The sequence below is a fragment of the Lepidochelys kempii genome, chromosome 12 (assembly GCF_965140285.1).
Source record: "Lepidochelys kempii isolate rLepKem1 chromosome 12, rLepKem1.hap1, whole genome shotgun sequence".
Classification (NCBI taxonomy): Eukaryota; Metazoa; Chordata; order Testudines; family Cheloniidae; genus Lepidochelys; species Lepidochelys kempii.
Genome location: NC_136391.1, coordinates 5686455 through 5755161, shown reverse-complemented (window position 1 = coordinate 5755161; position 68707 = coordinate 5686455). Strand labels below are relative to the sequence as shown.

General features: G+C 56.6%; 3 protein-coding genes across 8 annotated transcripts in view; all 3 read left to right on the top strand.

Annotated features, from left to right (window-relative positions):
- Positions 1–6620: 6620 nt before the first annotated feature.
- On the top strand, positions 6621–23035 carry LOC140896116 (uncharacterized). Of its 2 annotated transcripts, XM_073307278.2 has the most exons (6): positions 6623–6788; positions 9190–9819; positions 17640–17781; positions 18249–18461; positions 19235–19372; positions 19946–23035. In XM_073307278.2, exons 2-6 carry the CDS (start codon positions 9231–9233, stop codon positions 21102–21104), a joined length of 2241 nt encoding a protein of 746 aa, XP_073163379.2. In that variant the 5' UTR covers positions 6623–6788; positions 9190–9230; the 3' UTR covers positions 21105–23035. The 2 variants fall into 2 exon arrangements, with proteins under 2 accessions (XP_073163380.2, XP_073163379.2); XM_073307279.2 differs by lacking the exon at positions 18249–18461 and having other exon boundaries at positions 6621–6788.
- A 15460-nt stretch (positions 23036–38495) lies between these two features.
- On the top strand, positions 38496–60256 carry LCAT (lecithin-cholesterol acyltransferase). Of its 2 annotated transcripts, none has more exons than XM_073307276.2 (6): positions 38496–38692; positions 48125–48281; positions 53328–53443; positions 57564–57659; positions 58094–58318; positions 59458–60256. In XM_073307276.2, the coding sequence occupies exons 1-6, from the start codon at positions 38539–38541 to the stop codon at positions 60099–60101; spliced, it is 1392 nt and encodes a 463-aa protein (XP_073163377.1). In that variant the 5' UTR covers positions 38496–38538; the 3' UTR covers positions 60102–60256. The 2 variants fall into 2 exon arrangements, with proteins under 2 accessions (XP_073163377.1, XP_073163376.2); XM_073307275.2 differs by lacking the exon at positions 38496–38692 and adding an exon at positions 47360–47678.
- Positions 60257–67549: 7293 nt separating this feature from the next.
- The window catches only part of MATCAP1 (microtubule associated tyrosine carboxypeptidase 1), a 55869-nt gene continuing 54711 nt past the window's right edge, over positions 67550–68707 (top strand). The window contains exon 1 of one of the 4 annotated variants that reach the window (XM_073307268.2): positions 67550–67635. The gene's annotated coding sequence lies outside the window, so the exon portion shown is untranslated. The other 3 variants (XM_073307269.2, XM_073307270.2, XM_073307272.2) reach the window with 3 other exon arrangements.

Below are 68707 nucleotides of genomic sequence, written 5' to 3'. Positions count from 1 at the left end.
CGAAAACATCCCTAATGAGCCCGGGACGCCGGGGCCACGCAGGGCGGAGCGGGAATTAGCCGTGCCCTGGGCTGCAGGCAAACTGTGGAAGTCGCAGGCATTCTGCATTCCTGGACAATGATCGCTGGCTCTTGCTCATCGACCCACAGTGTTAAGGCCAGATCACATGGTCTGGGCCCCATGGTCAGAGGCCAGAGTCCACCCAGCAATTCCCGCTTTGGGGAACTCCCCAGGGACACAGCAGGCCCAGTAGCTGGCACTCCAGCGAGGGACTATTTGTACTAGGAAGGCAAGGGCTTTTCTGAGTCCCATCTCTCTCTCCCTCATGGTGTGGGCAGCACAGGAAGGCTCTTCTTCCGCACTCCAAGAAGCCACCTCATGGCTGGGGGAGCAGCAGTTCCCAGCCAGCTGCAGCTCTGGGTGGCATCTCTTGCCCATCCACTGGGAAAGCAGGAGCTTGGCTGGACAGGCTGTCCCTTGGCACATGGAGCATCTCTGATTGGCTGCTCTTCCTCAGGAAGTGGGAAAATGGGGAAGTGCAGCCAATCAGAAGGGATTTCCCTAGAGCACCACAGGGGGATCCCACTGCAGAAGGGTCTGAAGACATTTAAGGTGGCAGGTGTTTCTGCTCCCTGATCCCCAGTAGTTGCTCACCCACTGACGGCCCTCAGCTCGGGTTCCAGCCCAGCCCAGCCCAGCCCAGCCCCACAGCTCCCGTCCCTGCAAAGCAGCCGCGCGTTAGGAATGAGGAGCTCTGTGTTAAGCCACTCCTTGCTGTGCCTTCCTGCATAGGGTCCTGCCCTCCTTTCCTCAGCAAAGGCCACAAGAATCTAGCCAAAAGCCACTTCTCTGCTACCAGACTCCCAGCCCAGCCATGCCTTAGGCCAGGGCATGGCACTTGGCATGTGTGTGGGTGGCCATGACAATGGGAGGTCATCCACGTCCCCCTCATCCTGCTGGGCCATTCTGCAGCGTTTGAGTCTGCTGATCGACAAACATCCCTGCTTGTGCAGGCCAGCCTTCATCCTGCTCACCCACACAACAGCTATGTTCCCAGACAAACTATGTTAGCAGGGAGGTAAGGTCGAGAGCCCATGCCTCTGACTTAGGTACATTACAGGGGGGCTGTAATTATCCCAAAACAAGCATTACAAACCCAGGGAATTCAGTTCTGGGTAACCTGAAAGAAACCATGTGAAGGATGTAAATGCACTCTGCCCCGCAGTGCACTAGTCATAGAATGACAGTATATTACTGCCGGTGGTCCCACATTAGAACAAACTAAGTGTTAAACACAGTTTGCTTCATTTCTTTTCCTTCGTGGTGTTGCTAGGGGAGAGGACTAAAGCCACACATCGCCTTTCCAAAAGGTGGCCACTATCCCCTAATCTTCCCAATAGAAGTGAAACCAAGCTGCCCTCAGGGAAGAAAGTGGTCCCAGTGTTTGTACAGCGCCTAGCACAATGGAGCCCTGGTCTGTGACTAAGGCACCTAGATGCTATGGTACAACAAATAAATAACAATGCTGGTATTAATGTGCTGTCAGGAAGCACTATGTGGAACAAGGGAACGTAGGCAGCAGCTGTCTTTGCTAAGGGAGCAGTATTGCAAACTCCAGAAGCACAAGTTAGACCCCAAAACCTGTAAATCTGGCTTAAAAATCAAGAAAATTTAAAAAATTACAAAAAGTGGGCTCTTTTCATTGGCCTTCTGGTCCCATATCCTGGAGGGTTACACTGAGGTGATGTTTCCAAGCTATTTTCTGCCACCTGAAGGCTAGAAACTCATTTTAAGCAAAATGTAAGTAGAAATTCTCATCTGACTCCCGGAACTAGGGCTTGGAAAAAAAAACCCAAATATTGTGAGACTTGCGGAGTGAGAGTCAGCAACACTGGGCCTCAGACCCCTTGAAAACAATAGATGGTGGAAAACCAGTGAGTTTCTCTGAAAGAGAACACCGCTCACCAGAACCTGCTGAAGGCAAAACTTCCAGTTATGAAGAATAACAGCAAAAAATGACCATGAATCATGATTTTGCCTCAGTCTGGGAAGGATATGCTATTCTTCAGACATAACCAGCTCAAGCCAGGACCGGCCCCTCCACGCTGAAGCAGCCGGGTGAGGTAATGAGCTAACAGAGGACAGAGCAGCACACAGATGACACCCAGCTGTCTATCCCCCTTACAGCACCTGTTAGCGGCACCAGGTCCCAGCTTCCCAAATGTTGGCTGCAGTGATTTCTGAAGTCCCCAAGTACTAGCCCTACTGCCTGACAGACCCCTCGCTTTCCACCAACAGAACCTTCCCCTGTGGCTGAGCTCCAGCGGAGAAACGGCCCTGGCTACAAACCAGGAGACTTGTACCTCCAGGAGGCTGAACTTTCCCAAGTGGCCACCTGCCCCCCACCCCCTGTCCGTGCCCTGGGGGGCAGATCCCCCCTTCCTGGCCCCACCCGGGAACGTGGAGTTGGCTAAACTTAAACTCTGAATGCCAGAAAGCACAGAAATAAGGCACACACCATCCTGCATCTGTGTGGGGAATCCCCTGAGGGCAACTCTTCCTTAGCTGTTCTTGGGAGATAATGGCTGCAGTGATACTGGTGTGTTTGTGTTTCTACCGTGTATGACCTTGGTGCGACTCTTTGCGCCCACATCCTTGCCCCCTAACTTGTCTGTGTCACTAGATGCTGTAGCTGAGTGGCTGCCTCATCAGCTGTCCCAGGGGTCCTCTGGTGCCTCTCTCACCAGGATGTGGTTTCTTGTCACGGTGGTTTGACTTGTTCTGTCACCGTTCCTGCAGCTGCTGTGCCGTGTGTGTGCCACATGACATGAGGAGCTGCACGGAGCGGGCCCAGGCCTGCTCTGGGGGTATTTCTGCAGTCCAGTAACACTGTCCGGGGGTCTCTATCGTGCCTTTTTGAAGAGTTTCTCGGCAGTTAGGAGAGCCACTCCTGCGTTGCCATTAGACTGACTGCGACGCAGGGAGCGTGTGATCTATTCAGTTCTGCTGAGGCGACAGACTGTGCACATTCCCAACAGGCCAACAGCCTCGGGAGTTCCACACTCGAAACGCGCAGCTGCTGCGTGTAGCGTAAGGGATCTGGTTCCCAAGAACCCAAACAGCGCTCAGCCGTCACCAGGGAGACATGATCTCCCACTGCACAGCAGTCCATACCTAGCTTCATCAGGTATTGCGTGCATCACGAGTAATTCCTTTTGCTGAACTGCAAGGAACCCATTGCAGAGACTGCACTGGCTTATGAAATCTTTCACTTCACGGCTCATGTTGGGCCAAAACAGGGCTTTCTGCGGCCTTGCTTCAGTACAACGACGCCTGGGGTGAGCATTTCAGGATGCATGTCTTTAGGCATAGGTGCCAACTCTGTGGGTGCTCTGGGGCCCAAGCACCCATAAAAAAAAAAAAAGGCAGCGTTCAGCACCCACGAGCCACAAGTAGGTGCAGGAGCATGTGCATGGTGCCCAGTGAAAGGGAAAGGTGGAAAGCTCCCACCGGCAAACCCAAAAGTCAGTGCCTGTGGTTTTGGGCATTTTGACCCGACTGCCTTTCTAGGGAGTGCCATTTGGTACGGAGTTCTTCGCTGGCTGACCGATATTCACCAATACAGTACTAAGTGGCTTCTCTTCTTTCTTCTCATTGGCCAGACCGGACAGTCTCTACGCAAAAGAATAAATGGACACAGATCAGATGTCAAGAATTATAACATTCAAAAACCAGTTGGAGAACGCTTCAATCTCCCTGGGCACTCAATTACAGACCTAAAAGTCGCAATTATGCAACAAAAAAACTTCAAAAATAGACTCCAAGGAGAAACAGCAGAACTGGAATTAATCTGCAAACTGGACACCATTAAATTAGGCTTGAATAAAGACTGGGAGTGGATGAGTCATTACACTAACTAAAACTATTTCCCCATGCTAATTTCCCCCTACTGTTACTCACACCTTCTTGTCAACTGTTTGAAATGGGCCAGCCTGATTATCACTACAAATGTTTTTTTTCCTCCTGCTGATAATAGCTCACCTTAATCGATTGATCTGTTAAGAGTTGGTATGGCAACCCCCATTTTATCATGTTCTCTGTATATCTATATCTTCCTACTGTATTTTCCACTGCATGCGTCTGATGAAGTGGGCTGTAGCTCACGAAAGCTCATGCTCAAATAAATTTGTTAGTCTCTAAGGTGCCACAAGTCCTCTTCGTTCTTTCTTGGAGTGCCATCCTGACACAGTGGCTTGCTGGAAGTGCACTATCTGTGCAGATAGGTCTCTGTGTCTGCAGAAGCTCCTGGGCTGTCACATGAAGGAATTCTACTTGGCTGAGGTGTTCAGATTCCTGATGAAACTCCTCCTCTTGGTGAATTGTGAGGATTTCATATTCAAGGGAGTCAGCATCACTGTCTGTTGTGTTCCTGCTGCTCCAGATGGACAGTCTGCACCGACCATCACAGACCCGTTTGTATTGTGCACACATGCGATGGTTTGGATTGTAGCTGACATGCTTTGGGAGATGTTCTGGAGCTGATAACAACAGCTTTTGGAAGATGGGCTCTGCAGATCTGTGGCTTGTGCCCACGTGGCTTAGATCACGTCCCAGGAGGGACTGGTCAGACTTAGTGCATTCAAAATGGCTAGGCTTTCCTTGTCTGTGTGAGCACAGTTTGGCTCTGGTACAAACAGTGTCCTAGTAGCAAAGGCTACAGACTGGCCATCTGACTGGCCAGAATAACTCTGCTACAGACTGGCCAGTAATAACACTGCTCCCAGTCCATGTTCACTGCATCCCACGTGATAGTTACAGGTTCCTTTACCTCATACTATGGCAGGACCAGTTGGCTAATCACTACCTTCTGGAGCTGTTCGAAATTCCCAGCACCAACTAGCATTTTCATTGATCAGTCTCCTTGTGGGTTCACTGAGCAGGGAGGTGTGTCGGGAACTCAGACAGATCATTAGCAAATCCCCCAGAGCTGTGTGTGTCTTGCACGTTGTGTTCACAGGGCACATCCGGATCTGCTCAACCCTTCCCTCTCCTGTCAGGAGTCCGATACACAGCGCAGCTGACAGGCAGTCTCACGGGTTTCTTATCTGGTGTGGGATTCACCAAGTGCATTCTGTATCAGGTTATGATTCTGATCAGGAGAGTCTGCACAACCAAATGCTCATCTACACCAACCCCTCTAGCCCCATTAGAGCTGCATGGCAACATCTCAGGCAGACTTCTGGGACAAGAGAAATGCCAAATGACATTTGCAGTCATCTCTGTCTGCCAGAACAAGCCTAGAAAGCCACCCGAGCTTTCTTAAGCAAGTTTTACCTGCCTGAAACCACCTTTGGCACCTAAACCGGAACACATCTTAACTTTGTGAGTCTGGGCAGGATCTCTTCTTCATCTACTGGTAAGGGGTAATGGAACACTGAAGAGCTTTGCAGAGGGGGAAGGGGTCAATACATACACAGAAGAGACCTGGTTCTTAATAGCTACCATATTGTTGTTCCTGTCTGTTGGTCTTGTAACTTTTTTTAAAACTCCCATCTCCACAAGCTTGCCAATGTGGTTTAATTTTCTTCTTCAAAGGAATCGCTACTCTGCTGGGTGGTTGTTGTAACAGTTTCAACCCAGGATTGACTTCCAAGTGCAGGAAGGTATCCACACCCTTGAAAACCATCCCCAGACAGACTGTACTATTTGTCTCCTTCAGAGAGGCCTGTGGCTGGACCGGTCTATTGCATCGTGTGTCAATCCATCATCCGCTACCTGGAAAAGCCCCAACTTTCCATGCACTTCTGCTGTGCACAGAGGTGCTCGTGGCATTTCAGCGATTTCAGTCTAGTTTGTGGTGTTTGCCCTTGTCTGGACCCATCAGTTCGAGCTGCTTGGAGATTTTCTGATTGAACAGATGCTTGCTGGAAAATGCTAGCTTGGCCAACCCAACGTTTCTCATGAAAGCAAGTTGGGTTCAATGAACTTTTTCTGAATCACAGGCAGGATCCCAATGGAATCTGGCTGGCTGCAGGAGCAGCCCCGCCACGTCATCTGCCCCAGGGACCACAGGGTTCTAGGGGCCTTGGCTCCAGGGCAGCCCCACTCTTTCCCAGCTCCTGGCTGTGGAGTTGGGAGCCTGAAGGCCCTGGGGGCTGCCAGGTTCCCGGCTGTGAAGCTGTGAGCCTAGAAGCCCTGGGAGACCTAGCTGGAGCCTGGACGCTCAGGACTTCCAGGCACCCAGCTCTGCAGCAGGGAAACTGGAAGCCCAGGGATCCCCAACTCTAGCTGGGGTTCAGCTCCTGGCTCTAGAAATCTTGGGGCCTCTGGGGGCTTCCTGTCATGGAGCTGGGAGTCGGAAAGCCCTGGGGCCCCCTGCTCGGGGGCAGTCCACAGGGCAGGGCTGCGGCTCGGTGAAACTCTCGTGAATGGGACTCAGCACCTGCCGGCCCCTGGGGCGCGATCGGCCCCCCGGGGCTCGGGGCGGGGCGGGGGAGCCGCTGCCCGCCCGGGCCTGCCGGATCGGGGCCGCTCCAGGGGCCGCGGGACCAGCCCCCGGCTCTCTGCGCAGCCCCGCGGCAGGGGGCGGGCTGGGCTCGGCTCGGCTCGGCTCCGCCCCGCCCGGGACTCCGCCGAGCGGCGCCCGCAGGAGCCCCCCGAGCGCCCGGCCCCGGCCCCGGCCCCGGCCCCGCCGGCCCCTTTCCGCGGCGCCGCCCGCCGGGCTCCTGACGTCAGCGCGGGGACCCAGCCCAGCCTGCGGCGCGGGGCGCAGCCCGAGCGGGAGCCGGGTAAGTCGGGGGCGGCCTGGGCCCCGCGCCCGGCAGAGGCCGCTGCGCCCCGCGGTGCTGGCGGGGCCGGGGGCTCCGTGGCGGGGCCGGGGCCGGGGGGCTCCGTGGCGGGGCCGGGGCCTGCTCGGCCCGGGCAGACAGACCCGGCCAGTCCGGGCTCGCCCGGGGCTCTGCGCTGCTGCTCGCGCCTCTCCCTGGGGTCGTGCCCGGCCGGGCTCCCTGCCAGGCTGCCCGGCCGCGGAGCGGGAAGAGCGGGAGGGGAGCCGCGTCCCTGGGCAGGGCAGGGCAGGGCTGGGCTGGGCGCCCGGCTCTGGGGGCAGCGCCCCCGGTCCCTCCTGGGGGCTGCGCTCGGGGCGCGTAGCCGTGTCCGGGCGCGCTGCGGGGCTGGCTGGGCACTTGCTGGGAGAGAGCCGCCCCCCCCCCCCCCGGGCCCTGGTTCTCCCAGCAAGGCGCTTGCCCAAGTCCTGACCCAGCCTGGCTCAGCCTGTGCGATGCGCTGGGCTGCTGACCCATGGCTGGCGGGGCCCGGGGCCCAGCCTGTCGGTCAGCCCGTCCCGGAGGGTGCGGTGCCCTTGCCCGCCCCCTTCTTCGTGCGGTGGGGGAAGCGGCACCGCAGCCGGTGCTGGGGAGGGAAATCTGCTGGCCGGATGCCAGGAAGTCCCGCTCCCAGCAGCGGGTGCCCTGTGTGGCGGCACAGTGTGCCCCGGGGTCCTGCCCCCCAGGCGACAGCCCCACCCATCCTGGGGAACCCCAGTTCCCTGACACGCAACTGTGATGCTGGGGGTGGGTCAGAGCCCCAGGGCGGCGAGGGATTTCCACAGCCCCCTCCCCTCTGCCTGTGCGGTGACCCTCTGCTGGGCTCGCTCCCCTTCCTCTCCCAGTGACCCCAGGGCCCCAAGTGACCCAGGCTGTGCCCAGGCGATGGTCCTTGACAACAGCTGTGGTGTGGATGGCTCAGGGTACTGTGCAACGGGCCACTTCCCCCACCCGCTAGCCCCTGGCTCCCAAGTGCAGGCCCTGGCCCTGTGAACACCCCCACTGAGCGTGACGCTACCTGCCCCTGCTGCTGGCAGCCTGGCGCGACCTGTCTGGCACCGGGGTGCTCACTGCCTTTAGCCCTCAGTCTGAAAACACCTGGCTGCCCCGCACACCAAGGGGCCTGGCTTGGCCTGGCAGGGCTGAGGGGTGTCAGCAGAGCTGTGAGGCGTACCTGGGGAGGGGTAAGGGGGGGCTGCAGGTTAGGACTAAGGAGCTGCCACCACCCCCCTCCCCTCTGCTGCCACAGCTTGCTCACGCCAGCGGTTTGGTTGGGGAAAATATTGAAAGCCCCCCCCTTTCCCCCCCCGCCCTGCAGTGACCAGGAGTTGGAACCACGCGGCCTGGGCCCCTGCTCCCTGGGGCTGAAGCTGGAGCAAAAACATGCCTAGGTGCCTGGATAGGGGAGCTCCTTTAAACGCCCCTCTCCATTGGCACCTGCAGGGGGGGAAGATTCTTGCACCCACACCCCTCCCCCAGTGGCACCTGGCCAGCACTGTGCCTCACGTGGATCAGTAACACCCCCGTGGTGTGCGGGGCTGGGGGATCCTCTGGGCCAACGTGCTGTGCAGCTGCTGGAAATCCCATCCCAGCGTGGCTACGTGCAGACGGCTGGCTGGGGAGCTCGGGGCAGTTATAGGCTCAGCACAGAGGGGAGAAGAGGCCCCAGGCTCTGGGGGTCAAGGTGTGACCCCATGGGAACCCAGAGCAAGAGCTCAGGCCTGGTCCGAGCTGGGCAGCAGCCCAGTGCCAGCAGCATGGGGGCACCTGGCCACATGCCATCCTGCACAGGCCATGGGCATGAGCACACATCGCACAGACAACCTATGGGACTCCTTGCTGGGGATGTTGTGAAGGCCAGACGTATAAATGGGTTCAAAAAAGAATTAGATACGGTCATGGTCCTTGTTAGCCAAGATGGTCTGGGACACAATCCCATGCTCTGGGAGTCCCTAAACCTCTGACTGCCAGATGCTGGGAATGTTCTGTTCATTCCCTACGGGGTGCCTCTTATGACCCCGGGCAGCTCCTTGCACTGTGAGAGTCAGCAACACATGGCGTGTGAGAGAACCAGGATCTCTGTGAAGGAGAGCTGGGCTCCGTCTGTGCAAGTGTAGGCCGGGGGGGTGGGGTCCCATTGCTCAGGGCACTCTGGGGGTGAAGGGCTGTGCACATGGATGGGTGTGGGGCTGGAAAGGTCAGGGTTCCCCATGTGCTCAGTGGGGTGTTTGGGGAGTGGGCTCCCTGGTGCCCTCTGTGCTCAGTGGAGTGTTTGGGGAGTGGGGTTCCCGCTGTGTTCAGTGGCGTTTGGGCAGGGAGTGTGTCTGGTGCCCCCTGTGCTCAGTGGCTTCTCTATTGTGCCCAGCCTCCCCGATGCCCGGCCCCCTGTGACACTCCGGTGCAGCCATGGCGGGGGCCAAGGGCTGCTACGAAGGGAAGATCGCCGGCCTGTACGACCTGGAGCGCACGCTGGGCAAGGGCCACTTTGCCGTGGTCAAGCTGGCGCGGCACGTCTTCACGGGGGAGAAGGTGGCGGTGAAGGTGATCGACAAGAGCAAGCTGGACGTGAGCGCCGCGGGGCAGCTGCTGCAGGAGGTGCGCTGCATGAAGCTGGTGCAGCACCCCAACGTGGTGCGGCTCTACGAGGTCATCGACACCCACTCCAAGCTCTACCTCATCCTGGAGCTGGGGGACGGCGGCGACATGTTCGACCACATCATGCGGCACGAAGGCGGGCTGGCCGAGGGGCGCGCCAAGCACTACTTCGCCCAGATCGTCCACGCCATCTCCTACTGCCACAAGCTGCACGTGGTGCACCGTGACCTCAAGCCCGAGAATGTGGTCTTCTTCCGGGAGCAGGGCGTGGTCAAGCTCACCGACTTCGGCTTCAGCAACCGCTTCCAGCCCGGCAAGATGCTCACCACGAGCTGCGGCTCGCTGGCCTACTCGGCCCCCGAGATCCTGCTGGGGGATGAGTATGACGCCCCAGCCGTAGGTAAGTGACCAGGGCCGCCTGCTTCTGGCTCCTGCCAGGTTGGTTGGGTGAGGCTGGCACAGCCCAGAGCGCTGAGCGGGCACGTCTGTGAGGGTTGGTGATGGGAGGCTGGGGATGCGCCATGGGCATGCTTGGTGCGTGTCCCGCATTCTCATTACCAGTGTGTGTATAAGGCTCCAGTCGGCCTGGGACCTGAGCATCTCGCGCAAGTTTGTGGACATCCCCTCCCAAGGTCCTTGCAAGGGAGGGGCAGCTATCCTGCGGGGGGGCCTGAGGCACGCAGAGGCTTATGTAGCATGGGCAACAAGGGAGGAATTTGAGATTGGCTATGATTGGTGTCACTCAGCCCTGTGGGAGGAGTCACGTGACAGGGATGTTAAAATCACTGGTTACACCCTGCTTCAGAGTAGGAGCCATGTTAGTCTGTATTCGCAAAAAGAACAGGAGGACTTGGGGCACCTTAGAGACTAGCAGATTTATTTGAGCATGAGCTTTCGTGAGCTACAGCTCATTTCAACGGATGCATCCGATGAAGCATTAACTGGGTCAGTGTATTAATGATGTGTTCAAGGCAGGATACTGGGTGACGTCTGTAATAGAGACCAGTCGGACAAGGCAGCAGGATGAGCAGCTCCTTAAAAATCCCCCTTGATGTGTAGAAAGAAAGACAGTGTTATCGGGGGGGATTTCATTGTTGGGGTGAGGGTAGGGGGAGAGATGCTGGAGCTTTCATGCTGCCACTAGTAAGATATTCTTGAAAGGTTCTAAAAATTATACATGACTTTTTAACTCAATAATTCTTGCAACCAACTTGGGGTCATTCCTCATACAGATGAATTGAGCATAGAATTAAATTTGATGGTTGCCTCGGTGTAAGCGATCATGACTTTAATGTTATTGGCTAGGTGGAGACCGAATATAGTCCCGCCCAGGAATATATATATATATATACACACACATACATACTTGGTTCTTTAAAAGGGCCAACTTCCCCAAACTGAAAACAATCATGAGCAAAACAGAGTAGGAGGAGATATTTAAATATGTAAATGTGAATGATGATTGGGAATCCTGGGAGTTTGAAAATGATCAGCTATAATTTTTAGAGGCTCAGAAGGTATTGCAACCAACGGGGGGTGGTTCTGTATCTGACTTAATTCTGACAGGGAAAGAATTGATCACTGAATTAAAAATTAGCAGTTGCCTAGGTGCAAATGATCACAATCTAATTTAATCTATTCTGTTCAAGCAGAAAAGAGTCCTCTCTAGGGAACTGAGCCACCCACAGCCCCCTCCCCTCTGTCTGCAGGAGGCAGCTATGCGGTGACCCAGTTTTGGGCCCCGCACTACAAGAAGGATGTGGATAAATTGGAGAGAGTCCAGCGAAGGGCAACAAAAATGATTAGGGGTCTGGAACACATGACTTATGAGGAGAGGCTGAGGGAACTGGGATTGTTTAGTCTGCAGAAGAGAAGAATGAGGGGGGATTTGATAGCTGCTTTCAACTACCTGAGAGGTGGTTCCAAAGAGGATGATTCTAGACTATTCTCAGTGGTAGAAGAGGACAGGACAAGGAGTAATGGTCTCAAGTTGCAGTGGGGGAGGTTTAGGTTGGATATTAGGAAAAACTTTTTCACTAGGAGGGTGGTGAAACACTGGAATGCGTTACCTAGGGAGGTGGCAGAATCTCCTTCCTTAGAAGTTTTTAAGGTCAGGCTTGAGAAAGCCCTGGCTGGGATGATTTAATTGGGGATTGGTCCTGCTTTGAGCAGGGGGTTGGACTAGATGACCTCCTGAGGTCCCTTCCAACCCTGATATTCTATGATTCTATGACCCTGTGCTGGGCTTGCTCCCCTTCCTCTCCCAGTGACCCCAGAACCCCAAGTGACCCAGGCTGTGCCCAGGCGATGGTCCTTGAGAACAGCTGTGGTGTGGATGGCTCAGGGTACTGTGCAACTGGCCACTTCTCCCACCCGCTAGCCCCTGGCTCCCAAGTGCAGGCCCTGGAGCTGTTAAATATTTTAGTAGATGCCTAAAAAACCACAATCCCAAAATCATGAAAGAAGGCTTCTTCCCTTTTAATCTGTTGTTTTTTGGGTGTTTTAAATCTGAAGGTGAAAGCTGCAATAATAATAATATATTATTAATAATATATTATATAATATTAATATATTAATAATATATTATTATGGGGAAAGTTGATGCAATTACTATAAATTAGCAGTTAAGAAATGCAGACAGTTGATATGGGAAGCTAAAAGTATTGATGAAAAATCTACGGCCAGTAGGTTAAGGACAATAAAAAGGAAATGTTTACTCTATCAGGAACAACAGAATTCCTGGAAGTGATCTTGGTCTGATACTAGTTGGGGATGGTACAGTTGTCAATAATGATGCAGAAAAAGCAGGAGTGTTCAGAAAATATTTGCGTTCTGTATTTGGGAAGAAGCTGGGTCATGTATTCGTGGCTCACAGGGGAATGAAATTATTTTTTATTATAGTAGTAACTAGGGAGAATGTTTCACAGCAGCTGCTAAAGTAAAACCTTTTAAACCTGCAAGACCAGATAACTTGCATCTAAAAATATAAAAAGCATTACCTGAGAAGGTATCTGAGACATTGGTGTTCACTTTCACCAAAACTTGGAATGCTGGGGAAGTTCCAGAGGACTGGAGAAAAGCTATTGTTGTACTGATGTTTACAAAGGGTACATATGGTGACCTGGGAAACTACAGTTCGGTTAGCCTGACACTGATCCCAGGCTAACTCGTGGGGAGGCTGATATCACCAGTTTGGTTGATACAGTAACTGTGTGGATATAACTGAATTGGACTTCTGTGAAGCATTTGACTTTATTCCACATGATTAAACAATTAGCACTCTTCAAAATCAGTGTAGCCCATGTTAAATGAACTAAAAACTGGCTAACTGATAGATCTGAAAACGTAATTGTGAATGGGTCTCCCAGGGCTCTGTTCTTGGGCCGGTGCTGTTCTATACCTTTATCAGCCGTCTGGAAGAAAACATAAAATCGCTGCTGGCAAAGTATGGAGATGACCGCAAATATGTGCGTGGAGGGGGAGCTCCCGTGTGTTTAGCCTGTGCTGCCCTGGCACAAAGCCATGCAGGGAACCCAAGTGCTGTGGGGTGCAGCCTGGCAAGGTGCTGTTAACTATGGGGGAATCTGGGGGAGGGCAGAGGGGCATGTGGCTTTGAGGCTTGCGCCGTTCAGTTCTACGGAGGCTCTTATCCCATGGTGTCTGAACGCTCTCCAGGCCAGCATTAAGTGACATGGCTGATCCCAATCATCCCTTGTGGCTCGTTCTCTCTCCATGTGCCAAGGGAGAGCTGTGCGTGCTCAGCGGGCTTTGTTTGTAAGTGTCGGGGCTGATATCGGAGCAGGCCAGATGGAGCTGTGTGCCCAGCTGTGTGGGAGCAGGAGATCTGGGATGGCCCTGGGGGAGCTCGTTCCACATCTTGGGGCTGGCCCCTGAGGAAGCTCTGTTTCCTCCTGGCGGTGGAGAGTCCCCAGGGCCTGAAGTGCAGGAACTGTCCACCCCAGTCCTCATGCTCCTTTAGAGACGCTGGGCCCAGCCGTGGAGCACACGAAGACCAGGAGTGAGCCCTTGGACTCTTCAATGGGGAGTGGTGGATGGGCTGGAGAGGTGGCGGGTGCCTAGAACACCAGACATGCGGGCTCTTCCAGGAACTGCGTGGCCCCCACCTCCCACCATGACACCACCCCCAGTGTGACCTCATATACATGGGGGATGCCGTTTCCAAGAGGGTGCTGCCCGCCCCCGCCGGCCTGACCTCGCACGTGGATCATGCTGGTGGGGACGGAGCGGGGCACTCTTGGAAATGGTGTTAGCACCCCCTCTCCCCGGTCCGCCACCACGTCCAGTTTTGGCCCCATACTGGCTGGGGACAAAGCAGCCCAAAAGAGGACGGTGCAGTGTGACACCAGACAGGTGCCTCCCCAGACCCCACTAGCTGGAGTGCCCGTAGGGCCTGGCCTGGGCTGGGGTGGGGAGGGTCCAGTGCAGTTGGGCTGAGGCCGAGGTGACAGGCCTCCCTGCCCCTCCACTGGACGGGAAGGTTGTGTGGAGCTGGGCCCGGGCTGCAAGGGAGAGGGTCAGGGCTGGAGGTGACAGTGTACTTGCCCCACCCCAGGGGGGAGCTGGGTTGGGGGAGCAGAGCATGGCCACACAGGGAGGGGGCAGGATGGGAGGTGGCATGTGGGGAATGGGCAGGGAGTGGGGGGAGGGGCATGGTGAGGCTGGGGGGAGCTGGGGATGCAGCAAGGCTGGGGAGGAGCATGGTGGAGGAGGCTGAGGCCAGGGTGGGAACAACGGGGCAAAGGGCAGGTTTGTGGGGGCATGCAGGACGGGTGGGGCATGGTGAGGCAGGGCAGTTTGGACCCAAAGACAACCAAGCAGCGAGTATGTGGAGCCCGGTGAGGGGCTGGCTTGGGGCAAAGGAGTCTGTGCTGGCACTGGGAGGGTCAAACCCCCTGGCTTGTGGCCCAGGGGGGCGTGAGGCACCCGGAAGGAGCAGAGGGAGATGGTCCCCTCCCACACATGCTGTGACACAGGCCAGGTCCCATTGCCCGCCTGAGGGAGCTCCAGGCTGATTGGCCCCCTGCTCCCCCCTGCTCCAGGCTGATTGGCCCCTCCAGCACCGTGGGGCATGTTCAGGGCTGTTGCGTCCCCGATGCAGAGGCTGGCTCGAGGTGGCCAGGCTGGGGCGAGAGCTCGCTGCCTGCCGAGGGCTGACTCCGAGCCTTGGTTCCTGCCCTTCCTGGGGCCGGGTTCCTCCCCTGCAGCCCAGATCCCTGCCCTGGAACCGCTCCGGCTAGTAATGCCCAGTCTCACTGCTCTGGGGCCCCGCCAGCCCCACCCCAGCAGGAGGAGTTGCACAACAGGCCCCACCCTCTATGTCAATGCACCCAGCTGCTAGGGTGTCGGTCCAGAGGGACCCTGCTGCTGCCCCAGTGGGGGAAGGGAGCCCTGTCACCACCCCCCAGGTGGGGCCTTGTGTCATGGTGCGCCTGCCCGTTTGCTGGCAGTAACGCAAAGCCCGGCCCAGCCTTCCGGCCTCCGTGAGCCGGAGCCCTGGCAGTCACAGGGGCATCCGCCGTGTTGCAAAAAGACCTGGCCTTGACTGCCCCCTCCCCTAGGGGCAGGCAGCTTTTCCCTCTAGTCCTGCTCTGCACCATCCCTGTGCCAGTGACCCCAATTCACTGCCGCCCTGGGATGATGTGATTGCCCCAAGGGAAGGGAGTGACCAGGGCCCCTGGAGCCACTGCTGGAGAACCCCCCTGTCAGCGCACTCCTGGCTCAGGTTGTAGATGGGGGCAGGTGTCCTGGCCCAAGTCTCTGTGGGGCACGGAGGTACAGGCAGTGCAGGGCCTGGACAGAGCCTGGCACATCTGCTGGTGCTGTCCATGGGGCCGCTCTGGGGAGGGGGTCACTGGGGCATGGGAAGCGCTCGGGAACAGTCTGTGCTGAGCTGAGTCCGAAGGGTTATGGCAGGAAGGGCCTTTCCTGTTCCAAGGAGCCTGGCTGGGCAGCTGTCCCAGCCCAGCGAGGCCCACAACAGCTCTGTGGGTCTGGCCGGGCCCTGCCCCTCCCCAGCTCTGCTGATGTACAGAGATCCCCCTGCCCCAGCCTGTGAGCGGAGGGGGACAGGAGTCTGTGCTGCTGGGCCAGCAAGGGGAGTGCTGCCGGGGGGAGGGGGGACAGATGGGGCACAAGCCCTGGCACAGAACTGCACAGCAAGCTCCAGCTTTGGGTGGTCTCCCTGTCTCTGTGACCTGCAGATCTGGGGCCAGGCTGGAGTCCAGAGGGGGAACAGACAGAGGCAGCCCCAAGCCACTGCCCACAGAACAGCCAGGCCCTGCCCTCCACACAGCTCCGCATCGCCCAGGAATGACTCCACGCCACTCCCAAGCACCCTGAACGGCAACGGAAGCTCCAGTCCCCAACAGCCTCGCAAGCTCCCCAGTTGCTGGATGTGGGCCCCTCGTGCTCCTCTCCAGCCACCCCCACGGCTCTAGGGTTCACTGCTGCACCCGCAACTGGCATGGAGCCTCCAGCCCCACTGACCCTCTCACAGCCCACTCCCTGGCTGGCACAGAACCAAACAGCGCCTGGATGGCACAGATGCCCCTGAGCAGTGCTCCAATAGTGGGTGCCAGGATCCAGCCCGTGCTCCCCTGGGGGCCTGGCCCTGTCTGTGTGTGATGCTGCTGCCCTTCCCCCCACCGCACCACACCAGGACTCACCCCCCTGCCCCCTCTGGGATGCAATCCGCTTTCCCAGGGAGGCTGAGCAGCTTACAGCCCTGAGAGGCGCTGATGTGGGCTTTGTGGCTGATGTGGGCTTGTGGCCCCCATAATCCCTGCTCCTTTATCCCTTTTCCCAGCTGTGGGGCACACACACTCTGCCCTGCCCCACGGCCCTCTGGAGGCTTCCCCTGGGCAGTTCCCTCGGCCGACCCATGCTGCACATCTCCCTGCTCAGGAAAGCATTCCACACACGCTGAGCGTGAGCAGACGCACAAGTCCTGGTGCCTGGACAGCTGAGCTGCCCCCGCCCCCCGGGAGAGACAGCCCCATGCTATAAATAACCGGTAATCACTTCAGCTGGAGGTGGACTCTGACTCCCCCCTGCAGCCCTCCCCACTCGTGCCTCAAGGCAGCCTTTGGGGATGGATTCAGTAATAGTTAATGTCCGTGTGGGGGCGACATGGGGCAGAAACACGCTGGCTGGAGCAGCACAGTGTACTTAGGTGACATGCAGACTTTCCTCTCACTGCTCTGCTGGTCCCCTCAATCCCCACCTGCAGCCCCCTGCTATCCCTGACCTGGGTTCCCCCGCCTCCCCAGTTCTGCCAGTCCCTTCGTCCCCCTTTATCCCAGCCCTGGGTTTCCCACGAAGCTGGGTTATAACTCTCTATAGAACAGGACCTGGTCAAGAAGCCGCGAACAAAGGGCAGGAGGATATAGTTTCCTCCTGGTGAAAGGCGGCAGAAAGTGCCCCCAGGTGTCACACTAGCACTGGGGTTATTCGGTGTTTATGTGTGATCTGAGCGGGATGGGGGATGAAAAGGCAGGTGTCACTGAGTTGGTTACACTCAGGGCAGCTCCCTCCTCTTGGAACAATGGGCTCAGGCTCTCTGCAGACCCAGGCAGTATCCCTGTGTCAGTTGAACTCCGGGCAGCTCCCCACATCAGAGTGATGGGCTCAGGCTCTCTGCAGACCCAGACAGCATCCCTGTGTCAGTTGAACTCCGGGCAGCTCCCCCCATCAGAGTGATGGGCTCAGGCTCTCTGCAGACCCAGGCAGCATCCCTGTGTCAGTTGAACTCCGGGCAGCTCCCCCCATCAGAGTGATGGGCTCAGGCTCTCTGCAGACTCTCAGTGCAGCCGGGGCTGTGTGGGGCGCATGCTGGCGGGAGGCAAGACGGCACTGAGAATGGGCAGGCTCAAACCAGGCCATGGGCTGGGGCAGGGAGCCCCTCGCTGGCTCCATCACATGCTCCTCACACAACTCACCTGAGCAGGTCAGGCCTGAGGCCTCGCCAGGCCTCTAGGAAGTTTCCTTCCTCCCAGGGCTTGCCTGGTTCACACCTGTTTGTGCTGCAGAGCTGGGGCTGTGGCTGCAGGGGGGGAGACCTGGACAGGTGTGTGGCAGGGCCGTCTCGGCCCCAGTGGCTCGCTCCATCCCCCCTGCTGGAGCCCACACCCCCTCCCAGCTGGACTCTCCTGGCTCCATGCTGCAACGGGCTGAGCAATCTGTGTCTCCTCCTCTCTGCAGACGTCTGGAGCCTGGGTGTCATCCTGTACATGCTGGTGTGTGGCCAGCCGCCCTTCCAGGAGGCCAACGACAGCGAGACGCTGACCATGATCATGGACTGCCGCTACACCATCCCGCCCCACGTGTCCGCGCAGTGTTCTGAGTATGCAGCCCCAGTCCCCTCTCCTCCGGGCCTGTCCGGCGCTCCAGGGGCCCAGCCAGACGAGTGCCACCATCCACAAGGGCATGCGGGGGGCATGGGGCAGGCTGTTCACAGCCCAGCTCAGTGCACCCCCCTGCCAGGGAGAGCTGAGGGCTCAGTTTCAGCAGGGAAGGAGGGTGCAGGTTTTCACCAGGAAGGGGAGCCAGTGGAACGATTGTCCCAGAGGCATGATGCCGTCTCCATCTCTTGGAGAAAGACCCCCAGCTTCCACGCGAGGCCCGGAGCTACGGGCTGGCCCAGGGATCACTGGGTGGGTTCTCCAGCTCAGACTTGATGGTCCCATCTGGCCTCAGAGCCTGTGGCTCTGTGCATCTCTGCTGCAGGTGCTGCTGCGGGCCTGGGGCAGCGTCCCCCGGTTGTTCACTCCTGGGCTGGCTTGTGACCCTGCCCCCTCTGCTCTCTGGCAGCCTGATCGGCAGGATGCTGCAGCGAGACCCCAAGCAGCGGGCCTCCCTAGAGCAGATTGAGGTGCACCCCTGGCTGCAGGGTGTGGACCCCTCCCCAGCCAGCCGCTGCCTGCTGCCCCTCACGTCGCACAAGCGGGTGTCCGAGGAGGAGCATGACATCATCATCCAGGCCATGATGTGTGGGAACATAGCGGACCGGGACGCCATCCAGGAGTGAGTGCCAGCCGGGCGGGGGTGGGGGAGGTGTGCAGCCGGGTCACTGCACCAATCTCCCTCTGGGCTATTTCTGGGCAGGCTCCTGTCTGTGTGGTGCCCTGGGCTTGGCATCTCCTCCCCGTCCCTCGTGGACAGAGGGAAGGGAGCTCTGCACAGGGCTTGGCTGAGTGACTTATCCCCAGCCCAGCCCTTGCACGAGCGATGGAGACCCTGTGCAAGAGAGGGGCAGGTCGTCTGGCACCAGCGATACCCCCCCCCACAGGGCAGCTGCTCTTTTGGATGTGAGAGGGCATTTCCTGGAGGGCCGGGGGCAGGACAGGGGGTTCCCTGCAGGCTGGGGGGCAATACAGGGTTCTCTGCCGGAAGAGAGGGCATGGCAGGGGGTTCCCTGCAGACCAGGAGCGTGGGGGAGGGAGGTAGGGTGTTCCCTGCAGATCAGGGCAGCAGTGTGGGCACAGGGGTTGGGGGGCAGGACAGGCCATTCTCTGCAGATCAAGGGGCGGGGGGCAGAGGTTCTCTGCAGACCAAGGGAGCATGGTGGGCGCAAGGGGAGGGCAGTACAGGCCGTTCTCTGCAGATCAAGGGGCAGTGGGGCCATGCCCGGGGCTCGGAGCTCAGTGCTCTGGCTGTGCCCTATGCCATGAGCAGCCAGCATGGGGCACACCCCGCATGCTGCTCTCATACTCCTCTCTTTGGTAGCACTGTGCTGTGCTGGGGCCTGCAGGCTTCCTCCGGGGTGCGGCTCTCACCTGGGCCTTGCATCCCCCCAGGGCCCTGGAGGCCGATCGCTACAACCACATCACAGCCACGTACTTCCTGCTGGCGGAGCGGATCCTCCGGGAGAAGCAGGAGAAGCAAAGCCACAAGCTCAGTTTGGTCTACAACCTGGCCCAGCAGGTGCAGGACAGGTGAGCCCGCGTCCTCCGGCTGGGACAGGCCATGGCTCAGTGCCAGGGACGCCCCCCCGGGAGCCACAAGCACAGCCGGCCCCGCCCCGCCCGCCAGCCGTTCTGTGCGGGGGAGCCCGCGGCGCTGGCCGCAGCGTGCTATGCATGGCATCACGTCCCTTCACTGGAGCTGCCCCGGGATGTGGGATAAAATCCTGGCCCCCTGACTGTAGTGACGCTTCCCTGGGGCCTAAACTCTCCCAGACTCCTGTCCGCAGGGGATTGGCATCCAGCCTGGCACAGAGCCAGGTGTGGGGGTACCTGACACCCAGGTTTTCCTGTCCACAGCCCTGGGCATCATGCCAGGGCCCGGGAGTCCTGGCTGGGCAGCTGTAGTATCGATCTGACGCTGAGTGGCCTGCAGCACCGCCTCACGCTCGCAGTCCCACCCTCGCTTCCAAGCCTCCACTAGCCCCTGCTCTGGACCATGCTGCGGGTTGCCCAGGGTCACTTAGTGACCCTGCCACAGGGGCTACACCCGGCTGGCAGCTCCCACCCTGGGCATGACCCTGGGCCCACCCCCCTCTCTTTCAGTGCCAACCTGTCGGACCCGTTCAGCACCATGGGCGACACCAGGGACCTTTCGCCCTTCGCAGAGTTGCCAGATAGGCTGGCAGCTTTCTCCAGCCCCCAGCCTCGGGCTGCCGTGGAGGTTTCTGAGAAAAGAGTTGGCAAGCCCCTTTCCTTTTCTGCCCTGGGGGAAGACGATGCGGCCCCCAGCCTCCATGGAAACGGGCAGTTGGTCCGAGCCCTGCTCAGTCCCGCTCTGGCGGACTCCTCCATTGCCAAGAGCACCCCGGCCCTGCAGCAGATCTGCGAGGAGGAAGAGGAGGAGGAAGAGGAGGAGGGGAAGGCCAACGCAATGGGAAGGAGAAGCTCCTCTTTAAACCAAGAGCAAATGCGAGATTTCCAGAGCTCCAAGGTCTCCCTCTTGTTCTGCCGTGGGGCTGTAGCCCACAGTAAGGGGGAGAAGAGCCTTGGGGCCACCAAATCAGGCCTCTTGGAGCAGGGCCCGGGGAGCAGCTGGCAGCTGCCCCCTCTCAGGGGGGTGCCGAGTCCCAGGAGCGAGCCGGGGCAGCCCCGAGAGGCACCAAGCCACAGTGCAGCACGGGCGGCCACGGACAAGCTCAGCATGAGCATTGGGGAGAGCGCCCCCAGCCCCCTCCCTGGGGGGATGCCAGCGGCAGCGGGGGACATAGAGCTCTGGGAGGGTGGGGGAGCGGGTCCGGAGAGGTGCCAGGCTGAAGGCAGCTTGAGGTCGGAGGAGGACACCACCACCACAGAAATGGAAGATGATGGCAGCCTAGGGCAAGCGGGCAAGGTCCTGTATCCAGGGAGCTGTGAGGGCCCCGTCGCTGGCTTTGCTGGGAGCTCGGGGAGCCTCCAAGCCACTTCAGGTGGGATGCCAGTTCCAGAAGACAAGTCCAAGAAACTTGGCGGGCCCCGTGACACAGGCTCCTCCAACAGGCCCGCGTGCCCGGCTGAGAGCCCCCACCGCGGCAGCACCGCGGGCAGCGAAACCGCGGCCGACAACGTGATCAAGTTAGACCCTGCTAAAAACAAGAGCGCCCACCTGAAGGACAGGCTCCTGCAGTTCCCGCTGTGCGAGAAGGCGCTGGCCTTCAAGATCCGGCCCAGCTCCAAGGAGAGCCTGCTGGCCCTGGGACAGTTCAACTGCTGCCATGTCATCTAGACACAGCCCGCACTCTGGGGCCCGGGCCCGAGAAGGAAAGTGGCGGAACACGGCCCCAGGCCAGGGGCTGCTGGCAGGTGCAGGGCTGGGGAACAACATGCTGCTTTCGTTCTCGGTCTCTCGCTCCCACATCGCAGCTGTTCTCCTGGCTCCGAGACGCAGTCCTGCCCTGTCCTGCCTGCTCTCCCTTCCCTCGGCCTGGGGCCCTGCCTTGGGAGCGCGCTGAGCACCTGCTTCCTCACATGGCCACGCGTGTGGGTCCTCGGACGGCGACCGAGTGCGCTGGCCAGGCGGGAGCTGCGTGGCTGGTCGATCTTATGGAGAGCGCCTCCTCGCCCACCCGGGACGGCTGCCGGTGCTGTCGGCTCCCCCCTGCAGCGGCGCAGTGGGCTCTCCCCAGGATGCTGCTCTGTGCGGTAAGTGAGGGAGGCTCCTGCAAAATTCCTGCCTTCATGCTGACCCCCGAGACCCCACAAAGGTAGGTCCGACATCACCAGCTGGCAGAGGGCAGCCGCAGGCTGGGGTCCGTATGGGGCTGAGCTGCTCGGCTGCATGGACCATCCAGGGGGAGCTAGCGCGGCCAGCTCCTTCAGTGGCCCCAGCAACACGCTCAGACAAGCCAGCTGAGCTGCTCCTGTTCTGGGGAGGAACCCAGCCTCCCCTCCACTGCAGCCATGCACCAGAAGCAGCCCAGGGCCAGACTTCAGCTTCCACCAGTACTCCTTCGCATCTGCTGGCTGAAAGGATGCGGAGGGGCTGCAAAGCACCCTGGGAAATGCCTCTCTAGCTGGTCCAGTGCCATCTCCAGATGCTGGTGAGGCTCTGGGCGAGTGCAGGGCAGTCCAACGACTTGGATAGGGCTGCAGTGATTGGGGCTCAAATTAGGGTGATCCTCAGGGCTGCTCTAACCTGCTCCACTGGCCCCAGGACACAGCCATATTCCCCTGGTCTCTGCACCAGGGACTCCGTCACCACCGCTCCTCGGGGGCAGCAAGGTCTGCAGGAAAGCCAAAGCCAGCGCAGAGTGCCACAGAGAGCAGTGGGAGCCATGCTCACGCCACGCACAGCCTCCTCCCCAGCCCACTGCCGCCTCCAGGGCCAACAGCCTGGGTCAGCCCTGCTGGCTGCCTCCGTGAGCAAAGGAAGGAAGGTGCTGATGGAATCTAAATGGCAGCACCCCAAGACGCCTGCCGGTGTGTAACAGTGAGGCCAGCATGCCGTGCGCTGGGCATACGGGGTCGTACAAGGCTGGAGAAGCCCCACCTCGCTGGGGGAGGCCTGCCCAGCCCTTGATGCACCCTCTTCCTTCTCTGACAGCCAGGCTGTGCCCCCTAGAGCCTGACGTCCCATTGGTCCTGGGGGTGCGTCGGGCAGTTCTCAGTGCCCAGGGAGCCAGCCACTGCCTCAGCCCGCCTGGCTCTGCCTGGGGTGTTTTTATAACTATTAGAAATAATTTTTTAAAATAGTCTATTTTAATGGAATTTAAATAGAGATTGCTATATCCCCCTCCCCCGCCCGCCGGGGCACCTCGCCACGCTTCTAGCCCTAGCCATGCATGGCCACAGGAGCATTTCCCCATCCTTGGTACTCACCCACCCTAGAGCCAGAGGGGCCATGCTGAGGCCTACAGCTTCTCTGTCTGCAAAGTGTCCCGTGCTCTGGGGACTCACCGGGGCAGGAAGGGGGGCGTGGGGGAGGGGTATGTCATGCACGCGCACACATATACAATCTAAGCTGTTTCCTCCAGACCCCTGTAACGATAAGCTTTCTATTTATTATCTCTTTGTTTTCTTGCTGGCAAGAAATGAATTGTGACTAGAGTCTGAAGCCAGAGCTCGCTGCTGAGTTCTGCATAATGTGCACTGAATGGATCGGATCCAATTGGGAAGCAAAGCAAGTCGGTCCAGTAAAATAAGCTCTTGATTTCAAAACGGCGTCTCCGTTTCCTTCACTGGGCTGCCAGAGAAAGAGGAGCAGAAACAACCAGGATTAATGTCCTATTTTATACTGCTGCCTTCTGCCAAGTGGTAACAGATGCTAGGGCTCTGCGGGTTGGCTTCTTGTTGGAGTAGATATGGGTGACGCTGAGTCTGGGTATAGTCTTAGTGCAGTTTGATTATTTTCACTGTACACAGCAGGCCTGGAGCAGAGGTGGTCACAAACAGCATGCAGGCTGGGCACAGTTCCCAGGGAACGACTCTGCCCCAAGAACTGACCCTAGTTAGGTTAAGCAGAAAGCAAACATCACTGCTGCTTGCCAGAGCTCCCTGTAAAAGAAACTATAAAAAAAAAAATCCCAGTGCCGCATTTCATGAGAGTCTGGTCGGTGCCCAACCTCTGAGGAAACGACTGCGCCAGACCATGTGTGCCAGCACCCCCACTGTTCACCTGAGGTTATTTTCAGGTTCCCAAAAGTGAGCTGGGCAGGGGGAGAGAAACTCCCTGTTCTGAGGGCTTTAGAGCCCAAATTCAGGCAGGACCAACAAGCGGGGAATCCAGGCGCTGAGGAAGGAGGTTCCCCTTAGAAGGGCAAAGGGGTGTGCATAGCGTCATTGGTCAGGGTAATGGGGGTGTCTGTTGTCTTTAAGGGGTAGTGGGGATGGGGCCAGTCAACCCCTGTTCTGGGACATCATGGGTCCTTTAAGGGTTTAGGGGCAGAGGTGCGTGCTGGGAGAGAGGAAAGGGGGCGGGGGTTGCCCCTGGGGCCCAGGAGCCATGGAGCTCGGCTCTCTTCAGAGCCAGGGAGACCCTCGCAGCAAGCGAGGGGGGCGGAGGGGACTGCTGGCCTTGCCCAGCCCAGTGCGGGGGTGGTTTGCCCTGGCCTCCGAGGGGAAGGGGAGGAGCACTGGGCCAGTGCACTCCAGCAGCCAGCCGGGAGGGCAGAATGACGGGAGTGAGGGGGGAGTCTCCCTGCACCACAGCCCAGGCGTAAGGATGCACCATGAAGCAGGGCGCCTGAGGGCCAGGCACGGGGGGGGCGAGGACAGCACCTGGCTGCAGCCAGAGCACACTTCATTTCGTTTTGCTTTTTCTTACATTAATTTAAAATCAAAGTGCTGCCCTCTCATGCCATAGTGGATTGAGCACCGCGCCCCTGCAGCCCAGGAACACCCCCCACCACGTGCCATACTGCATCAGGCTGCTGCACCCCCAGCCCAGGACCCTCCCCCCATGCCATAGTGGATCAGGGCACTGCCCCCTCCAGCCATGGTCCTTCCTACCATTAGTGGTGCCACCTTTTGAACAAAAAATTGGATGCTTTGTTGTTGCTGCACAAACACTTGAAGAAATCATTTCAGGAGCCCGAATAGTGCCATAATCTCCCCCTGCCCCAGCCAAATGGCTGGTGCCCCTCTCTCCACAGGCCAGGTGCCAGGGCTCCTCTGCAGGGAGAAGCTGTCCCCTTTGGGGCTCCCCCTCACCAAGCCCAGCATGACCCGTCAGTGTCACGCCCTGCCATGCCATGCAGGGCACTCCCCAGGCTGGCTGGTCCTTTATCAGGGGGCGGGGACCTCAGCCCTCCTGCCAAGATCAGCTCCCCCACCTGGCGGGTAATAACGCCGGAGGTTGTGTGTCTAGCTCAGGCCAGGTCTGGGGCTCTCAGGGACAGCCCTGTGGGGAGGCCTCTGAGGAAGGAGGCTCAGGAGAGGGCACCCCCTCAGCTCGTGGGGTTGGGAGGGCCAGGCAGTCCAGAGGCCTGGGGAACAGGCTGGGATCTGCAGCCTGAGGAGCTGCAGGGAGTCTCTGAACCAAGCCAGACTTGGGGCTGGGGACTGGCTCAAAAAGCTGGAGTGAGAGCCACAGGCTGGGCTGGGAGAAGGCAGGGCAGCTGCTCAGAGAGCAGGAAGAGCCAGTCCGTTGCGGAGGGTGGGCTGGGCCCAGCCGGGCAAAGCTCAGTCCTGCTGGGCAGGGCAGGACACAGCAACTCCCCATCCTGGGTGTCCTGAGCACGACTCACCCATTCCTTCCCCCCCGCCCCCCCCCCCGGGCCTGTGCCTGCCTCTCCCTGGGGCAGTTTCAAGGAGGCAAAAGTTTGGATGGAGCTGGGAAGAGTCTTGCTGGCAGCAAGCCCCTGGGCCCAGACCCTGGGGAGAGAGCCTCTTGGCAGCCAGGAAGGGGCAAGCATCCCCTTTGAGCCAACACCCCTGGGCAGGGCCTGCTACCCCTTCTCAAAGGCATGATCGCCCTGGGAGGGTCATGCAGCCAGGTGCCGCGCTGCCAGGTGCAGGGGCCCATGGACAGTAGCCACCTGTCCTGTTGGGAGCATGAAGCCCAGGTGCAGAGAGCAGCGGGCCAGGCCAGCTGGAGTCACCTACATGCCGGGTCCCAGGGGCAGCCGTCAGGCAGATGGGCCCCAGCCGGGAGGTTTCATTCACAGCTCAGGAGTCACAGCCCGACAACGCAGCGCGGGTCATGCTCCGGAAGCCAGAGGCTGGAACATCCCAGCCATCGGCAGCAACGCCTGGGGCGAGGAGAGGATTTGGGGAACGGTTAGAAATCCCAGATGGCTGCACAACTGTGGTGTCGAGGAACGCCCCAGCCCGCTGCCCTGGCCGAGCAGCTGCTTCCTGCCGACTTTCTCTGGCTGCGGTGCCACGCCCAGGCCTGCGGCAGGAGGGTGGGTGGCTGCCGATTGCTAAACCCTCCCTCTGGCTGCTGAGGGAGAGGCAACGTCAGAGAAAGAGGCAAAAAAATGCCCATTGGACAGACCTCCCAGCATCCCTTTGCACCCCCCTCAAGCAGCCCCACGGCTTGCCTGCCCTGAAAGCCTCAGTCTCGGGCACCGTCACACTAAGGGACGCATGATTCTGGGATTGGGCCTGCCCTCCCAGTTACACTGGGGCAGTGAGCATGGCTGCCCAGGTCCCCCGGGGGGGAAAGGGAGGAAGGTGGTCCTTGCGGATAGTTGCTGTTTCACTTCATGTTAGCAAACTCCATCTAAAGCACCTTCAGGCTGTTCCTGGTGCAGACAGGAAAAGCCACACATGGGGTGGCCCGTGCCAGCTCAGTGTGCCCAAAGAACCACCCCTCTTGTAGCAGGCCCTGCCTGTGTCCCCCTCACGCCCCTCCACGCTTACATCAGCCCCATCGCCTGCTTTGCAACCAGCGTCACGCCAGTGGGAGCTACGCTGGTTTAGTTGCTCATAAGATGTCCAACCGTCCTCCCAACGCTATCCCACGCTGCAGCAGCTCCTACCTGAACTGCCCTGTCTGGTGACCTTTCTGCACACCGCTGCTCTGCAGTCATCTGGCCCACATGCCTCCCCTCTGGAGCACATGCAGCCGCCCTAGGACTTGGCCCCATGGCAACGCTGCACCTTGGCCCCCTGCTCAAATGCAACTTGCAGGTGGCCCAAGGTTCCTATTGGAGCTCACTTCCATTGCATGCCCACAACTCAGAAGCCACCGCCACCACCCTGCCTGAACGTGGTCCCACGCTGTAGCCCTCTGGGGACAGGGCCACGGCCAGGCCCACTGCTGGGATGCTAAGATTGACCAGCGGCTCTCAGGACAACTGAGAGACATGGGGCACTCCCAGGACGAGACCTGGTGCCCGCGCAAAGAAGGCAGGGCCTGTGTCTTCTCCAGCTGCTCAGAGAGCAGGAAAAGCCAGTCCCTTGGGTGGGCGGTGGGGAGCTGGGCCCAGCTGAGCCTGGGCAAAGCTCAGTCCCACCGAGCCGGCCAGGGTGGGACACAGACAACAGAGATACCACAAGCAGCAGCAGCTCCTCCATCCCTGCTGCGGTGAGAGAACGCCCATCCGGCCTACACTGCGCTGGCAGCCCGAGCCAGGGCTGTGACCCTGTGGGGGACTGGGCCAGAGCCCGCACTAGCCGGCCCTCTTCGCCACACCTGGGTCCCGCTATCAGAGATCCTTCAAAGCTCCCACATGCCTGCTGGGAAGGCTGCCACGTGGTCCGCCGGGCCCTGCAGGGCTGGGAAGAAATAGCCCTTCCCATGGACAATCTCCACAGCTCAAGGCAGGGCAGACCCCAGGCACGTGGGTCCCATCCACCGACCCAACCCTGCCCGGCTCCTGCCTCTGCAGCAGCTGGTCACCGACCGGCCGCTGGGCTGGGCAGAGCTGGGGCAGAGCCAGGCTGTGAGTGGGGCCTTCCTGCAGGGCATAGAACAGGCAGGGGCCAGTGGTGGCCACACAGCTCCGAGAGCCCCGGGAAATCAGCTGTTACAGTGAAGCGGGGACTCGGGGAGGGCAAAAGCCAGATCACGTGGATCAGGCACCCTCCCTCCCGTGGACCAGGGAACCGAGTGACACGGAGGGCATGGCTTCACCCCTCAGAGACTGGCAGGAGCAGCTGAAGCCATCTGACCCCTTGATGTTTGACAAATAAACAAGACCACAGGAGCAGCCTTCCCCGATCCTCCTCCCCCGCAGGGCCACCCAGAGCATTTGCTGGCCAGAAAACAGCAGCAACAGGTAACTGGCCTGGCCAGCCCATCCCTCGCCCAGTGCCTGGAGCCAGGGACTTGGTGCAAAGCTCCTGCTGGAGACCCTGCAGAGAGGAGAGGCAAGGGAGCAAGCCGGCTGGAGCGAGCCAGTTCCCTGCAGCCAGGGGGTGGGCGGGCCTGCCACTGGCTCTCCGGCCCCGTGTCTGCTAGAGGTAACTCAGCAGAGTGAGGGGCTGCCACTGATGGCCCTGGGTTAACGAGCGTGGCGAGGCAGTTACGGACCCCTCCAGTGACTGCCATTCTCCTTCCTAGTGAACCCTGACATGCTCAGCGGGGGCTGGAATCTGCGAGCACCCTGCTCAGTCATTGCTTTACTCTTCTCAGCACCCAGAGAGATTCGGGGCTGCACCTCGGAGAGGAGGCCCTCGGGCCGCCCCCCCCCCCAATCCTGGGCTGCCCCAGACAGCCCCGAGGGCCTGGCTAGATGCCAGCAGCCTCCTGGGGCTGCCCTGCAGGCCACAGTGCTGCATGCGGCCATCCCACCCCAGCATGCCCTTGTAACAGGGCCTCGGAAGGCAGCTGAACCTGTCTGCCACACAGCCTGCCCCAGGGACTCCTCCCCTGGTCAAATCCAGGCTTTCCAGGGCCCCTTTCCACCACTCTGGCCCCTTTACCAACATAACAAGGCTGGAGCAGGGTTGGGCCTTGCCCTCAGCCTCTCCTAGAACTTGGATGCCAAGTTCTCTCTTAACGCCCCCCGACATCTCCTGTGCGGTGAGCTGCACTCCATGGGCGGGTTGTTTTGTGACCGAGCTGCCTGGTGCCAGAGGCATTCAGTGACTCCCCACGTCCATGCTGCAGCCTGCAGGTGAGATGCCATTCTGCATACACAATAAGCCTGCTCTGTTTGAACTGTTCCTAGGGTATGTCTACACTACGAAATTAGGTCGAATTTGTAGAAGTCGGTTTTGTAGAAAGCGGTTTTATACAGTTGATTGTGTGTCCCCCCACACAAGTGCTCTAAGTGCATGTAGTCGGCGGAGTGCGTCCACAGGACCGAGGCAACCGTCGACTTCCGGAGCATTGCACTGTGGGTGGCTATCCCACAGTTCCCGCAGTCTCCGCCGCCCATTGGAATTCTGGGTAGAAATCCCAGTGCCTGATGGGGCTAAAACATTGTCGCGGGTGGTTCTGGGTACATATCGTCAGGCCCCCGTTCCCTCCCTCCCTCCCTCTGTGAAAGCAAGGGCAGACAATCGTTTTGCGCCTTTTTTCTTGAGTTACCCGTGCAGACGCCATACCACGGCAAGCATGGAGCCTGCTCAGCTCACCGTCTCCATATGTCTCCTGGGTGCTGGCAGACGTGGTACTGCATTGCTACACAGCAGCAGTTAATTGCCTTTCAGCAGCAGACAGTGCAGTATGACTGGTCATCGACGTAGTCCTGGGTGCTCTTTTAACCGGGCGCCTGGGCAAACATGGGAGTGACTCAGCCAGGTCATTTCCCTTGTTTTGTCTAGTGGTGATTCAGTCCTACCGGCAGTGTGTTGTCTTTTAACCTCCAGCCAGCAGAAGATGATGGCTAGTCGTCATACTGCACCCAGGAGATGATGACGGCTAGCGGTCGTACTGCACAGTCTGCTGCCAGCAAGATGTATAAAGATAGATGAAGTGGCTCAAAACAAGAAATAGACCAGATTTGTTTTGTATTCATTTTCTCCTCCTTCCCTCTGTGAAATCAACAGCCTGCTAAACCCAGTTTTGAGTTCTATCCTTGAGGGGGCCATTCAGTTTCTCGCAAAGCCACCCCCTTTGTTGATTTTAATTCCCTGTAAGCCAACCCGGTAAGGTATGTCGTCAGTCGCAACTCCCTCCATCAGGGCAACGACAGACAATCGTTCCGTGCCTTTTTTCTGTGCAGACGCCATACCACGGCAAGCATGGAGCCCGCTCAGATCACTTTGGCAATCAGGAGCACATTAAACACCACGCGCATTATCCAGCAGTATATGCAGCACCAGAACCTGGCAAAGCGATACCGAGCGAGTAGGCAATGTCAGCGTGGTGACGTGAGTGATGAGGACATGGACACAGACTTCTCTCAAAGCAGGGGCCCTGGCAATGTGGGCATCATGGTGCTAATGGGGCAGGTTCATGCGGTGGAACGCCGATTCTGGGCTCGGGAAACAAGCACAGACTGGTGGGACCGCATAGTGTTGCGGGTCTGGGACAATTCCGAGTGGTTGCAAAACTTTCACATGCGTAAGGGCACTTTCATGGAACTTTGTGACTTGCTTTCCCCTGCCCTGAGGCACAAGAATACCAAGATGAGAGCAGCCGTCACAGTTGAGAAGTGAGTGGCAATAGCCCTGTGGAAGCTTGCAACGCCAGACAGCTACCGGGCAGTCGGGAATCAATTTGGAGTGGGCAAATCTACTGTGGGGGCTGCTGTGATGCAAGTAGCCAAAGCAATCAAAGATCTGCTGATATCAAGGGTAGTGACCCTGGGAAATGTGCAGATCATAGTGGATGGCTTTGCTGCAATGGGATTCCCTAACTGTGGTGGGGCCGTAGACGTAACCCATATCCCTATCTTGGCACCGGAGCACCAAGCCGGCGAGTACATAAACCGCAAGGGGTACTTTTCGATAGTGCTGCAAGCTCTGGTGGATCACAAGAGACGTTTCACCAACATCAACGTAGAGGCCGGGAAAGGTACATGACGCTCGCATCTTCAGGAACTCTGGTCTGTTTCAAAAGCTGCAAGAAGGAACTTTATTCCCAGACGAGAAAATAACCGTTGGGGACGTTGAAATGCATATAGTTATCCTTGGGGACCTAGGATACCCCTTAATGCCATGGCTCATGATGCCGTACACAGGCAGCCTGGACAGTAGTCAGGAGCTCTTCAACTACAGGCTGAGCAAGTGCAGAATGGTGGTAGAATGTGCATTTGGACATTTAAAAGTGCGCTGGTGGAGTTTACTGACTCGGTTAGACCTCAGCGAAACAGTGGGAATATTGGTTATTACTGCTTGCTGTGCGCTCCACAATATCTGTGAGAGAAAGAGGGAGACGGTTATGGCGGGGTGGGAGGTTGAGGCAAATTGCCTGGCTGCTGGTTTCGCACAGCCAGACACCAGGGCAGTTAGAAGAGCACAGGAGGGCGCAGTGCGCATCAGAGAAGCTTTGAAAACCAGTTTCATGACTGCACAGGCTACGGTGTGAAAGTTCTGTTTGTTTCTCCATGATGAAACCCATCGCCCCTTGGTTCACTCTACTTCCCTGTAAGCTAACCACCCTCCCCTCCTCCCTTCAATCACCGCTTGCAGAGGCAATAAAGTCATTGTTGCTTCACATTCATGCATTCTTTATTCATTCATCACACAAACAGGGGGATAACTACCAAGGTAGCCCAGGAGGGGTGGTGGAGGACAGAAGCAGCAGGAGGGGTGGTGGAGGAGGGAAGGACAAGGCCACACAGCACTTTAAAAGTTTAAAACTTTAAAACTTATTGAATGCCAGCCTTCTGTTGCTTGGACAATCCTCTGGGGTGGAGTGGCTGGGTGGCCGGAGGCCCCCCCACCGCGTTCTTGGGCATCTGGGTGTGGAGGCTATGGAACTTGGGGAGGAGGGTGGTTGGTTACACAGGGGCTGTAGCACCAGTCTGTGCTCCTGCTGCCTTTCCTGCAGCTCAACCATACGCTGGAGCATATTGGTTTGATCCTCCAGCAGCCTCAGCATTGAATCCTGCCTCCTCTCATCACGCTGCCACCACCTTTCAGCTTCAGCCCTCTCTTCAGCCCGCCACTTACTCTCTTCAGCCCACCACCTCTCCTCCCGGTCATTTTGTGCTTTCCTGCACTCTGACATTGTCTGCCTCCACGCATTCGTCTGTGCTCTGTCAGTGTGGGAGGACAGCATGAGCTCAGAAAACATTTCATCACGAGTGCGTTTTTTTCGCCTTCTAATCTTCACTAGCCTCTGGGAAGGAGAAGATCCTGTGATCATTGAAACACATGCAGCTGGTGGAGAAAAAAAAAATGAGGCAGCGGTATTTAAAAAGACACATTTTCTAGAACAATGGCTACACTCTTTCACAGTAAACCTTACTGTTAACATTACATACACAGCTGTGTGCTTTCGTTCCAAGGTCACATTTTGCCTCTCCCCACCGCGTGGCTAGCCCCTCACACTCCCCCCCCAATGGCTAACAGCGGGGAACATTTCTGTTCAGCCACAGGCAAACAGCCCAGCAGGAACGGGCACCTCTGAATGTCCCCTTAAGAAAAGCACCCTATTTCAACCAGGTGGCCATGAATGATATCACTCTCCTGAGGATAACAGAGAGAGATAAAGAACGGATGTTGTTTGAATGCCAGAAAACATACACTGCAATGCTTTGTTCTACAATGATTCCTGAGTACGTGCTACTGGCCTGGTGTGGTAAAGTGTTCTACCATGGTGGGTGGAATAAGGCTGCCCTCCCCAGAAACCTTTTGCAAAGGCTTTGGGAGTACATCCAGGAGAGCCGCAAATGCCAGGGCAAATCAATCATTAAACATGCTTGCTTTTAAACCATGTATAGTATTTTAAAAGGTACACTCACCAGAGGTCCCTTCTCCGCCTGGCGGGTCCAGGAGGCAGCCTTGGGTGGGTTCGGGGGGGACTGCCTCCAGGTCCAGGGTGAGAAACAGTTCCTGGCTGTCGGGAAAACTGGTTTCTCCACTTGCTTGCTGTGAGCTATCATCTTCCTCGTCCCCAAAACCTGCTACCATGTTGCCTCCATCTCCACTGAAGGAGTCAAACAACATGGCTGGGGTAGTGGTGGCTGAACCCCCTAAAATGGCATGCAGCTCATCATAGAAGCGGCATGTTTGGGGCTCTGACCTGGAGCGGCCGTTTGCCTCTCTGGTTTTCTGGTAGGCTTGCCTCAGCTCCTTAAGTTTCACACGGCATTGCCTCGGGTCCCTGTTATGGCCTCTGTCCTTCATGCCCTGGGAGATTTTTACAAATGTGTTGGCATTTCGAAAACTGGAACGGAGTTCTGATAGCACGGATTCCTCTCCCCAGACAGTGATCAGATCCCGTACCTCCCGTTCGGCCATGCTGGAGCTCTTTTGCGATTCTGGGACTCCATCATGGTCACCTCTGCTGATGAGCTCTGGCCAGCGTGGCAAGCTGCAGGTGACCATGCAAACAGGAAATAGAAATTCAAAAGTTTGCGGGCCTTTTCCTGTCTACCTGGCCAGTGCATCTGAGTTGAGAGTGCTGTCCAGAGCGGTCACAATGGAGCACTCTGGGATAGCTCCCGGAGGCCAATACCATCTAATTGCATCCACAGTACCTCAAATTTGACCCAGCAAGGCCGATTTAAGCGCTAATCCACTTGTCAGAGGTGGATTAAGGAAATCGATTTTAAGAGCCTTTTAAGTCGAAAAAAGGGCTTCATCGTGTGGACAGGTGCAGGTTTACATCGATTTACAGGTTTACATCGCTGCTGAATTCGACCTAAACTCTAGTGTAGACCAGGGCCTAGACTGCTTGGGGCTGGCCTAGATCCTACCTGGCTGGCTCTCCCTGATTATCCACAGGTTTGGCTGTGGGGAAAGAACCGGATTGAATTATTCATCAGAAAGAGTTTTCTTTGGCATTACTGTCTCGGGAGTACAAAACTGCGTGATGAAGCCAGCTCCACATTAAAAATAAACGACTGCATCCTCTGTTCACGAGAAAGGGTGCGTCTGGATCACGCCTGCTGTTCAAACTGGTGAACCAACATTCTTAGACCTGGCAAATGTTCGTAAACATCTTGACACTTGAGTGTCAATCCAGCCCATGCCCACGGAGGGACCCTACCCCCGCCACGTGAGACCAGATTCAGTTCCGTTTGGCCCAGTAGACTGCAGGAGCCCGGGTTAAGTCTGCCGTGAAGACGCCCTCAGAGTGAGAAGTAGCTGAACCCAGGGACTGATGTGAGAGGTAACTTTGGGGGTCACCACCTGTCCCCCACCCCGAGCAATAAACCATGGCTCAGGGCGGGGCTGGGAGATCACAGCAAGTCCCCACTTTCTCCCCCAAACGCCCTAGGAGGGGTGTTTGCTGTTCCCAGGAACTCCCCCTTCCATCCTCTCTGCTAAAGGGTACCAGCACCAGTCCTTCCCCACCGGCAGGAAGTTGGAGCCCAGCCCGCCGCTGCCCCCATGGCAGGAGTCCTAGGCTTTGGTAGCTCACTCAGATGGTCTGCACCAGAGCCAGCTGTCCCTACCCTTCCTGGCCCAGCACCACACTCCAGAGACAGGGCAGAGATTGATTTCCTCCCAGCCACCCTGGCCCTTGGGCTGCAAACCTGCCCAGATAGCCACGGCTCACATGCCCCACCACCACCCCTCTGACTGGACCCTGGCCTGGCCGGGGCATACCAGCTACCTACCCCCTGGCCGCTGGGCACCACTCATTGGTTGTAAGCAGCCTCATGGCACTGCATGGAACCTATCTACTTGGCAATGCAAGACCCATGGACACCCCACCCCGGGGTGCTGCTCTGCACAGGGGCTTCCCACTGAAGCCAGAGCCTGGGCCAAGGGCAGTCCTGGTTCTGAGATCCCTCTGTGGGACTGGGCTGAGTAGTGGAGAGATCACCCTCCCCTCCCTGTGACCCACAGCTGAGGGCCCGAGTTGAGGTTGGGGCTGGCTAACGCAGTATCTGACCCCACTAAACCGCAGCTGCGTTACTAGTCTAGACACCCGTCCCAGGAATGGCACAAGGGATGACCACCAGGAGCCGCTGGTGAGTGCAGGAGACAGAACTGCCAGGGGGCAGGCCCCAGACCATAGGCTCCCTCCTGCCAGAGATAATGATCGGGGAGCTCGCTGTGTCCAGAGCTAAATGCAATCGCTCTCGTGACCTTTCCCTGCCTGTCCTCCTCAGCCCCCCACCTCCCCACAGAGGCACTCACAACCAAGCAAGCCGCAAATCCAGCCAGTCCAACAAGTTCTTGCTCCCGTAGGCTGGGTAGAGAGGTTGTTATTGCTCTGGTTTGAACTAAGCAGCTAGGCTCTGCGGGGCGGACTAACAGTCAAGGTCGCAGCCGCATTTTGTTCCTGTTTAAAGCCACCGCTCCAGTCACATCTGCCACATCAGGTGCCATGAAATGGGTATGCTGCTGTGGGGCCCAGCTTAGAGCTTGCAGGGGAATCTGGGGCCTGTAATGGCATGGAGAGCACCCTGGCACACCCCCCAGGGCAAGGCGCAGCCCTGTAGGTGAGTCCCAGCCTCGGTTTCCCCTCACCCAGGATATAAACAAGTCCAAGGTGGCCTTTCTAGTAGTAAAGAGCCTCATTCGTCAGAGGGCCCCCTTTATTTAACAGACAAGGGCAACCCAAAGCCCTCAGGGAAAGCTTCAGTCAGCTGCCCCACCAGCAGCTCTCTGCCCCATCTTAATCAGTCTTGCATTTCACCACCCCAGCCCGGGGGCACTTGCAGGTTTGATCCCTGCCTGGAGCCCAGGTCTCTGGCCAGATGCTAGTCGTCCCCCAACAGCTCTTTACTCTTCGCTGCCCCAGGAGATCCCATACCCGGCTCGTTCTCTGCCGGGCTGCTCCAGTGCCTTGCCGGGGCACATTGTCTGCCTAGGCCTGTTCCTCTCTCCAGGAGCCTCTGCTTTCCAGGGAGACACCTCAGGGACTAGCTTCCTACCCAGCTTCCCCGAGGCACGTCCACCATCTGCAGGTGTGGGGCTTTTGGACTGAGCCCTCATAAGCCTGCATGAGGCCAAGCTGCTGCTGGCCTAATCGCTGCTCAGCTACATCGGCAGTTAACTATGTACAGGTGGATCTGGGCTGGTGCATTCTCCCGTGCAGAACCCGCAGTTTGGCTGAGTGCCTGACCCCAGGGACACTGATCTGATGCAGCCTCCGGCTGGGGGCAAGGCTGTAGTTACGCAGGGTGTCAGACGACTAGATCAGGGGTTCTCAAGCCAGGGGTCGAGACCCCTCAGGGGGTTGTGAGGTGATTACATGGGGGGTCGCAAACTGTCAGCCTCCACCCCAAACCCCGCTTCGCCTCCAGCATTTATAATGGTGTTAAATATATTAAAAAGTGGTTTTCATTTATAAGGGGGGTCGCCCTCAGAGGCTTGGTATGTGAAAGGGGTCACCAGGACAAACGTCTGAGAACCCCTGGCCTAGATGATCACAGTGGTCCCTTGTCACAGAGTCCCTGGGCGATGCTCTGGAACTGCTCCCCATGAAGCCAGTCAGGATTCTGGGGAAGTCTCCTCTCTGGGAGCAGCCTGTCTGCAGGACACACAGCTCACACGGCTTCCACCTTCCTGGGTCTGACCCGGAGCATTCAGCATCCTCTGCCCCTCCGTGCGTTTCCCACAGCGAGTCCGCCCAGGCGAGGTCCTGGGGAAGCCAGAGGGTCCTGCCCCCCAACTTCACAGTCAGACGTGTCTCTCAGCCAGCCAGTAAAACAGAAGGTTTATTAGACGACAGGAACATGGTCTAACACAGAGCTTGTAGGTGCAGAGAACAGGACCCCTCAGCCGGGTCCATTTTGGGGGGCACTGAGCCAGACAACCCCGTCTGCACTTCACTCCATGTCCCCAGCCAGACCCAAACTGAAACTCTCTCCAGCCCCTCTTCCTCTGGGCTTTGTCCCTGTCCCGGGCCAGGAGGTCACCTGATTCCTTTGTTCTCCAACTCTTTAGCTCTCACCTTGCAGGGGGGAAGGGCCCAGGCCATCAGTTGCCAGGAAACAGGGTGTCGGCCATTCTCTGTGTCCAGAACCCTGCACACACCTGCCCTCTAGGGCTCTACAATGATCATACACCCTTATCCCACCACCTAGATACTTAAGAACTGCATAGGGGAAACTGAGGCACCCCCACACTATTCAGAGGAAACATTAAGAACAGTCCCACTTCGTCACATCCCTCCTGGCTGAGGACTCTACGAGAAGCGGAGCTGCTTTTTAAAAGTCAACTTTTTCAAACCCTGATTTTTGCACCGAGGGAGGGGAGAATCTGTGGCCAGATCCATCTCTGGCTCCACGAGGCTGCCCCAGTGGAGATCTCGGGTCTGGCACCAAGAACCAGTTCCCAATCCCATCACTCACAAGAGCTTGGTCCGCCAGCGTGGTGTGCCGGGGGATAGTGCGGCCACCGGCCACTCAAGCGGCTTTACTGACCCATTATGTAAGTCCAACGGGAATGAAGCCACAGCCTGATGGTGATCAGAGTGTGCAGCTCCCACCTTCGGGCCCTCAGTACTGAGATATCCCTGAGGGACTCCCCAGGGCAGGGCTGCCCACGGCAGCGTTAAGGTTAAGTGGGAAGGGTCACCTTAGCTCTGCGGGCCGTAATTTGCCTGCTGGTGTCTTGGGAATTGCACTCTCCTGGTCTGGAAGGGAATGAGGAGCAAGGGCTGGGCCCTGGAAATGCCAAGGCCATGGGAGGGATGAGTTTTTTGCATGTGACTGCACAGAGCCACTCCAGGCGAAAGCTATTGTGATATATACTCACAGCCGCGAAACCGTACATCTGCCATGCAGGCATAACCCACTGGTGGTTCCAGCAACTCCCAGCCTGCCACTTACTGCTCAGGACTGGTGCTCGTCAAGCAGTTCCCGGAGGACCGGAGTTCAGCAGCAAATGCCTTTCTGACCAAAATGCAAACGTTTGTGGAAATTCTTTGTGTCGGTGCCATTTTCTGGTTTTGAACTATTTTGTTTTGGGGCCCCCCTTCTCTGTTCTTTACTCCCCTCACCGCTGTGGGGTGGGAGAAAACATTAACAAGGGAACAAAAGTGGGTTTGCCCCACTAACGTTACAAGAATTGTTTCAAAAATCTCGTGTGTCCAAATTTTTCATCCAAAAAATTTACAGAAAATTTCGAACAAAATGAAAAACATCTATTTTTGGGCAGGTGTGTGTGTGTGTTTGTGTGTGGTGTGTGTGTCTGGAGAAGGGTTGTATGTGTGTGTGCAATTGTAGAAGGGGTGTGTGTATATAGAAAGGGTGTAGAAGAGGGGATGTGTGAGTGGAGAAGGGGCTGTGTATAGAAGAGGGGTGTAGAAGTGTGTGTGTGTAGAAGGGGTGGAGAAGGCTGTGTGCGTGTGGGCATGTGTAGAAGCGGGGGTGTAGAAGAGGGTGTTGAGTGTGTGCAGAAGGCGGAGAAGGGGATGGGTGTGTAGAAACGGGATGTAGAAGGGTGGGTGGGTTTGGCTGTAGAAGGGGGGTGTAGAAGGGGTGTGTGTGGAAGGGGGGGTGTAGAAGGGATGTGTAGAAGACTCTGTGTGTGTGTATGTGTGTGTGTGTGTGAGATACACACGAGTCTTCTACACCTCCCTGACTTCCCCGTTCTGGAGCAGCGCTGCTGACTGGGGGCAGACTCCCCAGCCGTGGGAGCCGAGGGGCTTGCCCCCCGCGGGCGGTAGCAGCGTGGTCTGGCTGCGCGTGTGGCCATGCTGTGTTGCAGAACAGCCCCTGCCGAGCTCCCGGAGCCTGGGCTGTGCGGGACAAGGTAGTGCAAAGGCCACAGGCTGGGGCCCCTGGGGAGTGGCCCGGGGCCCAGAGACACCAGCACTGTGCCAGGCCGGATCCCTGCTGCCCAGCGCCCTGCCCCGTGGGGTAACGCCGGGTTCCACTCGGTCGTGCCAGCCTGCAGTCGCTGTGTTCGCAGGGCTGTGACCCCGTGCGGGAGGCCTGTGGCGGGGCTGCCAGGGGAGGGCTGCTGTCCCTGGCACTTGGTGGGGGGACAGCTCGGGGAGACGTGGGCGCCCACTCTGGGTGTCTCTGCTTTTGGGAGGCCGAGGGCTGGTTTCCAGGCGAGCCGAGGGCCCTTGGCTGCAGCGGGAGACTGGGGACGGTGTGTGCACACAGTCACTGCCCTCGGCTCTCCCTCCCCCGCCCAGCCGTCCCCCTGCGGCTCTCCCCTCCCCCCCGCGTCTCCTGGCCCGACCCGGTGCTCTGATGACATAAAAGGGTGTTTGCTCGGAGGCGCAGAAGGCTGGACCTGCCATGGGGCGTGCAGGCTACAGGGCTCTGCTGCTCGGGCTGGTGCTGCTGCGGCTCCCGCAGCCCACGGCCCAGTTCTGGCTCTTCAACGTGCTCTTCCCCCCCAGCGCCACACCAGAAGCAGCACCCTCCAACAGCACCCCGCCCGTGGTACTCGGTAAGGTCACCCCCGCACGGCAGCATGGAGACACTCCCTGGGGGCTCTGCTTGTGGGGGGGGGCAGCCTGCAGCCAGCGCTCGGAGAGCTTTGGGGGAGACGGAGCAGGCCAAGGAGCCTGGCCTGGCCAGCTCAGGACAATCCTTTGGAAGGATTGCTTCTTTCGCTGCCAGGTGCTGCCATCACAGATCAGGCAGGGCTCTGCCCTGGGACCAGCCTGGGGACTGGAGAGCTGGTGCGGGGCCTTCCTTGTTGCTTCTCTTTCTCTCCTGCTGTTCACGGTTATTCATCAGTCCCTCTTCCTCAGCCGCGGCCCCCGCCTGTCCCTCTCCGTGAGCCACTCCCTGCACAGCGCCCCCTGCCTGTCCCTGGGTCGCTCCCCGTGCCGCGCCCCCTGCCTGTCCCTCTCCGTGAACCACTCCCTGCACAGCGCCCCCTGCCTGTCTCTGAGCCGCTCCCCGTGCCGCGCCCCCTGCCTGTCCCTCTCCGTGAGCCACTCCCTGCACAGCGCCCCCTGCCTGTCCCTGGGTCACTCCCCGTGCCGCGCCCCCTGCCTGTCCCTCTCCGTGAACCACTCCCTGCACAGCGCCCCCTGCCTGTCTCTGAGCCGCTCCCCGTGCCGCGCCCCCTGCCTGTCCCTCTCCGTGAGCCACTCCCTGCACAGCGCCCCCTGCCTGTCCCTGGGTCACTCCCCATGCCGCGCCCCCTGCCTGTCCCTCTCCGTGAGCCACTCCCTGCACAGCGCCCCCTGCCTGTCCCTGGGTCGCTCCCCGTGCCGCGCCCCCTGCCTGTCCCTCTCCGTGAGCCACTCCCTGCACAGCGCCCCCTGCCTGTCCCTGGGTCACTCCCCATGCCGCGCCCCCTGCCTGTCCCTCTCCGTGAGCCACTCCCTGCACAGCGCCCCCTGCCTGTCCCTGGGTCACTCCCCGTGCCGCGCCCCCTGCCTGTCCCTCTCCGTGAGCCACTCCCTGCACAGCGCCCCCTGCCTGTCTCTGAGCCGCTCCCTGTGCCGCGCCCCCTGCCTGTCCCACTTCCTGAGCTGTTCCCCATACCGCACCCCTGGCCTGTCTCTGAGTCACTCCCTGCGCCACGCCCCCTGCCTACCCCACTTCCTGAGACGCTCCCTGTACAGCCCCCCTGCCTGTCTCTGAGTCGCTCCCTGCACTGCGCCCCCTGCCTGTCCCTCTTCCTGAGCCAATCCCCACACTGCATTGCACTGCACTCCCTGACTGTCCCTGAGCTGCTCCCTGTGCTGTCCCCCCGCCTGTCCCTCTCGCCCGCTGACTGTCCCTGTCTGTGAGCCGCTCCCTGTGCCGCACCCCCACACAGTTCTCGCATGTGAACTAAAGGGGTACACTTCAGGTGGAGCCGAGGGGGTCTGGTCCCGCAGTTTGCCAGTGGGTTACACAGTTATTTGATAGAAAGCACTGTCCCTGTCCCACAGCAGAGTGTTGGGGCTCCGGACCCCTGGGTTCCAGTCCTGGCTCTGTGTTCTAGTGGTTTGAAGTTACAGTGATTAAAGACAGCACAGCCGAGCACATAGATTTGGCACATTCAGTCTGAATGGCAGCGTGGTGGCAATTTGGGTCTGCCCTATTGCTTCCTCCACTGGTGTGACATGCTGGAGCTGGGGGCTAAGTGAAAGGAGCTGTGTAGGGCAGCACTTGGTGACAGAAGAGTTGGCCTGGACCTAGCAAAGGGGCCGGCAGCTGAACAAATGGAAAGAGGTCCTGCAGCCACTGAGAGCATGTTATCCCATCTGTCCCCTGGGGGCTCTGTTAGTGCCATGGGCCTGTGGTTAATTATACCTTATTTCCAGTCTGAATATGTCTAGTTTCAGTTTCCAGCCAGTGGAATTTGTTCAAAGAGCCCCCTGTGATCAGAAATCGCCTTCCCACGTGGGTACTTACAGACCATGGTCAAATCACCTCTTAACCTTCTGTTAGATAGATTGAAATACTTGAAATACTCTGTTACCGTCAGGCAGGTTTTTCGAACCTCAGATCATTCTTGTGGCTATGCTCTGAACCCGTGCCAGTTTTTCAACATCCTTTTTGAAGTGTGGACAACCACTGGACACAGAATCCAGTAATGGTCCCACCGGTGGCATATACAGAGGTAACGTCACCTCCCTACTCTGCCCTACATGTGTGGCACTTACCCTCCTAGCCAAAGCCTCGCCCACCCCCTAGCTTGGAAGGAGCATTCACACGCTCCACAAGGGAAGGCAGCCAGACAGGCCTGCCCGGTCACATCACCCGGCTGGGCTGGCATTTTTTGTGGAAGCTGCTGTGCTGTTTGTTCTCACACGGCTGCTGGACTCTGCCCTGTTTGTCTGACCCCATGCACAGCTGGGAGAGGCTGTGTTTGATGAGTGACGTCCCAGTGCAGAGACCAGCTTGAGCTGGAGTGGGGAGAACATCCGACTGGAAGAGACCTGCTGGGTCACTGAATCTAGTCCCTGCTATCACAGGCAGCCCCGCCATATCATTCACAGGCAGCCCCACTCACAAAGCTCCAGCTTCAAACCAGCCCCTCTCAGCACTCCTTTGGCTAGGCTAGGCGAGCTCTTCCAGTCTCCTCTCATAAGACAGGCCCAGCATTCCCCTGATCATCCTAATAGTTCTTCTCTGCACCTGTTCCAGCTTGAATTCATCTTTCTTGAACACAGGTGACCAGTCCAGCCCACACTAGTCCAGATGAGGTCTTACCAGCGCCTTCTACAAGGGCATTAATACTTCCCTATCTCTCCTGGAAATGCCTCGCCTGATACATCCTAGAACCGCCTGGCTCTGCAGTCAGGGTGTGGGAAGAAAGCCCTCAGTCTGTGGTCATGTGTGTCTGAAAGGCCACCCCTGGGACGCTGCCATCTCCCCTGAAGGGCTGGCATGTGGGTGGCATGTTCTGTGTATTTGACATGTACTGACATGCGAGAAAACACCATTCTGAGCTCCTGGGTGAGCAGTATGTGGGAGGCGTGTTGGAAGCATATGAGAGGTGAGTGGGAGGCGTTTGGGAGGTGCCTGGGTGGCATGTGAAGGCCGTGTAGGACATGTCTGGGCAACATGCCAGTGGCGTGTGGATGGCATATGGACAGCATGTGGGAGGTGTGTGGATGGCGTGCAGCCTCTGAGCAAGTCTGCCCGCAGTCTCAGAATCCCGAATGCACTGCACACGATTGGCGGGGGAGAGGGGCAGCTGTTCAAGGCCAGTAGTGTGCTTCTGCCCAGCCAGTACCAGTGACTCACTAGGGCAGGGCAGGCCCCGAGTCGCTGCATCTCTCTGCCTCCCCACCAGGGGACATGGCCTCGGCCCCACCAGCGACAAGGCCAGCTCACCTCCCCAGGTGGGGAAATAACTTTGGCCCTGTGATGAACTCAGGTCAGGCCTGGGGCTATACGGGAGAGGCAGTTGGAGAGGCAGCTGGTAACACTGGAGGGATGGGGGCTGGGAGTGCCATGCTGGATCGAAGCCTGGAAAGCTGCAGCTGCAGGTGAGTGCTGCAGGGCGCAAGCTTGGCTCCTGCGGGGAGAAAAGGGAGTGTTGAGATTGAAACTCAGCTCCGGGATGGGGGTGGGGGACTCCCAGCTCAGGGAGGGAGAGAGGCTGAACTGTGACCCAGCTCAGGGACACAGGGCTCGGAGCTCCAGGCTCAAGGAGAGGGAACTATCTGAACCATGGAGCTGGCCGTTGAAGGGCCTAGAAGGGCTAATTGTGTGAGGACTAAATAAACTAGATCCAGCTCCAGAAGGAAACTATTTTTAAATGCTGTGGCCTGGTTGGAGCATTTGAGGAGACAGCTGAGACAGGAAACTGAGGCAGCATGCTGCGGCACCACCCCAGGCTACAAGGAGGGGCTTGGAAGGTGAGTGCCCAGTCACACTGTCCAAGCGGGGGGAAAAGGCTGCCCCACACAGGTCATGTGTCATGGCATGCATTGACGACATTATCGTCTCCAGGCAGAGCTGGGAAGACCATCTGAGGCACGTATCAGTCATATTACAAGCCCTTCAGGAGGCAGGCTCACAGCCAGCCTGACCAAATGCTGGCTGGCCCGGCAAGAGGTGACCTACTTGGGCTACCGACTAGGAGAGGGGCGGTTGAGACCACTCACTGACAAAGTGCAGGCTCTGGCGAAATGTGCCACCCCGCATGACAAAACACCAGGTATGCTACTTCCTTGGCCTTGTGGGGTACTACCAACACTTCATACCCAACTTCGCCACCATCGCAGTGCCCTTGACAGACCTGGCAAAGAACATCAGCCCAAGGAAGGCTCCATAGCTGGTGACCTGCGAGAGGACTTCCCAGGAGCTAAAGGAGTAGCTGAGTTGAGAACCCATGCTCATCCACCCTGACTTCACCAAGAAGTTGACACTCCACACAGAGGCCTCCGAGGTGGGCCTAGGCACAGTGCTACCCCAAAACACTGACGGGGAAAAACACCCGGAGTGTACCTCAGCAAGAAGTTGTTCCCACGAGAAACCACCAACTCGGTCATTGAGAAGGAGGCCCTAGCAGTGAAATATATCAGAGGGATAAATACCGGAGAGGGAGAGGAATTATTTAAGCACAGTACCAATGTGGACACAAGAGCAAACGGATATAAACTGGCCACCAGGAAGTTTAGACTTGAAATTAGATGAAGGTTTCTAACCATCAGAGGAGTGAAGTTTTGGAATAGCCTTCCAAGGGAAGCAGTGGGGGAAAAAGATCTATCTGGCTTTAAGATTAAACTCGATAAGTTTATGGAGGAGATGGTATGATGGGATAACATGGTTTTGGTAATTAAATATTCATGGTAAATAGGCCCAATGGCCTGTGATGGGATATTAGATGGGGTGGGATCTGAGTTACCCAGGAAAGAATTTTCTGTGGTATCTGGCTGGTGAATCTTGCCCATATGCTCAGGGTTTAGCTGATTGCCATATTTGGGGTCAGGAAGGAATTTTCCTCCAGGGCAGATTGGAAGAGGCCCTGGAGGTTTTCGCCTTCCTCTGTAGCATGGGGCACGGGTCACTGGCTGGAGGATTCTCTGCTCCTTGAAGTCTTTAAACCACGATTTGAGGACTTCAATAGCGCAGACATAGGTGAGAGGTTTATCACAGGAGTGGGTGGGTGAGATTCTGTGGCCTGCGTTGTGCAGGAGGTCGGACTAGATGATCATAATGGTCCCTTCTGGCCTAAAGATCTATGAACCTATGAAAAAAAAATGGGCCATGGATGCTCTGAGGTGCTACTTGGGGGGGAATGAATGCCTTTCGGCTAGTGACGACCATGTGTTGCTACAATGGATGAACACCATAAAAGACACCAACCCCAGGATTATGCGGTGGTACCTCTCCTGGCAGCCGTACAGCTTTGAAAGCCTTCCCCGGGTAGGTTAGGATCATGAAAATGCAGATTTTTTCTCAAGAGATTGTGGGCACAAGAACCACAGGACCGTGCCCCGGCACTGATTCTGAGGGAGGGAGGTGTGACATAGTGTATTAACCCCTCACTGGACAGGAGGGGAGTAAGGAGCAACTCTGGGCTTAGGAGGCCCTGCTTCTCCTCCCCTGCTGAGCATGCTCTGGTTGGAGGCAAGGTTTAAAAGGCAGCCGGACAGCTCAGTCGGGGCTAGGTAGGAAGTGACTCAGGGAAGCAGACTTGAGGCTGATGCAAGGCACCATGGGTGAGCAACAGCCTCCCAGGGCCCTGGGTCAGAACCCGGTGGAGTGGGATGGCCCAGGTGCCCCTACCCCACCTGAGTACTGCACCCACAGGTGGAGCTGCTGCCCATGGACTGAACCCACTAGGTGGGGTTGCTGCTGAGAACTGTACCCATTAGGCAACTCTGCCCTTGAGAGCAGTATCTAGTAGGCGGGGCTGCCACCAGAGATGAGCCATTGGGTGTGCCACCTTGGGCCCTAACTGCTAGGCAGGAGTCGCTGCCTCCTGTCCACACACCATCGTATGTGTCCGTCTGCGGTGACAACCTGACATGACCGCAGGGCAACCTCTTGGGACCCCACAGCTGTTTGCAATCTGTGTTCCCCTTCATAGAGAAGCACGGAATCGTTTTCATGAAGTGCTGGTAGCTCTTGTGACCCAAAATCATGCTGAGTTTTTTATTTTGCCTTATGCGTCTCTTTCTACATCTGCAAGTCCCCAGTGACTCTGACGTCAGTTTCTAACAGAGTGGGCACTCTGCTTTCAGTTGGATAAAATGTCAGCGGGTGACAGCCCATGCTTCCTTGGTGCCTTGCCATAATTTAACATATGGGTCAGAGTCTGACTCTGCAGCCTTTTTCACTCGGCACTTTACAGTTCTGACACCATCTTCCATCTAAACCCCTGGATCAGAGACTGTGGGGACTAGCGGTTACACATCTAAACCTGTACCTCACTGCAGACTGCTAAAATTCATGCCCACTAAACCACAGCCTGTTGTCAGGCATTAGCATGTCAAATATACCATGTCTAGCAAAAATAAATCTGATATGCACAATCACCTGCTTCCCTGTAATATCTTCTTGTAAGGCTGTTTTAGGGAAGTGACAATCATCGTCTAGGACAAGTGCCAAGTTTTTTCCAGCCAACGTACACATTTCCTGCCATGCTCCAGGCGTCCAGTTTTTCCTATGCCACAACATAGGCTCTTTGGCTTGACTTAGCTTGTATTTTTGGTATATGCAACAAGCCTTGACAGGTTCCTCAATGTCACTGTTCATTTGAGGCTTGTGTAAAACATCTCTGGCCCTTCTCCTAGGGTTGTCAATCCCTAAATGATCTTCATGTATCCTTTTTAGCATAGTTTTCTATAACACCTTAGGAATCACCATCCTGGTGCCTCTAAACAGGATCTAGTAGTGACAAACCACTTCAATTGGAAACAGCCTTCATTACTTTCTGCAGGGTCTCAGCCTGAGCCATAGGTGTAGCAAGCACAGTCCATGTTGCATCTGAGATTGGACAGTCTTTTGTCACAGGTCCCTATCATGACCTGGTTTCTTATCAGGTGCTCAATTAGCCCCCCCAAATGGCAAGACTGGCTCTTCAGTCTTAGCTCAGCCACCAACTTCTCTTGGATTCACTTTCTTTTTGTTCTCTGTGTTTAAAAACATCTCCCTTAGGTTTCATTTTGACTTGGAGGGCACCACGCCTCACCTTTCTGTGCTACGGTGTCATAGTTAGCCTCCCCCGCCTGAGCAAACCGTGCTTCAGAACCGGCTGCTGTCGGAAATAAGGCTACCTTCTGCTTTGCTGGGGCCCATTGCCCGCAGATAGAGCCAAGCTCGGTTTAAACCTTCTCCAGCTGTTTCAGCTCTGGTGGGGCTTTGGCCTGCTCCATTCTTCTCCTCAGGGTCTCTGCTCGGTTTGTGTTATTGCTGGTACCACACGGGGTGCAGTGATCATGCAGTGCTTGTCGGAGCTCTGCTACAGGCAGCGTCTGAGCACTAGCTGCCCAGCACTGCATAACCCGTGCCTCTGCACACTCCAGCTGGCTCTGGCCAGAGCCTTTACAGGTACACTTCCCCACAGGCTGGGCTTCACTCATGGAACCTCCCTGCTCCCTGGAGCATCAGCAGGGCCTGGCTTGGAGTTCAATTGCTGGACCCCGGGGGGCTAGAACTGAGGCCCAAAGAGGTTCTGGGTTTCTGACACTTCCACATTGCCATGGGAGGCTTAGGTACGGTGATCACAGGAGGACGCTGTGAGGCTGGGCTCAATGGGAAGTACCACCCAGTGGGACTGGAGTGGCAGCCCCTCACAGTCCCCTGGTTGGCCGATACCAGTATATAAACCAGGAAGCCATGACGGGGAGCTGACTGAGTAGTCCAGGCTGCCTGCCTGCACTCCAGACCCTGGGCGCTGGCTTCTGGCCCTGGTTTGTCCTCGACTTTGCTATTCGATTGCACCTGGTGCCTGATCTCCTGGTAACCCTCCTGCTCCCTGGCTCTCAGTTCGTGCTCTGAATCACCTCAGACTCTGACCTCCGGTACCTGACCCCTGCTCCGACCAATAGGTCTGACTGCCCTCGTCCCAGTCGTGACACTGTAACAGAGACCATGGCTGCCGTGCTGGATTCTCACTGTAGACAGAGCGGCCTCCTGCCTCGTCCCCTCGTGTGCCTGGGTTGGTCTCTCCTTGGCCCTGTGGGGAGACAGCCCTGGTGTCCCAGGACCCTAAGCCCCCCTGGATGAGTTGGTGTCCTAGGACAGTCCATGCCATCAGTGAGACTCAGCGCGGAGTCTCTGAACAGGCCGGGAGCGCTGCGGACCCAACTCCGGACCTGAGTCTTCAGTCTTGTCTGTATCTCCAGACACTGATCCTCGGGTTGCCAGCCCACGCCCCCATCAGGCTGCTGGCAGGAGCTCTGCCCAGCCCGCCGCCCTTGAGCTCCGTGATAACCTTTGGAGTCCCAGTTACAAATTCCCTTAATAATTATCTAATGATCTTGTGTGACATTGTGTCCCGGCGAGCCTGGGGCTCACGAAGGCCAGACCGCATAGCTAGAGGCCGGGTGGTCTGGTGGCGTAGCACACAGATCGATCGCCCACCCACAGCTCTCCTGGTGCCCTTCAGCCCCAACTGCAGCCACCCAGCTCTGCCAACAGCCCTCCGTCCCCACCTAAGGGCCCCCCGCTTCACCAGCCCTGGGCTGCTTTCCTCCTGCCAGGCTGAACTGGGGAGGAGTCGATTAGCCCTGGCAGGCACCCCAGCTCCACTGACCGGTCACACTCTTGCTGCCAGCTTTGCGCCACTGGCTTTTCTGAAGTCCCCATAACGATTGACTAGTCCCGCCCCTCCCCCAGTGTTTTAGGGGACCCAGGGATGCTTGGCCTGTCAAGTGATTTTGGGGTTCATCCGGGAGAGGCTCCAAGTGACACCCAAGTGCTGCCAGGGGGAGCAGGCCACCACAGCGCAGCAAGAGCCTTTGGTCTGCACCCGTGCCCAGAGAGACACCCACCTCGGGTTTCAAACCAGGGTGAGCTGCACCCATGTAAGTCACTCACTATTATACCAGTGCTGCGTGTCTACACTGAGGAGCTGCAGGGGGGCAGCTACATTGGTGCAACTCCTGTGCAGCCGTGCCCATGCGGGGGGAGCCCCAGCCTGAGCGCATCGCTGCCTGGCACCCATGTGGTCCCTGCCCCCTACAGGTGTCCCGGTCTGAACACGTCCCTGCCTGGAACCATGCAGTCCCCACCCGCCTAGGGGAGCCCTAGCCTGAGGGAGCCCCATGGTGACACTAGGCAGCAGAGATGGGTTCTGGCAGGTGCAGCCCTCCTGGCACTGCCCGTGCTTCCTGAGCCACCCTTGGAGCACCCCGGGGCCTGCCGGCCATAGGGCTGCGGTGGACAGACCTCAAGCAGCAGAGCCCAGGACCTGTCGTGCTGGGCGCTGGGGTCTGACTGACTGCTTCCTCTCTGTCTCTGGTGCCCGCAGTGCCCGCATGCCTGGGGAACCAGCTGGAGGCCAAGCTGGACAAGCCGAAAGTGGTGAACTGGATGTGCCACCGCAAAACTGAGGACTACTTCACCCTCTGGATCAACCTGCACATGTTCCTGCCGCTTGGCGTCGCCTGCTGGATCGACAACACCAGGTTCCTGCCCGACCCCACCGCGGAGCTCCCCTTGGAGAGTCCCTGCGAGCCCTAGCTCGCTGGTACTGGGCCAGCTGGGGACAAGGGGAGCCCTTCAACTGCCCACCCACCCAGCGCCTTCCACCTCGCCATTGAATGTTGCCCTCCCTCTATGCTCGCAGCCGCATCAGGCCAGGTCCATCCAGGGGGTCTGAGATGCAGCTAGTCAGGGCTGCGGGGGGACACAGCAGCCAGGGCCTCCTCGAACTCTCAGCTACCTCAGCCAAGACAGGATTCTCCTGGGATTGTCCTGTGAGTACGGATCCGTGACACCTGCTCAGAGCCCCAGGGCAGGAGCCCTGGCCATGGCAGCCTGCTTGGCCCAGAAGCTGCGCAGGCTCCTTGCCCTGGGGACTGAGCCCCACGAATGCAGGGAGCAGCATGGAAGGGGGTCGAAGTGCAAATAAAGAGCTCTGCTGCACTGGGTGAGAGGTGGGAATCCGGAGAGTCCCCGGAGGACTCAGCTAGTGCTTGGGGTAAAAGCCCTGCAGCCGGGAGGGACAAGGGAGCTGGGAGGGCCACAGTGAGACACAGCACCCCAAAGAGCAGCAGCTCTGCCCCATCCCTCTGTAGGACCCTGGTGAAGCCATACCTGAAATGCTGCATCCCCTTCTGGGCACCTCCATCCCAGAAAGCCATCCCCAGGTGGGAGCGATGGAGAGGGAAGCAGAGGAGGTTCACAGCCGGGAGGGATGGGCTCTGGAGAAGGGCAAAGTGCGGCCACTTGGCTGGGACTGGGGGCTCCTCAGAGGGACATGGTGAGGGTCTGCGAATACCCAAAGAGCAGGGAGACGGTCTGTAAAGTGAGACGGGGTGTGGCGAGGCCTAGAAACGAGCACTAGGAAAATGGAAGTGGAATTAAGGAAAGTTCCTGGCCCGTGACAGCTCCCAAGGGCTTCGCTTGGGACTCCTATAAATATAAATCTTGCAAAGGCAGGCCACTGATCTCTGATTAGCCTAAGTCATTGAATTGTTTCTTAACCTCCGTAGGTGTTATGTTCACAGCATACAAACTGAAGTTAGAGACGGCTTTATTTCTTAGCCTCCAGAACCCTAATGCACCGAAACCAGAGAGAGACAAAGCAGGCTGCTCCCTCAAGCAGAGGCCCAAATTGCTCTAAGTCAGCTCTTTGCAGTCTGGCTGCTGAAGACCCCGATCACACACTTCCCTACAGTGCCCCCTAGCCTGCAAGCAGGCTGGGGCAAACCCCTGAGAATGTAAAGTGATAGTTTATAATTTTAACAGAGTTTCCAATACACCATTTTAGGCCCCAATTCTGTGTCCTCCCATCTGCATCCAGTGCAGGGTCGGGAGGACTGAGGGCACAGGGGATGTAAGCAGGGTCCTGTTGTTCCCATGCAGAAGAGATTCGAACTCTCAATTTGCATGGAGAATACACTGCCTCTTCACCAGCTTCCACCACACCACCTGGGAGCGAGGTGCACTTCCTGGAGATCTGCAAGTGAACCCATTACCTTGTTTTAATGGGCCTTTTAAGAAATGTTCTATATCTGACCCTTTTCCCATAGCCCTCTAGTTCCCAAATGGCTGGTTTGTTTTCGGTCAGTTTCCATGCCACTAAAACTTACCACCAACATTCCTTCACTGCACATCTAAGGAAGTTAGGTCGTAATTAAGCAATATCAGTCGGTGCTTTTCCTATCTTAGTCACTATTTGCCCTTACTCCCATTCCTTGCAAAGCGTCTGTCTCTGCATTCCTTCCCCGAGGCACGCTCTAGGCCAGGCTTCACACTCTTCCAGCCTCTGCCCAGCGCTGTGAGGGTGTTCCACCACACTGGTGCAGTCTGGGGCTGTCAACAAAGACAAAAGACGTGGACAGACATGAGCTGCCCCAAGGGGGGCAAGGCTCTCTCTTCAGCTCCTTCTGGAAATCTGTGGCCCCAACGGGGCTCACAGGCTAATACGGAAGAATAGGCTCATCAAAAGTGGATCAGCATTGTGCTCTCCTTTCCTTCAGGGAGGAGTTGTAGGACAGTGGCCAGCTGAGGCGCTCCGGCCTTGCTCCAAGGGCAGAGGACCAAAGATCTGCTCTCCCATCAGCTGTGCTGGATTTGGCCTTTTTAAGCTCCTCCCTCCAACAGGTGTGATGGGATGGGGCCACTCGAGCTCATTAATGCTGTGCTGCCCAGTGTGGGGTCTATATACCCCATCACAGGAACCAAAGCTACCAAATAGGATTGAAGATTTAAAAACTAGAATGATGTAAAATTAACATGGCCCACATTACGTGGATTAAAAACTGGCTAACTGATAGGTCTCCAAATGTAACTGTAAATGTGGAATTGTCATTGAGGAGGTATGTTTCCAGTGGGGTCCTACAGGGATCGGCTCTTGGATCTACGCTATTTAAAATGTTATCAGTGGCCTGGAAGAAAACATAAAATCATCACTGATCAAGTTTGCAGGTGACCCAAAAATCAGGGAAGTGGTAAATAATGACTGAGACAGGTCACTGAGTCAGAGCGATCTGACTCTCTTAGTAAACAAGTAAACTTAGCCATATTAAAACGCAAACAAACACTATGTTTTAATGTGGCTAAATATAAATGTATATATCTAGGACCAAAGAATGTAGGCCACACATTCTGGATGGGGAACTCTATCCTGAGAAGCAGGGACTCTGAGAAAGATTTGGGAGTTGTGGTAGATGATCAGCTGAACATGAGCTCCCACTGCGACGCTGTGGTCAAAACAGCTAATGCAATCCTGGGATGCATGAACAAGGGAATTCTGAGTGTGAGCAGAGGTTATTTTCCCTCTGTATTTGGAACTGGTACGACCACTGCTGAGATCCTGTGTCCAGTTCTGGTGGCCACAATTCAGGAAGGATGGTGATCAGTTGGAGAGGGGTCCAAGAAGAGCCATGAGAATGATTAAAAAAATAAGAAACCCTGCCTTGTTGTGATAGACTCAAAGAGCTCAATCTATTTAGCTTAACAAAGAGAAGGTTACAGCCTGTAAGTATCTACGTGGGGAACAACGATTTAACCATGGGCTTTGCAATGTAGCAGAGAAAGGTCTAACACAATCCGATGGCTGGAAGTTGAAGCCAGACAAATTCAGACTGGAAATAAGGTGCCAATTTTTGACAGTGAGGGTAATTAACCGTTGGAACAATTTAGCAAGGGGCGTGGTGGATTCTCCATCACTGGCAATTTTTAAATCAAGATTTTATATTTGTCTAAAAGACCTGCTCTAGGAATTATTTTGGGCCAGTTTTTGTGCTCTACAGGGGGTCACACTAGATGACCCAAGTGGTCCCTTCTGGCCTTGGGATCTGTGAGTCTGTGAAGACGCTCATGCCTGCAGTAAAGACGGACACTATGTAGCTAGTGGAAGAGGCGTCCCTAGCAGATAGCTGCTGTTTCCCTTTGTTTCCAACGGGACTGGTGCCACAAGCTGCCCTTGGGGAAATGGCTCCCATTCCTTAGAGGTTTTGCTGGAGTAGCTCTCTGCCTTCACTGTCAGAGCTGGACAAGCCAATGTTTTAGCGGGTCACAGCAGTCCTCTAGCTCGGTGATAGAGGCCTGGGCGGGGATCTCTTCCTGGCTCTGGGAGGGGGTGGGGACTAGTGGTTAGCGCCAGCATGCGGAATGGTAACAAGTCTGCAACTGGGGTCGGCTGTCAGAGACCTGGATTCTATTCCCAGAGCAACTAGAGATCGCCCCAGTTACCGCATTTGTGCAAGAGGGAGGCTGGCTCTTACCTACCCCCAGGTGTTGCTCAGAATCAGGGCTGTGACACACACGCAAATGTAAACCGAGGTGAGAGTTGACCTCACGGTCTCCTGGCTCCCACCACAGTGCACCTTCCCCAGGCTGTTTTAATGAGGACGGCTTCCCCCTCCCTCAAATCGGTTAAGCTGTGGTACACTTGAGGGCTCTGCTAGCCGTGCAAAAGCGAGGCTGCCGCTGAGTCGAGATCGCCAGACCGTGGCTCTGTGTTTGCAGCGGGTCTGAGGCCGCAGACGACGCTCGGGGGAAAGGGCTGCCCCCTGTGTTCTAGGGTTGGGAGCTGTGAGAAGAGGGCCCACGTGACAGAGCTCAGCTCGGCTGGGGAGAGGTGGCCAAGGTTCCTGGGGTTGAGACGTTCTGAGTTCCAGGGCCAGGGGCTCTCCAGTGTCTGTTAACGCTGTGCAGCTTGGACAGACTCCTCTGCTCTGAGAGCCAGGCCTGGCCTGGCGGGCACAGGTCAGAGATCAGCACTCGACAGGCTCCCCGGCCCCGGTGCACAGGCTCCATTGTGCTGGAGTTGGGAAGAGTAGAGATGGATTCACCAGGCCTCTCCGCGCAAGCAATTAACCCCCTCTTCCCTGCAACCTCAGACATGGGTGCTCCCTCCTTGTCCCCACACGCCGGAGGGGGAGTCCAGAGGGCATCCCTGCCCCCCCCCCAGACCCAAAATCCTCCTACATAAACAAAACAGAACCTTCACCTCGGAGGGGTCAGCCTGGGTCAGTGTGGTCCCCCCTTCCCGCCACGGCAAACCCTAAAAAGCCAGGAAATGCCAAGTTATGGGGCACCTCTTCCCCATCTCCTAACCCCACACAGCAGGTCTCCTGCATTGTCACCAGGGATTTCTGCCTCTAGCTGACCAGGACTCATCTGTGCCCCTTGCAACACACCTGACCTGCTCTAGCTCACCTGGGAGGGCTGGGACCGATGCAGGGATCCCTAGGTGAGATCCTCTGGCCCAGGATATACAGACTGGTCACAATGTGCTCCTCTAGCCTTCACACCCACGAATAATGCAAAATCTTAACAGCCACCTCATCGGCTATTCAGGGCTGACACGTACCCTCCAGCGAGCGTTGGGCCCTAGAAACAAGCCCTATTCCCAACTCCCATCCCCAATTCCCAAGCAGGGTGTTTCCCATGAGGGATGGGGGTTGCCTGGATTTCTGTCCCCACCCAGAGGCCTCGCCTTTGCGCCCTGGCGGGGTGGATCTGCCATCCACCTGCCATCTCCTGTCCTGTCCTTGCAGAGTGGTGTATAACCGGAGCACCGGCAAGATGTCCAATGCGCCTGGGGTGCAAATCCGCGTGCCCGGCTTTGGCAAGACCTACTCCGTGGAGTACCTGGACAAGAGCAAGCTGGCAGGTGAGGGGTGCCCTTTTCGGTGTCCAAGGCAAGGGGTCCTCATGGCCTGGGGGGAGCTCCCAGGGTGCTGATCCTGCTGCTGGTGCCCAGCAGTAGAAAAGGGTCCCTGCCTGCTGCAGGATTTGCCCAGGCCTGGCTTTGCAGGGCTCTCTGAAGCCCAGGACCATTACCCCTTATCCCTGAGTCTGTCCCAGCTCTGGGACCCTTGCACAGCCCAACCCCACAGCCGGGAGCGGGCAGCGGGAAGCTGAGGGCCAGCGGATGCAAGATCTCTGCAAAGCCCATGGTGCAGTGACCCGCGTCTGAGAGGAGAGGGCTGTACAATGCCACTAGGCATAACCATCCCAGGGAGTGAGGAGACCCAGAGCACAGCACCCAGAATGCACTGAGCCAACGCCTCTGGCCAGAGGGACTCAGACACTGGGCAGGCCAGGCAGGAGCTTGCCCACAGCCCAGAAGTGGGGAGGAATGCAATCTGGGTGAAGGGCCAGAGTCCCCTGTGATGCTTTGGGGTTCAACCCTGACCAGTGAGAGGCTATGTCACCACCTGCCCTGCAACTGTGGGTGCCTTGAATGCTCTGCCGTGTGGCTCACAGCCCAGACACCCACAGCCAGCAGACAAGCCAGCAGGTTACACCCTGGCTTCCACCACCCAGTTAATTTCTGCAAGGTACCCCCAACCCTCGCCAGTCCCGAATTTCCCCCAACCCATCTGCCCTGCACTGCCCAGCCCGCTCCTAGAATGCTCAGAGAAGTAATTAAGTTTGCTGCTCCTTTAGAGAGACAGTAAACAGCAGCTCGTTCATTTTACTAGGGATTGTCTGACACTCTTAAGTCAATCACAGCACTGTCAGTTCATATTAAAAGAAAAACAAGCACATTACACAAAAAGCCATAGGGCTAAGTGCAGGGCCGGATTAACACAGGGGCTTTAGGGGCTGCAGCTCTGGGCTAAGGGAGGCCCCAGTGCAGCAGGGCTCCGGCAGGCTGCCTGCATGCCGTGGCCCCACGCCGCTCCCGGAAGCGGCCGGCTGCTGGCACGATTCTGTGGCCCCTGGCAGGGGAAAGGCAGCTCCGCACGCTGCCTCCACCCCAACACCATCCCCACAACTCCCATTGGCCGGTCCCTGGCCAATGGGAGCTGCGGGGGAGGCACTTGTGGGTGCGGGCAGCACACAGAGATGCGCTGTCCCCCTTCCCACAGGGGCGTGCAGAGACGTGTCAGCAGCCAGCTGCTTCCAGGAGTGGAGTGAGGCTATGGCAGGCAGGCACCCTGCCTGAGCCCTACTGCGCCACCAGCCGGGAGCCGCCCGTGGTAAGTGCCTCCCAGTCAGAGTCTGCACCCCACACCCTCTTCCGCACCCCAATTCCCTGCCCCAGGTCAGAATCCCCTCCTGCACCAGAATCCCTCCCAGAGCCTGCACCCCTAACCCTCTCCTGCATCCCAACACTGCCCCAGCCTGGAGCCCCCTCCTGCACCCAAACTCCCTCCCAAAATGAAACGAATATAACAGCTGTTCTAAGGTAAGAAGCAAGCTATTTTGAATTAACTTAACTATATTCGGCATATTTTAAGACTGAAATGTAACCACAGAACAGCTTTATGTTAATGAAAGGCAAGTTTAGTCTAGCGTTAATACCCTCGATGCCATAATTGCGATCATTTTGTTTTAAATTAGGAAAAAAGACTTGTATACAGGGGCCCCACAACATCTAATAGCTCTGGGCCCACAGAAGAGTTAATCCGGCCCTGGTTAAGTGACACCAAGTAGAAGGGATACAGACAGGAAGGGTTACAAGCAATCAAAAGCAAAAATACGTTTCTGAGACTAAACCGTAATTCCAGCAAATGACAGTCTTTTCTCACCTCGCCTCAGCTCCCAAAGATTGAAGGATCCAACATTCTGTGATTTCAGAGCTCCGGCTCTTAGACCCTCACGTGATGGATGCTAAAATGGCTTTTTCTCTCTCCTATCATGCCCCGTCAAGTGGTCTTTCCCCACGAAATCTCCTGATGGCTTTTTTTTACCTTTCATGGAAATGTGCCTTCGTTGTCTCTGCCTGACCACCAGACGAGCAAATCCACGTTTCTTTCTCGGGGGCAGACCGGGTTATGCACTGCTTACCAAACACATGTTAAGAACATAATTCTAGCACACATTTATAACTCTGCGTACACACCCCGTACATACACCACATACTGAGTGTCGGGACCAGGGTGTTACCAGGTTGTATGTACAGGTTATGACAACGGTGAGTTAGGTAACTGTGTCTCAGGCCTGACACAGAGCAGTCTGTCACCCCTCCCATAGGATTAGCCACTGGCTACTCCACAGACGTTGGTTCAAAGTCCCCCTGAGCCCACAGACTGGGGGTCATGTTTCCTGCACTTAGCATTCATGCCCCCCTGGTGGTTGCTTCTCCCCCATCTGGGTCACCCAGGCCAGTAAAGGTTTCTGCCACCCCTAAAGGTGTGAAACCAGGTCTCTTATCATCTTGAGTCTTCTTTACTCACAGCAGGGTGCTGGCCCCCGGCTACCCTCAGCTGTGCCAGTGTCTCACTGCACCCTACAATTTTTGGGCCACTGAACTGTCCAGTTGTGCCTCAGTTTCCCTGATTTCAGTGGCATTCTGGCCCACAGCTGTGCCAGAGTCTTACCACTCCCAGCACTCTTCCCTGTTCTCAGTGGGGCATTAGCCCACAGCTATTTACCTAAATATGACAGGGTCCCCCACTCCTAGCAGATCCTGCCACAGACACACTCAACCCTGACTCGGTTTCCCCAGTGAGGGTTTGCCCCCTTGACCACTGAGTCTGGCCGTGGCAGGCTTGTACCTGAGCCCTCAGGCTCAACCCTGTCACATTGTTACAGAAACAACACACCAAAAAATCACTTCCCACATTCCCCCAGTCAGAATCCCAGAGTAACCTTTAGTGTCCAGAATGCCTCAGGCTACAGGCAGAGTGATGGGGTCCATCATACCCACATCGGGTGGTCTGCTAGCCCCTGATCAGGCATGCCATTATGTCCTTCCTCCTGGGTCCCACGGGTGAGACTTGCCCCTCCTCTTCTGTCTGAGCTGCCTGAGTTGGGCCTGGTCAGCAAGCTTCCGCTGCTCCAACTCTGCCTCCTCACTCAGACGCCTGGCCTCCAGCTCCACGCGTCTCTCTTCCATTAGCAGCCTTTTCCGCTCCAGCCTCCCCAGCTCTCACCGTCGCTGCTGCCTCTGCTGGATCCTCTGCAGAACTGTCTGCTTGGTCTCCTGCGTGTCCTGTAGGAGAAAAAGGGACCCCCTCTGGTTTGGAGCAAGTGCCCCATCCTGCCTCATGGCATGTGAGTGTGGCACGGCCATTGGCACCAACAGCCAGCATCCAAGCACGCAGGACAGGGTATCTGCTGCCAGGTTTTCTTTTCTCTTTATGTGTCATATTCTTGCAGTGTCATGCTCCACCATAGCAGCTTGGAATTGGATCCCTTGGTTTTGGGCAAGCAAACCAATGGGGAGTGGTCAGTTGGGACCCTGAACTTCTTGCTAAAGAGAAGCTGCCCGAGTTCCTATAGCCTAACAGGGGTGGTTTTGTTAGTTTCCTTTGACTGCATTAGTTCTACACCTAAACCAACATCTGGTGCACCTGTACAGAGTTCAAAATCTGGACTAGCCAGAATAGGGTTTTCTTCACCTTATTGAAACCCTTGTGACACACTATACCTGCGGCTGGCTTTGTCTTTGTACAGTTTCCAAGAGGCAAGATCAGAAAGCATCCATAATTTCACCTACAGCTTTGTGACACACATTTCACAGTGGTATTAATGACCAGTGTGTTATTAGATTCCAAACGATATATTACATGTCACTGTTTAAATAAATATCATGACAGCAATGCGTGGCCAAGGACCCCCAGCTCCCACACTATGTCTGCACCAGGAAGTGCTATCTGTCTCCCCCAGCTCTCTCTCTCGGCTGCCCCCAACTCCCATCCTATGTTTCTAGAGCCTCCCAACCCCCACCCTGTACCTCCTTGGACCCCACAATCCTTGCCCTGTATCCCTGGGGGTCCCCCCAACCTCCATGCTGTCTCTCTCGGGGTCCCCCCAGTCTCTGTGCTGTCTCTCTCTAGGTTACCTACACACCCTGGTGCAGAACCTGGTGAACAATGGCTACGTGCGGGACCAGACAGTACGGGCTGCCCCCTACGACTGGAGGATTGGGCCCAGTAAGTGCAGGGTTGGGACCAGCTTCCGCCTCAGCCCAGACAGACAGGGTGGGAGGCAGAAGGGCACCCACCCTGGCAGCTTGGCGCCCAGGGAGAGCCCCGTGCCCAGGAGGGAAACCAGGCCAGCAAGCCTGACGGGGAGCAGGGTTAGAGAGCCTGAAAGAGACACCCTTGAGGGGAAGGGGGGCCCTGCTGTGAGAGATGTGGGGGGAGGGAAACCAGCTGGGAATGATCATATAGTGCGGGAATGGGGGGACCCTGCAGGGAGTGATCCTCTAGTGGGGGGGCCTGTCTGAGTGCTCCCCAGTGCGTTTCCTCTGCTGCCCCCCCGGTCCAGGCCTGGGTTGCTGTGTCTCTCATTGCGCCGGGTTCTAGGGAGCTGCTCCTGCTGGCCATGGCTGCCCTGCCCCGGCACAATGCCCCTCTCTCCCCAGACCAGCAGCCCGAGTATTTCCAGAACCTGAAGGCACTGATTGAGGAGATGCATGACACCTACCAGAGACGGGTCTTCCTGCTCGGACACAGCATGGGCAACCTCAACATCCTCTACTTCCTGGGGCAGCAGCCCCAGGCCTGGAAAGACCGGTTCATCGCGGGCTTCATTTCCCTCGGTGCCCCCTTGGGCGGGGCCGTCAAGTCCATGCTCGTCCTGGCCTCCGGTGGGTGATGGCTCCCACTGTCCACTTCCTGCCTTCCTTTCATGGAGTAGTGAGGAGGTGGGAATCTGTTGTAGAGCCCCCAGGGTGGGCAGGGGGCTGCAAATGGCTCCATCGGGAGCTCGCCAACCACCTGGAGTCTGACCGCACTGTCCCTGAGGGAGCACAAGTCCAGTGACAGGGAGCCCGCCCAAGGTTTGCTATGGGCCAGGGACGAGCACATCTGAGCAGGCAGGGGAGGAAATCCCTGCCGTAGGAAAGGAACAGTAAAAAGACTCCCCCTGAAGCTCTACGTGCTATTCCCTGCACGTACCACGCACACCCTCCTCCCAATTCACTCCACTTACAGCTCCTTGGGAAACAGCCCCCCCCACCCCAGAATAGCCCCTTGCCTGGTGTTTAGGGCACTCCGCTAGGATGCAGGAGACCCAGGTTCAAGACCCTGCTCTGCCTGATTTGGGGGGACTTGAACTAAGCTCTCCCTCCTCCTAATCAGCAGGCAAGGGGCTATTCTGGGGCAGGGATCTCTCAGGCTCTCCTGTTGATGTTCTTCTACTTTGTATAAATAATCCCTGGGCCAGAGACACTGACTCTCTAACCCTGCATCAGGGCACTCCCCTGGAACGGCAGAGACGTGAACCTGTGTCTCCTACATCCCAGGTGCACACTCACCCCAATGGCCTACAGAGCCTGGTGGTTTTGTTCTCTGTCTGGCCTGATGACTTGTAGTTATACAACGTGGCCCATTGGCTGATCTGGGGTAGGTCTCCCTCCCCACCAGACATTCCATCGTGCACCAGAGTCCTCTCCTGATGAAGGCTGTGTCACAGCCAATACGTTCCTGCAAAGAGTCCCCATTGAAACAAATCAACATTTCCCGACAAAAAATGTTTTGTTGAGAGTTTTTTGACCAGCCCTCGGCCCACCATCCCTCACCATTCCCACACACCCAACCTCTTGGCCGCCTGCCCTGAATTACAGTGCACCTGTTGAGCAGCAGCCTTGCCCCTCCTCCTGCCCCCCAGAGGTGGCTGCATTTCAGCAGTGAATGATCTCTGTATGTATAGTCTGCACACTGCTTTGGGACAGCTGTTAATTTTGCTGGAGCTGCTGTTCCTGATGAGTGCCTGTGTGAATTGCAGGAGATAACCAGGGCATCCCGATGGTCACAAACATCAAGCTGCGTGAGGAACAGCGCATGGCCACCACAAGCCCCTGGATGTTCCCAACCAACATAGCCTGGCCCGAATCACATGTCTTTATCTCCACACCATCCTACAACTACACGTACCGGGACTACCGGCGCTTCTTCCTCGACGTCAACTTTGAGGATGGCTGGTACATGTGGAATGACACCAAGGACCTGCTGAAGGGGCTGCCTCCTCCGGGTGTGGAGACCTACTGCCTCTACGGCACGGGCCTCCCAACAGTGGAGACCTACATCTATGACGAGCGCTTCCCCTATGAGGACCCCGTGGGCGTGGTCTATGGGGACGGGGATGACACCGTCAGCACCCGCAGCATGAAGCTGTGCAACCGATGGGGCAAGCAGCAGAAGCAGCGAGTGCATGTGGTGGAGGTGCCTGGAGTGGATCACCTCAGTATGGTTTTCGACAACCAAACCCTAAGCTACATCAATGAGATCCTGCTGGGCAGCTTGCAGGCCCGTGCGGAGGAGCAGGGAGGGAATGGGGAAAAGACCCTCTTCCCACTCAACCCAGAGCCAACACGGGCCAGGAAGAACCTCTCTGGTCAGAGGGCCACTAAGAACCCCAAAATGAACTGAAGGCAGCTGGGGATAGCTTTGCTTCTGACTGGCTGCCCTCCAGCAAAGGGTTCAAATCCAAGTGCCCGTGGAGGGCAAAGCAGCACCCACTCCTGCTCTGACTGGCTTTTGTATTGTGAATGGTGATTAATTACACATTAGAGGCTTGTTACTTGCATATTAGCAGATGGGTAATTAACTACATTGCCAGCTAATTCCATCCCGCTGGCAGGTGTCACCATGACACTGCCATCACTGGCCTGCTAGCGCAACGCCGACAGACCCCGGTTGTTGGCAGGCGGGATCGAACCTGGGACCTCTGAAGTTTAGTGTATGATCCTCTACTGCATGAGCTACAAGCCACGTGGCTCTTAGCCAAGGCTGTAGCAGACTCATTAATCTTCAGGTAGTCTAGGGGCCACTAGGCAGAGACAGAGCACCACACTCACCAGGCCACTTTGGCCACAGGGCAATCCCAGCCTGTGCCAGGTCTGAGCTCTGCCCCCTTGGTCCCTGTGCTGGGCTCTGCAGCAGGCAGGCTTGGATTTGCACTCAAGAAATCTGCGCCCAAGGGGCGCTGCAAATCAGGGGCCTTTGTGGGGCCTCTCTGAAAAGCTGAGCTGTTCAGCTCAAAGAGAATGAATCCTGCCCTCATCCTAGAGCTGGAGAGCCACAGGCAGCTGGGTAACTGAATGCATGTGCCAGGCCCTTTAAGGCCTGTGAATGAGGCTGACTGCAGTGAGGGGCCAGTGATCCACGTCTGGGGTCCCACCAGGCTGTGCACAGGGACCAAGGGGAGCAACTCTCCCTCGTGACGTTCAGACAGCATCTTCCACTGCACAAATGGTCGCTGTTCTCTGCAATAACTGTGCACAGTGCTCCGCTTCCAGGCATGCCCTTATTGCCGGCTGCAGCAGGCACACACCTCTGGGGCTGGGCCTTTGCTAACTGCTGCCATCACAAGCCCATCATCACTAGGACTAGCGGGAAGAATTGCTGCCTGAGACTGAGAGAGAAGCACCTCCCTGGAAGTATCCACTGGAGCAGGGGGCTAGCCCCTGCATAAAGTACTCTGAGGCCAGGCTAGGATCACTCCAGCCAGCCCAGGCCAGGGCTTGCAGAGCATGCACCAGCCTTGACGTGCTTGCCCAAGGCACTGAGGAACACTGTGTAAACACCTCTTTGCCAGAGGCACCCCTGTTTCTCTCTCCGAAGGTGTCGGAGTCCCAGGAGAGCCTTGCATTGGGCACTCAGCACACTGATGAGAGGATCCAAATGCTGAATCCCTGTGGGCTTTAAGCCGCTGGAGTCTGAACAGAGCCCAGGCACTGCCTTTACTGGGGGTCTCTAGACCCACTCTTGGGGTGCAGATCCTCTGTCTTAGCACCCCCTCACCATTGCTCTTTACTAAATTGCACACAAAATGCACAGGTCTATACAAAAACACTAAACCTCCATGGGTTTCAGAGTGGCAGCCGTGTCAGTCTGTATCAGCAAAAACAATGAGGAGTCCTTGTGACATGTTAGAGACTAACACATTTATTTGGGCAGAAGCTTTTGTGGGCTAAAACCCACTTCATCAGATGCATGGAGTGGAAAATACAGAGGCAGGTATAAATACACAGCACATGAAAAGCTGGGAGCTGCCTTACCAAGTTGGAGGTCAGTGCTAACAAGCCAATTCAATTAAGGTGGAAGTGGGCTATTCTCAACAGTTGACAAGAAGGGGTGAAAACTAATGAGGTCAATGTAATCAAGGTGGCTCATTTCAAACAGTTGACAAGAAGGTGTGAGTATCAGCAGGGGGAAATTAGTTTTTGTAATGACTCATCCACTCCCAGTCTTTATTCAGGCCTAATTTGATGGTGTCCAGTTTGCAAATTAATTTCAGTTCTGCAGTTTCTCGTTGGAGTCTGTTTTTGAAGTTTTTTTGTTGAAGAATTGCCACTTTTAAGTCTGTTATTCAGTGCCCAGGGAGAATGAAGTGTTCTGCTACCGGTTTTTGAATGTTATAATTCTTGATGTCTGATTTGTGTCCATTTATTCTTTTGCATAGAGACTGCCCGGTTTGGCCAATGTACATGATGGGGGGGCATTGCTGGCACATGATGACATATATCACATTGGTAGATGTGCAGGTGAATGAGCCCCTGATGGTGTGGCTGATGTGGTTATGTCCTATTATGGTGTCCCTTGAATAGATATGCGGACAGAGTTGGCAACGCGGTCTGTTGTAGGGATTGGTTCCTGGGTTAGTGTTTTTGTTGTGTGGTATCTAGTTGCTGGTGAGTATTTGCTTCAGGTTGGGGACTGTCTGTAAGTGAGGACTGGCCTGTCTCCCAAAGTCTGTGAGAGTGAGGGATCATCCTTCAGGATATGTTGTAGATCCTTGATGATGCACTGGAGAGGTGTTAGTTGGGGGCTATAGGTGACGGCTAGTGGCGTTCTGTTACTTTCTTTGTTGGGCTGTCCTGTAGTAGGTGACTTCTGGGTACCCTTCTGGCTCTGTCAATCTGTTTCTTCACTTCACCAGGTGGGTATTGTAGTTTTAAGGAAGCTTGATAGAGATCTAGTAGGTGTTTGTCTCTGTCTGAGGGATTGGAGCAAATGCGGTTATATCTTAGAGCTTGACTGTAGACAATGGATCGTGTGATGTGGTGTGGATGAAAGCTGGAGGCATGTAGGTAAGTACAGCAGTCAGTAGGTTTCTGGTATAGAGTGGTGTTTATGTGACCATCGCTTATTAGCACCGTAGTGTCTAGGAAGTGGATCTCTTGTGTGGACTGGTCTAGGCTGAGGTTGATGATGAGGTGGAAATTGTTGAAATCCTGGAGGAATTCCTCAAGGGCTTCTTTTCCATGGGTCCAGATGATGAAGATGACATCAGTGTAGCACAAGTAGAGTAGGGGTATTAGGGGACGAGTGCTGAGGAAGCGTTGTTCTAAGTCAGCCATAAAAATGTTGGCATACTGCGGGTGCCCATAGCAGTGCTGCTGACTTGAAGGTAGTCATTGTCCCCAAATGTGAAATAGTTGTGGGTGAGGACAAAGTCACAAAAGTCACAAAGGTCAGTCACCAGGTTTGCCATGACATTATCAGGGATACTGTTCCTGACGGCTTGTAGTCCATCTTTGTGTGGAATGTTGGTGTAGAGGCCTTCTACATCCATAGTGGCCAGGATGGTGTTTTCAGGAAGATCACCGATGGATTGTAGTTTCCTCAGGAAGTCAGTGGTGTCTCGAAGATAGCTGGGAGTGCTGGTAGCTTAGGGCCTGAGGAGGAAGTCTACATAGCCAGAGAACCCTGCTGTCAGGGTGCCAATGCCTGAGATGATGGGGCATCCAGGATTTCCAGGTTTATGGATCTTGGGTAGCAGATAGAATGCTCCTGGTCGGGGCTCTAGGGGTGTATGTCTGTGTAGATTTGTTCCTGTGCTTCTTCAGGGAGTTTTTTGAGCAGATGGTGCAGTTTCTTTTGGTAGCCCTCAGTGGGATCAGAGGGTAATGGCTTGTAGAATGTAGTGTCAGAGAGTTGCCTAGCAGCCTCTTGTTCATATTCTGACCTATTCAGCACCCCCTTTGTCAGCCTTTTTGATTATGATGTCAGAGTTGTTTCTAAGGCTGTGGATGGCATTGTGTTCTGCATGGCTGAGGTTACGGGGCAAGTGATGCTGCTTTTCCACAATTTCAGCCTGTGTACTTCAGCGGAAGCACTCTATGTAGAAGTCCAGTCTGTTGTTTCAACCTTCAGGAGGCAACATCGAAAGTAGGATTCTGGGTCACCTCAGAACTGTCTCATGTTCATGGGGGTGGTGGGGCAGAAGGAGAGGCCCTGAGATAGGACAGACTCTTCTGCCGGGCTAAGATTATAGCTGGATAGATTAACAATATTGTTGGGTGAGTTAAGGGAATCACTGTTGTGGCCCCTTGTGGCATGTAGGAGTTTAGATAGTTTAGTGTCCTTTTTCCTCTGTAGAGAAGCAAAGTGTGTGTTGTAAATGGCTTGTCTAGTTTTTGTGAAGTCCAGCCATGAGCAAGTTTGTGTGGAAGGTTGGTTTTTTATAAGAGTCTCCAGTTTTGAGAGCTCATTCTTGATCTTCCCCTGTTTGCTGTATAGGATGTTGATCAGGTGGTTCCGCAGTTTCTTTGAGTGTGTGGGGCACAATCTCTCATCATAGTCTGTGTGGTACGTAGACTGTAATGGATTTTTTACCTTCAGTCCTTTTGGTACGATGTCCATCTGTTTGCACTTGGAAAGGAAGATGATGTCTGCCTGTATCTGCACAAGTTTTTTCATGAAGTTGATGGATTTCCACTTCATACGGCTAAATTCAGTGCCTTGCATGGTGACAGGTTTCAGAGCAGTAGCCGTGTTAGTCTGTCTCAGGAAAAACAATGAGGAGTCCTTGTGGCACCTTAGAGGCTAACAAATTTATTTGGGCATAAGCTTTAGTGGGCTGAAGCCCACTTGTTCCCTGCCTCAGTATCCTCACCACTCCCGAACATTCTTTGAGCTTGGGTCAGAGTCCTCTGGCATCCAGGGTCCTTCTCCTGCAGTGCAAGGCCTGTCTTCCAAACCATGGAGCCTCGGCTCCCCCCACAGGTCAGCGTGCTCTGACCTTCATGGTCCCGCAGCTAAACTGGGCTCCCACTGCTATGAGCCTGCCCATCTCTTTCTCTCTCCTGCCCAGAACTCCCTGTGCAGCTGTGACTCTTCCCCTCACCACTCCAAACATTGTGGGTTTTAAGGTCCAGCATCAACACCTTAGGGGCTTTCTTCTAGGCTGGGGGGGTGTCTTCCACTCTTCACATGCAAGCCCCTTTTTACAGGGTTGCGGAAAATTGGTTTTCTAGCTTCAGCCAAGCTCCTTAGCCTACCCTGTCATGCGGTTCCAGGGTCTGGTCTGTGCCCCAGCCTTTAACCAGTCTCCTGGGGGTGCCCCTGTAGTGGGCCTGGCCCCAAGGTCTCACACGGTTCCACTGGGGCAAGCCAGTGACCCCGTCTCTCTTCGTGGCTCCCTGCACCGAATCCAGCCCAGCCAGACTCCTGTAGGAGGCCTGTGCTGTCCCCTGTCAGGGCGCAGTGCTCTCAGTGAGTATTCACAGTGACACAGGCAGCCTCTCCAAACCACGGTACCATCGATTGGTCACCTGGCTACAGAATCTGAACACACTGGGGTTAGCTCAGAGAGGCAGAAGTTAAGCCATGGTCCACCCTGGCTAAGCCATGATGGCCAGCCAGACATGACTCATCTCTGGTGGTAGTCTCTGTCCTTGTTCCCGAGTCCCTCCAAAACGGCCACCCCAATTCCAGCCTTCTGACACCCTTCTCTCCAGCTCATTTTCCAAGTCCCACCTGCTGGGTTTCCTGTGTTAGGTGTTGATCATTCAGTCCTTGGGGCGTCTCTCTATCTTGTTGGAGCCTCTGTTGATTTGGGTCAAATTGAGCCAGTTCTTCAATGACACTCTTCATTCCAGAGACAGAGAGGTGACACTCACACCTCCTGTGCTGTTCCAACAGCAGTGTTAGCCATTTTACACCTGCTGGGTAGCAATGCACATACAGAGGGAAACTGAGGCACTCATAGTATTTACACAAATATTACAGAAAATTCCCACTTTGTCATATCTCTTCCCCCTTCAAGACTGAACTGAGCAGGGTCACTTTGACCAGTGAGCTAGGGAAGTTTGAACACACAAACATTATTCATAGATGCCACAGCCTATTTCCAGTATTGCCAAATGTTCAGAAATCACAAGCTTGGCTTTAAAAATAATAGATGGGGTGTTCTTTTTATTGGCCTTCTGCTTTTTGAGCCTTTAGGGTGCACTGGGGTCACATTTGGAAGCTTTCTCCACAGCCACGAGGGCTAGAAACTTACTTTTTCTTTAAGAAGGAACGCTGAAATCATCACATCTCCACTTGACTCCAGGAGCGGGGGCTTTAAGGAAAACAATAATTATCATGAGACTCATGACAAAATCAACGCTGTATTTCCGATCTCTTGGTAGCTGCCCTACCAGGCACTTTCATGATTCCTACAGCACAGTTTCTAATCAATCAAACTTCCAATACACAATCCAGAGCAGTTTCACATCCTCCCTTAGGTCTGGTCTGTTAGATGGCACCAGCAGGGGGCACATGGGGAGTTTTCATGCTGCCCCGCATCCTTTTGCCACCCCAAAGCCATTGGGTTTGAAACTGGGATGGAGTCCTGCCACTGCCTCCGTGCCCTCATCTGCCAGGGAGCGAGGAGGTCAGTAAACCCACATTCCTGCATGTGTCAGCCATCGTGGCTGCACTCTGGGGTGTTCTTATATTATCCCTAGCCTGGGGTAAGAAGTGACCCCTTGAGCATTTGGGGGCGGGGGGGGGGGTCAGTGTAGTTTTGTCCCTCTGAGAGGTAGGTCTTAACCCAGCCATATCTCTGTGGCTCGGGTGATGCAGGGTGCCCCCCACATTGGCAGGCCCCCCCTGGAGTTGTGTTCCAACCCTAGGCTGTGTGTATGCAAGGAAGCCATTTCCCATTTAGGGGTTAACATGTTGCCCTCACCGCAGAACAGAGTCCTCCCCACCCCTGGGTGGGCTGTGATTCAGGGTCTCTTGGTTAAGAGAACCCACCATGGCCATAACCACACTGTGATCACGTGTCCATTACCAGCAACGGCCTTCCTGCTGCTTTACCTTTCTATGGGGCAGTTATGCCCCACTCAGATTCTGCCCATTCTGCCCCACTCAGATTCAGGTGTCTAGCTACAGAAGAAAGTTGTCTTGAGCTTCATAGCCTTTCCTTTGTGTTGCAAGCAAGGGGGAAGGGGTGAAATCGAGTCCTGTATCAGCTGCTCCATTATATTGCCCAGGATCAATGTCAGACTAACAGGCCTCTAATTACCCTGGTCATCCCATTTACTCTCTTGAAATATTGGCACAGCATTAGCTTTCTTCCAGTTTTTTGGAACTTCCCTGGTTTTCCAAGACTTATTGGAAAGCAACATGAGTGGTGCAGTTAGTACCTCAGCCAGCTCTTTTAAAACTCTTGGATACAAATTATCCAGACTTGCAATTTAAGACTATCTAACTTTAGTAGCCCTGTTTAATATCCTGCCCACACACTGGTGGGATGGAAAGAGTGTTATCATACCATATAGTCTATAGGGCGACTGCATGTTATCTATAGGGTGCTTATTTAGGGGCTAGGGTGGGTTGGGTCTCCAGGGTGCAAAGAGCCTATAGGATCCATATAGGCCTAGGCAGAGTCTCTGGGAGGGGGCTGCCGCACCTCCCCTCAGGAGGTCCCTGGGACAGGCGCGCGCACACCGAAGCAAGGGGCAGGGGCGCGCGCCCGAGCCCCCCTCCGCAGGGCGAGCCCCTCGCGCGGCCCCGCCGGGAGGGAGAGCCTCGCGCCTGTGCCTGGCCAATGGGAAAGCGGGGCGGGGCGATCTCCCCCTGGGACGCTCCGATTGGGTCTCCATTCGAGGTCGGCCCGCCATTGGCTGGAGGCGGGGAGCGGGGCCGGAATGTAGGACGGCTGCGGGCTGCGCGAGGCCTGCCCGGGGTGAGAGACGCGGCGCTCGGCTGGGAGCGGGGCGGGGCGGGGCGGGGCGGGGGTGGTGAGGCCGGGCGGGGCCGTGACCCGGGGCCGGACCGAGTCTCGCCCCCACCCGGGCCGCGGCCCCCGCCCCTCCCCCACGCGGTGGGCGCGGCCGGCTCCGCGCGAGGGATGAGGCGGGGGGCGGCTGCGGCCGCGCGCTGGGGCGCCCCCTGGCGGGGGGCGGGGGCGGGCCTGTGACAGGCCTTTGTGCCCGGGGCCCGCCCCGCAGCGCCTCGCTGTCCCCGCCCCCGCCCCCTCCCAGGGCTCCCCCTGCAGCGCCCCGCTGTCCCCGCCCCGCAGCGCTCCCGCCACGCCTGCCCCTCCCAGGGCCCGTCCTGCAGCGCCCCAGTGCCTCCCGCCATCCCCGCCCCACGGTGCTTTGCAGTGCCCCCCCCCGCACGTTCACAGGGTTCCCCTGCCTCCAGGCCCCCTGTCTGCACAGGCCTGCCCCCCCCTCCCCATTAGACCAGCCTGCACCCAGGGGAGGCTGCACCGCGGGTTTAAAAAATAAAGGTGGGGGATGATAAAGTCTTGAACTGCACCATAAGGGTGGGGGGGGGTGGATAATTAAGGCTGACATTCTGGCCTTTCATAGAATCATAGAATCTCAGGGTTGGAAGGGACCCCAGAAGGTCATCTAGTCCAACCCCCTGCTCAAAGCAGGACCAATTCCCAGTTAAATCATCCCAGCCAGGGCTTTGTCAAGCCGGACCTTAAAAACTTCTAAGGAAGGAGATTCCACCACCTCCCTAGGTAACGCATTCCAGTGTTTCACCACCCTCCTAGTGAAAAAGTTTTTCCTAATATCCAACCTAATCCTCCCCCACTGCAACTTTCCTGACCTTTGATTGCTGGGCTGCATGACCTGAGAGGTTATTTAATTTGTTTTTGTCGTTATGTAATTCACCCTAACGTTTTGCACACCGCCATCTCCACAGAAAACCCCACCCTCCCATACCTCTTCACAGGCTGTTCTAGCAGCAGCTGCCTGATCAACTCCCCAGCTCTCAGCAGCTGCACGGGCTCTATTTCCCAA

What these genes read in the sequence shown, in the direction of transcription:
- LOC140896116 (XM_073307278.2), top strand. Translation starts at nt 9,231, where the DNA reads ATGGCGGGGGCCAAGGGCTGCTACGAAGGGAAGATCGCCGGCCTGTAC. An exon ending in GTATGACGCCCCAGCCGTAG is followed by an intron (nt 9,820 to 17,639) that starts GTAAGTGACCAG and finishes TCCTCTCTGCAG; the next exon opens with ACGTCTGGAGCCTGGGTGTC. An exon ending in GTGTCCGCGCAGTGTTCTGA is followed by an intron (nt 17,782 to 18,248) that starts GTATGCAGCCCC and finishes GCTCTCTGGCAG; the next exon opens with CCTGATCGGCAGGATGCTGC.
- LCAT (XM_073307275.2), top strand. Translation starts at nt 47,510, where the DNA reads ATGCTTGGCCTGTCAAGTGATTTTGGGGTTCATCCGGGAGAGGCTCCA. An exon ending in CCAGGGTGAGCTGCACCCAT is followed by an intron (nt 47,679 to 48,124) that starts GTAAGTCACTCA and finishes TGGTGCCCGCAG; the next exon opens with TGCCCGCATGCCTGGGGAAC. An exon ending in TGCTGGATCGACAACACCAG is followed by an intron (nt 48,282 to 53,327) that starts GTTCCTGCCCGA and finishes CTGTCCTTGCAG; the next exon opens with AGTGGTGTATAACCGGAGCA.